This window comes from Vigna umbellata, chromosome 6 (assembly GCF_029865625.1).
Source record: "Vigna umbellata cultivar VRB3 chromosome 6, Vumbellata_1.0, whole genome shotgun sequence".
Lineage (NCBI taxonomy): Eukaryota > Viridiplantae > Streptophyta > Magnoliopsida > Fabales > Fabaceae > Vigna > Vigna umbellata.
Window position 1 is genome coordinate 2,772,788 of NC_142170.1, and position 72,089 is coordinate 2,844,876.

At 34.6% G+C, this 72,089-nt stretch overlaps 4 protein-coding genes and 1 pseudogene across 4 annotated transcripts; 2 read left to right on the forward strand and 3 right to left on the reverse strand.

Moving 5' to 3' along the window:
- Positions 1–5,014: 5,014 nt before the first annotated feature.
- Positions 5,015–9,400, reverse strand: LOC124834283 (uncharacterized). Its single transcript, XM_088092894.1, has 6 exons — positions 8,668–9,400; positions 8,227–8,587; positions 8,045–8,124; positions 7,728–7,939; positions 5,380–6,929; positions 5,015–5,262 (listed from the first exon to the last, which is right to left on the reverse strand). Exons 1-6 carry the CDS (start codon positions 9,391–9,393, stop codon positions 5,015–5,017), a joined length of 3,177 nt encoding a protein of 1,058 aa, XP_087949020.1. The 5' UTR covers positions 9,394–9,400.
- A 1,905-nt stretch (positions 9,401–11,305) lies between these two features.
- Positions 11,306–20,379, forward strand: LOC124846845 (glutamate receptor 2.8-like). Its single transcript, XM_088093174.1, has 5 exons — positions 11,306–11,974; positions 13,784–15,027; positions 18,716–19,025; positions 19,124–19,521; positions 19,790–20,379. The coding sequence occupies exons 1-5, from the start codon at positions 11,722–11,724 to the stop codon at positions 20,177–20,179; spliced, it is 2,595 nt and encodes an 864-aa protein (XP_087949300.1). The 5' UTR covers positions 11,306–11,721; the 3' UTR covers positions 20,180–20,379.
- Positions 20,380–30,126: 9,747 nt separating this feature from the next.
- Positions 30,127–33,082, reverse strand: LOC148196579 (uncharacterized). Its single transcript, XM_088092642.1, has 5 exons — positions 32,963–33,082; positions 32,760–32,785; positions 32,444–32,482; positions 30,422–30,790; positions 30,127–30,192 (listed from the first exon to the last, which is right to left on the reverse strand). The coding sequence occupies exons 1-5, from the start codon at positions 33,015–33,017 to the stop codon at positions 30,127–30,129; spliced, it is 555 nt and encodes a 184-aa protein (XP_087948768.1). The 5' UTR covers positions 33,018–33,082.
- Positions 33,083–40,669: 7,587 nt separating this feature from the next.
- On the reverse strand, positions 40,670–44,069 carry LOC148196580 (uncharacterized; annotated as a pseudogene).
- Positions 44,070–57,233: 13,164 nt separating this feature from the next.
- LOC148196581 (uncharacterized) lies at positions 57,234–59,429 on the forward strand. The gene is made up of 5 exons (XM_088092895.1): positions 57,234–57,643; positions 57,794–57,837; positions 58,112–58,767; positions 58,843–59,034; positions 59,421–59,429. The coding sequence occupies exons 1-5, from the start codon at positions 57,234–57,236 to the stop codon at positions 59,427–59,429; spliced, it is 1,311 nt and encodes a 436-aa protein (XP_087949021.1).
- Positions 59,430–72,089: the final 12,660 nt, after the last annotated feature.

Consider the following 72,089-nt stretch of genomic DNA (forward strand, 5'->3'; position numbering starts at 1 on the left):
ATGAGTTAAACAATGCAAGCATTAAGCAAAGAGGAAAAACCCTAACTAATGATGAAAGAAAGCATAAGTCTTAATTAAAAGATGTAAAAACAGATTCCATATATGAGAGTTTCACAAGACTACATTGATTCCCCAACAAACATACAGAGTTTAGTTCACCATATTCATGGTGAACCTAGATGAATTACAATGAAAGAATGAAAGAATAAACCCTAAAAAGGTGAAGAGGAAGCCTCAGCATCCAAGATCCTCCTTCAAAGGGGTGGAAGAGAAAGTGTTTGCTTCGTTCCAGCCAGAGATACCTAACCCTAGGAAACCCTAAAGCTTATGTATCATTCGTAAATTACAAAAAGTCAAGTCCAAGCCCATTAGAGTGCCACTCAGCGGTAAACTACCGCTCAGCGGTGAGTGCGTGACTTGTTTTCTCCCATCAGCGGCCATTTTGCCCCTCAGCGGTCCTGACGTGACTTCCAGAGTGCCGCTCAGCGGTAAAATACCGCTCAGCGGTGAGTGTGTGACTTGTTTTCTCCCCTCAGCGGCCATTTTGCCCCTCAGCGGACCTCCCGCAAGCTCCTGAGTGCCGCTCAGCGGTAAACTGCCGCTGAGCGATGACTTCGGCTTCTCCTTTTTGCACTTTTTGTTGTCTTTTCTGATTTCATCTCTCTCCTTCTTCACTTCTTTCACCAAATTCACCTTAAACCTGCACAAAAACACTGCAATCAAGCATAAACCTGTCCAGCTCTCTTATTTCCAAAAATATAAAGAAAAACATGATTTCAAGCTAGTTTCTAAGTGTGAAGGTTGCTTTTAGTGTCAATTTTAATCATAAAAGTAACAGTTTTTCAACTGTTATCAGCTTCGCCGTCGCCGTCAAAGGCTCGCCTCATCATTGAAGACTTTTCTATACTCTAGCATAGCCGAACTGTCAAAGGCTCTACCACCATCGTCGAAGGTTCTCCGTAGTCGAAGGCTCGTCACCTCACAAGGTTTTTCCGCTCTCTATCTTTGCCGCCAAACTATTGCAAGCTCTACCATCATTTCACTCTAAGGTACGAATGTTTTTCATTTCTCTTTGAAAAGGGATAAATTAAATTGGAAAGTGATGCACTTTGGTGTTTGTGTTGAGGGTGTATTCTTCTAGTGGTGGTAACACTTGATTTTCTTCTTGATTTTGTGGGAGCTTTAATTGTTTAGAAAAATTTGATTTTATTTGATTTTTTTGGATAAGGGTAGATTCTATGAAATGAAAGGTGTATTTGGTTGAGATGCATGACATACCTTTGTACAGTTAACTAGAGAATATTACTAAAAGATGTAGTTCCTCATATATTTCGCTAATCTGGATTTGTGAATGATGAGTTGGGTTTGAATATGAAAATCCAACTCCTACTGGTAAAGTGAAGCCTGTAGTGTCAAACAGACCATGCTCTCATTCAAACTTATTTCCTTACACCACAATTACCATGCATAGTGGATACATTGAAGCCTGGTTATAAAGATTACCACTTTATAAGGAGGAAATATTCTTTAATGCAAACAGAAGAAATATAAACAATCAATGACAATTTTGTACTTTTGGGTAAAGTTTGACAGATACTGCTAGATATAAACTGAATTTGTGAATTGTGAATAATAAATTCTAAAGCATCCAACGCGACAAGAACTATTAGATATAGAAGATAATGTTTAGATTAAGAAAATAAAATCAATATAACTCTAGCATAATGTTCTTATATTTAGCATTTCTATAGTAGTCTTCTACTCATTAATATTTTTCATTCATGCTTTTGGGTCTAAACAAGAACATTTAAAGTTATCTTTTTTGTTAACTCACAATTTAAATCAAACTTATCCAAAGTGAAATTTATGAACTTTGTTTCATTTATGGATTTAAGTAATGTACCAAACCTTGTTTCACTTTGTCTCACTTTCCAATTAGACTAAGCACTCTTATATAGACTTGTGTCAAACCAATCATGTTTAAGTTGAACATTTAGAGTTTGATTGAATGTCCCTTCAAGGTTTATGAACATAAAGTGTTACTGAAGTTTTAGAAATTGTTTTGCTTGGCTGGACCGTGAACAGTGTAAGCTGCAGAATCCTTCTTAAGTCTCACTGAAAATTTTACATTTTCATTTATGAAGTAATATTTAAAAGTATTATAATTAACTAAAAATAGTAGAAGCACTGAGATTTGAATGTACATTTGGTTTGGGTTTTGTTGAAAGTTGAATTGAATAATGAAGGTAGGAGAGTTTGTTGAGAGTTATCTCATATATAATAGAATGCAGAGCAGATTATAATTAGTGCAGCTCTCTGCAGAATTAAATGAAGTCACAGGGAGTAATTAGTGCAGCTCTAACCTTCTTGGTTTTTCTTATTTTTGATATATCTGTTGTATTTAGTTGCATAATAAATGTATAAGAGTGACTTCCTTCAGGACCAATCCCTTGTAGCTTTTTTAATTAAATTCCTGGGTACTTTTCACTGAGCTAGTTGAGATTTTACATTTATTCTTATTTCTACTGATGAATAATTGGCATAGGTGGTGATGCATTGGAGTCTCTGGTGCTGCATTCCTTTGGTATTGGATGAAGTTGATGAATTCTTGTCTTTCAATTCCCGGGAAGACATGCACCGGATATTGGAGCATGTATGGAGGAGATCAAGTACAGAGCCAAGCTCAAATTCATTATGCGCATTCTTACTTTAGATTTAGCTTTGGCATTGTTTAGAGTGTTTTTGATTGCCAATGATAACTGTTAATTCTGATTGTAGTTAGTAGTGCATGGTTTGTATTGTAGAAGTGTCCAATACTTTAACAGCAGTGCCAAAACATTCTGTTAGTTTGGGTTAAAATAGTTTACTGAACTAAACTATAGTTAACTAAAAAAATACTTACTTCAGTTCAGTTAACTGAACTATCTTTTAGTTCAGTACAGTTTTCATAAACTAATTTATAGTTAACTATAAATTTGTATAGTGCAGTGCACTATAGGGCAATTTGCCTACCCCTACTTGAAATTAAGAAAAGTACTGCATTTAGAAAGTAATAAAATATAACATCACACAAAAAATGAAGGGATTTTGTCGGGTTAGCTTCTAACATGGAGCATAAGAAATTAGAGTAAGGTGAAGGGCCCTACTACAAAGGAAGGCAAACAAAGAGTAGGGTTTGCTCTGTTACACGAAGTGGGAATGATGTCTCTTCGTTTTCTTTTCTCGAATCCCTTTATTCCAATATGTTTTGTAATGTTTTGTTTTATTTAATTTTATTAAAAAAATTAGGATTGTTGGTGAGTCAACCCGACTCAACACGGGTTCACTCCGGATGAGCCAGGATTCAAAATTGACCAATATCAAAATTTTATATTTTTTTTCAATCTAATCCGGCTCAAACCCGTGGTGGGTCTTGGCTCACAGATTTCAACCCATTTTGACAGCTCTAAACCTCACCATAATTTACTAACTAAATCACTTGTGAAAATAACTTATGAATAAATAATATTTTAATTGTTAATTTATATATTATAGAATCGTATAAATTCCCAAGTTACATACTGTATTTGAAATCTTTTTATATTTTTAGATGAGACATTGCCATTAATTAAACAAAGTTTAACTTTATAGTATTAAATCGAATAGCACGAACTTTGCTAATAATAAAAATAGTTTTAGAATTCTTTTTACAAATCATATTTTCACATGGAAAATAAAAACTCGCTTAATTAAATTTTATTTCATTCTTAAATTTAGTTATTTTAAGTGTCTGAAATATGTATATTTTTCAATTAATTCTCTGTATGATATGACCATTTAATTTAAATAAAGCACCACAAATTACAAATTATATTTTGAAATTCTAATTATCTTTATAAAAATTTAATGAAAACATATGCAAGTGTTATTTTTTTTATGATAATAAAAATAATAAAATTATTATTTTATTTTTTATTATTATAATTATAAAATTAAATATAAATATTTATTATTATTATATTATAAATATTTTTTATTTATTTTGTAGGTAGTTTAGAATTATAAAATAATTAAATTTAATAAAGGTCAAATAAAAAATTGATTAAATTTTAAGAAAATTAAATATAAATAATTTGTATAATTTTATTATAATTAATTTTTATTTATATTATAAGTAGTTTTGTAATTAAAAAAAGCGATAAAATATAAAAAAGGTAAAAAAGCGATTAAATTTAAAGAGTATTACATTAAGAGTTAAATTAATAAAATAACTATTTTAATTTAAAAAGTTTTTATTTAAAAGATAAAATTAATAAAAACAAATGGACACCAAATAAAATCCTTTATGCATAAATATAAATAAATTATTTTATTCTATAAATTAGATACTAAAACAAAAATCAAACCAATCACGTGGTATCACAAAACAATGTCATTTTGTAAATATAAAAGTCACGTCATTTTAATTGAAAATAAATTTTAATAAAAAGTAAATTATAAACACTCAAATTTATGAAACATTTATTAATTAATTAAGTCATTTGTTTTATTTTACGAGACTCATAAACCTTAAAAGTCAGTTAGTTGACAAAATAAATTAATAGAAACTCAATTAAGCATATAATTTTGGATAGATTTTTTTTAATAAATACTAAATGATTTAAAGAGAAACAACTTCATTAAAATTAGGTCAATGGTTTTACAAGTTCATTTTGGTTTACAAAAGACTTGTTTTCCAATCCAATTCGATTTAATTTTCTAATTTCAGATTGGTTTGATTTTGTTCTTTGAAGAATTATTTTATTGAGTTTTTTTCATTTCTTTTCAAATTAGGTTCAACCATATAAACATTGTTATGAGAAAAGAAAGGATAGGAATTGTATTTCTTATTCCATAAGAAGAGAGTACAATTTTACATATATATAATTGTTTGAAACAATATATAAACGGAATATAAATATAAAAATAGAATATAAATATATGAAGATAAATGCACAGATATGAACGGAAAATAAATTAAATCCAATATCCCCTCTCAAGCTGCAGCATATATATCCTTAATGCTCAGCTTGAACAACAAAGATTGAAATTGTGCTGGATGCAAAGCTTTAGTATGAATGTCTGCAAGTTGTGCTGAAGTAGGAATGGACAGGAGCTTAATTACACCAGCTTGAACTTTATCTCTTATGAGATGACAATCAATTTCAATATGCTTTGTTCTTTCATGCATGGCTGGATTTTGTGCAATTTGTATAGCAGATTGATTGTCACAAAACAGAGAAACTGGTTGTGGTAGAGGTTGTTTCAAATCATGGAGCAAATACAGAAGCCATTGAATTTCACATGTTGTGGAAGCTAAAGCTCTATATTCTGCTTCGGTTGATGATCTAGATATAGTACCTTGCTTCTTGGATTTCCAGCTAATTAATGATGCACCATAGAACACATTAAAACCAGTCACAGACCTTCTAGTGTCAGGGCAAGCAGCCCAATCAGAATCACTAAAAGCCTTGAGAGCATGTTCTGTGTTGGAGGGAAAGAATAATCCTTGTCCTGGATTGTTCTTGATATATCTCAGGATTCTTATTGCTGCTGCATAGTGATCTTCCAAAGGATTGGAAAGAAATTGACTGAGAGTACTAACAACGAAACATAAATCTGGTCTTGTGTTGGTTAGATATAGTAATGTGCCAAGAAGTCTTCTATAGGCCTGCACATCTGAATAGGGTTTCCCTTCTGTCTTGGAAAATTTTGTGCCTGGCTGTATAGGAGTAGAAACAGGTTGACACCCCAACAATCCTGCATCTTCTAGTAACTCCAGAGCATACTTCCTTTGTGACAAATTAATGCCCTGTTGAGATCTTGCAATTTCTAAGCCCAGAAAATACTTGAGTTGGCCTAAGTCTTTAATCTTGAACTTTGCATTCAATAGAGCCTTCACAGTTTGGATTTCCTGGATGTCATCACCTGTCAAAACTATATCATCTACATAAACAAGTAAGATGGTAATATGAGCAGAATCACTTTTGACAAAAAGTGAATAATCTGATTTTGATTGTGTGTAGCCCAAAGAAAGTAAAGTAGTTGTCAACTTGTAATTCCATTGTCTAGAGGCTTGTTTGAGTCCATATAAAGACTTCAACAACTTGCAAACTTGTCCTGGTTTTTCAGATTTATAACCAAGAGGAAGAGACATGTATACTTCTTCATCTAGATCCCCATGTAAAAAGGCATTAGTTACATCTAGTTGATGTAAATACCAATGTTTGGAAGCTGCTAAAGCTAGAACCAATCTTACTGTTGTGAGTTTGACAACAGGTGAAAAAGTCTCAAAGTAATCTAAACCTTGTTGTTGTGTGTAGCCTTTGGCTACAAGCCTTGCCTTGTATCGTTCAATACTCCCATCAGCATGCCTCTTTATTTTGTATACCCATTTACATCCGATAGGTTGCTTTCCATTAGGTAGATCAGTCAAAACCCAAGTTTTGGTATTTTCTAAAGCTGCAATTTCTTGATCCATGGCATTTCTCCAACAATCATGTTTGATGGCTTGGTTATAGGTTTTAGGTTCACTAACTTGGGAAAGATTAAGGACATATGATTTATGAAGAGATGATAATGCATCATATGATGGATATGAAGAGATAGGATATAAGGTACCTGTGGATGACTGAGTGGCGGAAGAAGTAGATGACATGTTGCAATGATAGTCCTGCAGATAAGATGGTGTATGTTTTGGCCTAATTGATTTCCTTTGTGGAGTAGCAGTGACAGGTTCAACAGAAACAGGCTGATAAGAGAAAATAACAGGGTCGGAAACAATAGAAGGAGGAGATGTAAGTGGTAAAGAGGGTTGATCAGTAACTTCTGAGAAAAGAGGTGATGGAGGTGAAATAATTTTGGTGACAAAATCCAAGGAATTTTGTGTATTAATAGGTGAGTGCTTGTCACTAGTAAGAAAATGAAATATATTTTCATAAAATACTACATTCCTTGATAGAAAAATTTCCCTAGAATTGAAATCTAACAAAAGGTAGCCTTTCACTCCTGTTTTAAAACCCAGTAAAACACATTTTCTTGCACGAGGTTGAAATTTTGTTCTATGAGTTTGAAGAGTTGAAGCATAGCAAAGTGAGCCAAAAACTCGTAAGTAAGTAATGTCAGGTTTAACATTGTGTAACAGCTGAGATGGAGAAAAATATGTCAAAACTTTGGAAGGTAAAATATTAATGAGTTGCACAGCATAACGAACAGCAAAAGACCAGAAAATTATGGGCAAATGGGATTGAAACATTAAAGATCTAGCAACATTGAGAATGTGTTGATGTTTTCTCTCAACGACTCCATTTTGTTGAGGTGTTTCAACACATGATAATTGATGTTGTATCCCTTTTTGTCTATAAAAATATGTCATTGCAAACTCATTACCATTATCTGATCTAACAACTTTTACATCAATGCCAAATTGTGTTTTTATATAAGAAACAAAGCCAATAAGTTATGATCTTGTATCTGATTTACTTGTCATTAATTTAATCCATGTGTATCTAGACATATCATCCACTATAGTTAAGAAATATTTGAAACCATCAACAGAAGAAGTACTATAGGGCCCCCAAATATCAACATGAATTAAATCAAAAGGAGCTTTTGAAACAGTAGTACTTAATTGAAAAGGTAATTTTCTTTGCTCAGAATAATGACAAGCATCACAATGTGTGTATTTTGTATTGGGTAAAGTGGCATACATGTTGCGTAATTTGGTATAACAAGAAAAAGAAGGATGCCCTAGTCTATAGTGCCAAATATCTATAGAGTTATGTCTTATTGTAGAACAAGCAATAGAATTCTCAGAAGTAATAGCAGCTGGTGAACCAAGGGGTGTGGGTGCAGGAACTATCATGACATGCAAGCCATCTCTTTCTTCAGCTTTGTCAATCATCTGCAGGGTTGACTTGTCCTGTATTTCACAGGAAAATTCAGAAATGTTAAGTTTACAAGATAGAGATTTAGTTAACTTTGTGACCGAAATAAGATTGACAGAAAAATTAGGAATAAACAAGACATTATGTAAAGTAAGGTGTGGGCTAAGTGAAACAGTGCCAGAAAAATGAGCAAATGAAGAGTTCTTGTTGGGTAGTGATACTGTAATTGGTGAGATTCTATGATAAGAAATAAAATGAGACAAAGAATTAGATATATGATCAGTAGCACCTGTGTCTAGAATCCATTTGGAATAGATATTACCTTGAGCCTGGGAAGAAGTGGAAGCATTATGAGAGCTCACTAGATTAGTAGAATGTGGGATTGTGGGATTAGATTGAGGAAGAAATAAACCATGAATTTGCTCTTGAGAAAGTCCCAAAATTGCGGAATGTGACTGTGCCGGAGAATTATTATAAGAAGGAACTATTGTAGAAGAATCTGTTGTAACATTGTGGACTCTTTTGGATTTGAGATCAGGTGGTAATCCATGTATTAGAAAGCAAGTATCAATGGTGTGGTTTGTCCTGCCACAGTGAGTGCATTGTCGGGTGCACCAAACCTTCCCCCTGAGGAACGAGCCTGAGAACCTTGATAACGAGCTTGAGAACCTTGATATGAAGATCTTCCCCGGCCATAATCATTGGCAGGAGAGGGTTTACCTCTGCCATTGAAGGTAGAAAAAGAAGGTTTAGATTGAGAAACTTGTGACGCCATGACTGGAGGTTGAGAAAGAATTCCTGATTGTAATTGTCGCTCATGTTGAATTATCATCGAAAAAATTTTGGGTAAAGAAGGCAAGGGATCCATGAGAAGGATCTGAGAGCGAACAACAGAGTAATTATCATTCAAGCCTCTAAGAAAACAAAGAACACAATCATTTTCACGATATTCCTTCATTGTCTTAGAAACAACACAACAAGAAGCAGAAGATTGGCATTCAGGAATAGGGCGAAAATTGCAAAGTTCATCCCAGAGAATCTTCATTTTAGTGTAATATGCAGTAACACTTAGATCAGACTGATGCATTAAATAAAGATCTTGATGCAATTGTGAAATTCGAACAGAATCACCTTGGGAGAAACGATCTTTGAGATCCTTCCATGCCGTAGCAGTAGAGTCAATCCAAATAATACTTGTAGCAATCTCATGAGAAACAGAATGATTGATCCAAGATAAAACTAGATTATTGCAACGCTTCCATGCTTGAACCATTGGATCAGTACCAGCTGGACAAGGAATGGAACCATCAACAAAGCCAAATTTATTCTTCATTTGTAGTGCCATAGACATCGAGCGAGCCCATCCATGATAATTGTGACCTTCAAGAATCGGGGAAACAAGCACCAATGAAGGATTCTCATTAGGATGAATGTAATAGTCATGTGTTGTATCTTGCAACGATGCGAGAGTAACAGAGGGAGTAGCCATAAAAGGAGAAGAAAAAGGCAGAAAAGCCAAGAACGAAAGGTAGAAAATGAAGATCTGGACAGGAAAAGAGTTGGTGGCGGAAGAACGTGATAAAAAATTAATTTTCTTCTGATACCATGTTATGAGAAAAGAAAGGATAGGAATTGTATTTCTTATTCCATAAGAAGAGAGTACAATTTTACATATATATAATTGTTTGAAACAATATATAAACGGAATATAAATATAAAAATAGAATATAAATATATGAAGATAAATGCACAGATATGAACGGAAAATAAATTAAATCCAATAAACATATTAATTTAAGATGAAGCCTTAACGAATGTTTATGAAAAATAAATACATAAAAAAAAAACAAATTCAATAGTTATAAAATAGTTTTAATTTATATTTTAAAATACAATACATTGAATCAAAGCAAAAAATTGGTTTGATTCATATAAACACTGTTTTCCATTTAATTCAATTAGAGAAAAAAAAATCTACTTTAAAGTAGTATTAGATGTTTCTGACTTGAACCCATTCATAATTAATTAAACAAACTTATTCTATGACATCTAACTACTTTGTGAAGTCATAACTTCTTAACTATTAAACTTCAATCAACACTTTTAAATCATTTATGATTCAAAAGGAGAAGAAACTATGGAAAAGGTGAAGAAAAGTTGCATTTTAAGAACAATGATCATCTTAAGAATCACACTAATATTTTTTTATTAGTTAATAATTGAAATTCGTATCCTAATATATATATATATATATATATATATATATATATATATATATATATAATTCTAAACTGGTATAGATTAACAGAAAAATATTCAAATTTGTTTCATTCATACAATTTTTACTGTAACAACTTATATACGAAGAAGTCAATGATAATTACTCGAGTCAAAATTAAATTATTTATAAAATTTGAATGAAGATTCTACAGTCATTTTTTTAATATATATGAATACATATATTGTAAAAGAATAAAAAAATTTACGAAAATAAAACATATATGTATTTATATATTTGTTTTAATGGTACTAATTTATTTGCAGTGGGTCATTGACACGGAAGTTGACTTCCCGTGTTTTATTTGAAGTGGTCATATAGGCCTCGAGGAGATGTATACCAATTCAAATTTCTTGGCAATAGTGATATGTTTGAAGGGACCTAAAATAAATAATAAATATACTTATATAATGAAAAGTCGGCATGTGGAAGTTCCAAAACGAAAGGAGGAATCTTGAAATTTCTATGACAACACATAAAATAAAAATTAATCTTTCTCATCATATTTTTTTCTATTCTTCAAATAATCTTTCGTCTAGGAACCGTTTTAAGCTAGTTTAGAGATGTTTTAAATTTGGACACCAAGATCAGAAAGATTAAAAATTAACTTTGCAATTTAAAAAAAAAATTACTTTTGTTATGCTAAATTAAAATTTGCATATCCAGAAGGTCCTTATTTATTATTTTAATTCTTCATAGAAAAAATGTTAGCATGATCTTCATAATGTTTAATCTTAACACTTTTATGAAAAGTTTTTCATATTGATTAAAAACGATTTTCTATACTAAAACTAGTATATACAGTCAATAATATAGAAAATTTTCATTTTCTTATATGGTTTAGAATTGACATAACATAATCTAACTTGTATAGAAGGGTGGAAAATAATTGTAAGAAATTTCAAATTATTTTCTTAAATATAAAGAATAAAAAATATATTCAAATACAAACAACATGTATTTATTGACAATCTAATTCCAAAAAAAGAGAATAATAAAAGGAAAAGTCTCAACAAGTATTAGACACTTCTGTCGTTGGCACCTCTTTTTCCACGAAACTGGTTGCTGGCCAGAAGGCTTACTAGCGGCAGAATTGCAGAAAACCCTCAATCGTTGTCTTGTTCTCTTCTACTTACGATAGTCATATAATGTGCACTAGTTCTCTTTTGTCGTTGTCGTCCCATGCTCAACACATAAACCAACTTAAACGAATATCATCAAGGATTAATCCTTGTTTGATGATTAAAGAAAAACAGAAATATAAAGCTCGTAAAAAAATTAATTTGAATAATCACTAACATCATGAGGTCAATTTTTTTTAATGATCCCTTAATTTTTTTAAAAAGCTTTGAGTGACTCCATTGAACTCGACAACTATTATATAATTAGACCAGTCTATCTTAAAGACGAAGGCAAGTTGTCATTCTTCTTTTCAATCTAGAAGAATGGAATTTGACTCAATGAATTGACTTGACAAGTTTTTTGTGGCTACATATAAAGGAATGTATGGATGAAGATGCATAGTTATTGTTTGGTATTATGGGTAGCCTGGATGTGCTTGTTCCTCTTCTTTGTTTGATGAGCACTGCATTAGGAAAAACAACAGATGATGGAATGCATGTGAAGATAAAGGGTACCATAGGAGTTATTACAGACAACAACTCTCGTAACGGTAAAGAGGAGATAGTTGCTGTTAAGATGGCAATGGAAGATTTCTATCATTACAGCAATCAAAGTTTTGATTTACAGATAAGGGACTCACATGGCGATCCTCTTCAGGCTGCCCTAGCAGGTCTTTCTTCTTTCCCACTACTCTTTCATTCTTTCATATTCTATTCAACTTGGATAAGACTATTATAAACCCTTCTGTCATAATAAACTATTAGCTTTAATTCTACATTATGATTCATTGAACTGAAATGAAAAAAATGTTATTAATAAATCAAAATCACAGACAATTATAATTTGAACACCATTACATGAATAGGTTTTAGGCTAAATTCTGTTTAAAGAACGAACAAATAAAAAAATTGTATAAATTTTATTTGTACAAGAATAACTTAAGTTTTTGGTACTTTAAATTGATAGATAAAAGTTTAAATGTAAATTAAAAGAATCATCTTATTAAGCCGTCAAAGAAGAATGGAATAAATAAGAAATGTGCAAAATTAAATTAAGAAAACAAATTTTTTTAAAGTAAGTTACAAATATGTATAAATCAATAGTTCACTTTTTATGATGCAATAAAATTCAAAAATTTATATATTTAGATAAAATCTACCCTCCTAAATGAAATCTTCACTTTAAAATTAAAAGGTTCAATATTCTTTATCAAAAATCAATAATTATATTTTGTATGTACAGTTAATTAAGACTTGTTGTCGTTATATATATATATATATATATATATATATATACATATATATATATATATATATATATATATATATATATATATATTTTGTTAGAGGGCCTGCCGGCCAGGTTATTTAATGGCTGACAAAATTTCCAAACCACTCTTTACATCAGTCCTAGGGGGCATTTAGTTGTATGTTATCATCATTATGAGCAATGATAGCATGACACTGCAAAACTATAAATTAAGTTCATTAATACAGTCAAATAATAAATTATAATTATATTATTTTTAATTTAAAATCATAATATATATTATTATATTATCAAAGTATTGTGAAATGAATGTTTTTTTAAAATTAGTATCAAACTAGCTTTTTTTTCTTTAAATATTGATAAAAGAAAAATAAGAGTTTAAGTTTCATATTTTACAGCAATTTCTGTTACATCTTTTCATGTGTAAGCAGAGGCTTTAATTTTCATCAGAACTGATATGAAATCTTTTCACTTCTTTTCTCCCTCTCTTCTTCTCCGATTAAGTCATCTTGATTTATCCAAGCTTTCTTTTCCATGAATCACTGATGCTTTGGCTTAAAATAGAAGATTGGTTGCAGAAATGAGATTGCAGTGGAGATTTTCTAGTATTGGGTCACCTGGATGAATTTTTTTTATAAATATTTATTGAAAATTAACAGATGGAATTTATTGGAGAAATTGTTTTCATGTGCCTTCTCGAAAAGTTAATTTAATCCAATTAGCATTTCTTAAAAAAAATTAATTTCTTTAAAAATTATTTTTAATTTGTTTCATTTTATATTTTCATTTTTTTATTAAATATATTTTTAGTCATTAAATTTTAACCATTGGGTTTGTTCGAATATTTAAATTTTAAAAATAAATAAATATAGTTTTTCAACCCAATTATACTAAATATTTTCAAAACGGTTAATCTATTTCATTTGAGTTTATTAATTGAGTTTATATTGTTTAATATATTTTGATTTTAATATCAATTGAAAAACATGTTTAACAAGTCAAAACAATTTAATTATATTTATATATTTTTTCTAAATTTAGAAATCAAAATGTATAAAAAATTTAACTATATATTAATTTTAATTTCGTTTAAAAAGTTAAGAATTAAAATTATATTTAATCTTTTTTCTTTGTAAGTGTTTACCAGAGTTTATTGAAACAATTATCAAGTTCTAAACTATGTATAACAATGCCCACTCTTCTTCTGCAGTTAGAGATCTTATTGATACACAGAAAGTGGAAGCAATTATAGGACCTGAAACATGGAAAGAGACAATTTTAGTGGCTGATATTTGTAGCCAAAATATGACCCCAGTTTTATCTCTAGCTGATGCAACTCCAAACTGGTCAACTTTGAAGTGGCCCTACCTTGTGCAAATCTCACCTAATCAGTTTAAGCAGATGAAAGTAGTAGCAGCTATTGTACATTCCTTTGAATGGTACAACGTTAACATAATATACGATGATACTGATTCTTCTTCCACGAGAATGTTCTCTCATCTCTATAGGGATCTCAGTGTATTAGGTGTTTATATAAGCAATGTTTTGGCCATCCCTCCGGTAAGCTCCTCTTCACTGCCTCAAGAACTAGAGAAGCTTAGGAATGGCTATTGCAGAGTTTTTGTTGTTAATTTGTCAGTTCCTTTGGCCATAAACCTGTTTCAAACTGCAAAGGAATTGAAAATGATGGAGAAAGGTTATGTGTGGATCGTTACTGATCCTCTTACAAGTCTTGTCCATTCATTGAACTCTTCTACTATATCATCAATGCAAGGGATAGTTGGAGTAAAGAGCTACTTCCCAGAAATAGGGCTTAAATACGAGGACTTTCACCATAAATTTAAAAAAAAGTTTAGCTCAGAAAACCCTCATGAGCTTAACAATGAGCCTGGGATATTTGCAGCACGTGCTTATGATGCAGTGTGGACTCTTTCTCTATCCATGATCCAAATAAAAAACAAAAAGGATCAAATGTTACTGGATAAGATTCTTCTTAATAATTTTACTGGCTTAAGTGGAAAAATTCATTTCACTGACCAAAGGTTAGATCCTTCAGATACTTTTCAGATCATCAATGTGATGGGGAAAGATTATAAGGAAATTGGGTTCTGGACAAATGGACTAGGTTTCTCAAATACTATAGGCCAAAATGCTTCTTTCAATTCTTCAATGAAGGAACTTGGACAAGTTTTATGGCCAGGAAGACCTTGGGGAACTCCAAGAGGATGGATTCTAGCATTGGGTAAACCACTAAGAATTGGGGTCCCCGTTATGGACTCATTGAAACAATCCGTAACTGTAATTCAGGACCAAACAGAAAATACCACCACTTTCCAAGGATTTACCATTGATATTTTCAGAGCAACTATGGAGTTGCTTCCCTATCACTTGCCCTACAAATTCTATCCTTTCAATGGCACATTTGATAATTTGGTGAAGCAAGTTTATTTGAAGGTAAGAGTTGTTAACTATAGTATTATTTGTACCAAGTCTTTCAATCTATCCTTTCTCATTATTTGTACCGTGTCCTATATATTTTCTATTTAGTTGTGTGTTTGTATCGTGTCTGTTAATATTTTGAAGTTACGAAAGGAATAGTTGATGGAATAAAAAATATAGAAATAGTAGAATGTGAAAGTAATAGTTGAAAAAAGTTATTTTATAGTTGTCTTAGTTGTAGTAGATATTGTCTTATATTAAATGGTAGAGTACATGAATATTTATATCCATATAGATTATTGTAGAACATGTTAGCTACAACTTATGTGGAATGTCCTAAACTTTTATCTTTGTAGGATTTTCTTGATTTTTTCTTCCTGTCTTAGGCTTTTCTACAATATTCTAGAACTTTTATTACATTTTAATACTTCTATTTTAAGATTTTCTATATTTTTCTAGAATTTGAATTACACTTTAATACTCCAAAAATTGCGCATAATAGTTCAAATCTTGGTCTTAGTAATGCCTTCATAAAAATATATGCAATTTAGTCTTTTGTAAGGCAGTACTCGAGTCAAATTTGTTTAATTGTCTCTACATCTCGAATGACGTGATATTTAATGGCTATGTGTTTTGTTCTTTGATGATGGACTAGATTTTTTACTATTGCTATTGTTGATTTGTTGTCACAATAAATAATAGTCGATTCATTTTGTGGTTCACCCATTTCTTCAAGTATTATTCATAGCCATATTACTTGACTCGTAGTTTCAACAACTGCTACATATTATGCTTTAGTTGTTGATTGTTCCATGGTTTCTTCTTTGATACCTAAGATAAAATACCTGACCCTAGTGAGAAAGCGTATCCTGACGTACTCTTCATGTCGTCAATTGATCCTGCCTAATCACTATCTCTATAGCTAATCATCTTTGAGTTAGTCATGGTCTTGTACCATATACCAAACTCCTTTGTGATTTGTAGATTTCTTAAAATTCTTTTTCCTACTCCCTAATGAATCTGACTTGGCTTTTGCATGAATCTTGATAGAAGACTTGTAGCATACATAATGTCTGATAGTGTGACTATGAGATACAAGAGACTTTCAATCAAACTCCTGCAGCGTGATGATTCTATGCTCGATAATCTTTTTGTAGCTTCTCGTTTACGACCAACGGAATAGTGACATGTTTACAATCATTCTCATCTTGAACTTCTTTAGTACAACTTCAATATATTTCTTTTGAGAGATGAATATACCTTCTTTTTGTTGTTTTACCGAGGAAATAGTTCATCAAGCCAAGGTTGACCATCTTAAATGTCTTCGTCATGTCTTCTTTAAATTCTTTCATCATTTCATATTGTTTCATGTATAGATAAGATCATCGACATATAAGGAGACAATGAGATGATAATGACCTTGTCTCTTAATATGTAGTGTTGGCTCACTCTTGCTCTTCATGAATCCTTAATCGATGAAATATTGATCAATCTTTTTATACCATGCTAGAGGAACTTGCTTTAGGCCATATAATGCTTTTTTAAGTCTTAGTACTTTGCCTTCATTGCCTTTTTTTGATGAAGCCTTGTGGTTGTTCCACATAAATCTCTTCTTCGAGCATTCCATTTAGAAAGGCTGATTTGACATCCAATTCATAAATGTTTCATCCTTTCAATGTTGTAAGAACTATTAAAACTCTAATTGTATCTAAGCGAGCAATTGGAGCAAATGTCTCATTGTAGTCGATTCCTAGTTATTATGAGTAGCCTTTAGCGACCAATCTTGCCTTGTGCTTTTGTATAGTTCCATCACGATTGAGCTTTTGTTTTATATACAAATTTCCACTAGTAAAAAAGAAGCTTTTTAACGCGTGGTATATGCCTCGGTTTTACTGAAACCGAAGCGTATAAAAGCGCGGTGGCATTTTCGTAGTTTTAGACAACTTATATGCCTCGGGTATCAGTAGAACCGAAGCCAAAAAGATTTTCAACATCTGTTACGCGCCAACCGAGGCATATAACCCGTATATGTTTTTAAATTTTAATTATTTTTCAAAACTTTAGGCACCGGTTATCTTAAAACCGAGTCAGTATCCCTCTCTTACCTCAGGTAAATATTAACCGAGGCATATACTCATACATATTACAACTCTTCCTCTTCTGCTCTCTCACTTACGCTCAGACTCTTCCTCTTCTCTCACGCTTAGACTCTTCCTCTTCTCTCACGCGATCTCCTTCACTCTTCCTCTTCTTCTCTCTCGCTCACACGATCTCCTTCACTCTTCCTCTCCTTCACTCTTCCTCTTCTTCTCTCTCGCTCACGCGATCTCCTTCACTCCGCCGCTCCGCCGCTCAGATCTCCTTTCAAGGTACCCTTCTCACTTTTCCTCTTCTTCTTTCTCGCTCAAATCTCCTTCTCACAGTTCCTCTTCTTCTTCTCTCTGTTGCTTTGCCATGGCTGCATCCCACCCCGCAACCCCAACCCGTCACGCCTCCCACCCCGCAACCCCAACCCCACCACCAACCGGACACGACCTCACTCCACCAGCGGACGCGATCTCAGATCTAGTGTTGTTCGTGGACTGCCTGGTACGGCCCGTGCCAGTGGTGGAGCCGCTAGCCTAGCACCCGGTCCAACCCCCTTCCGAGCCCTCAACCACCGTGGATGAAGCTGTTGTGGGACCGTCCAGCTCCGCTTCGAAGGCCGAGGATGGCAGGGTCAATGAGGATGAAGGCTGGGTTCTACCCGATTGAAAAGGAGAGTTCTTTGTACTGGGAAATGGGGGAGAAGGAAGGATGCTGGGAAATGGGGGCCGAGGATGGCAGCGATTTTCTTTCATTTTTTTCCATTTGTTATGCTGGATTTATCTGTTCATTGATGTATCCTACTCTGATTTGTGGTTTTATCTGCTCTGTGATGTATCTTATTCTGATTTTTGGAGTTGGTTTGTGTTTTGGAATTATAACTGAAAATGCTTGAGTTCGAATTCTTCATTGAGACATGCTCCTGTGTTAAAGGATTGAGGAAAAGACCCAGAAAATGGTTCTGCAGTTTTCTGAAATTTTTTTTTATTAAATTTTTTAAGATACTAACTCGGTTCAAAAGATAACCGAGGCAAAAATAGATCCTTTTTTGACCCGGTTTAGAACCGAGGCATTAAACGTATTCTTTTTACCTCGCCTCTATATGCACCGGTTGTAAAACCGGTGCGTATAAACGAAACTAACCGATGCCATTTCTGTGTATTGCACTAGTGTTCATTCCTATGATATATTTTCCATGAGGGCAGTTTACGAGAGATTTTAGACTGTGAAAAACTATGAAAATAATAGTTGAAAGAAGTGTATTTTGTAGTTGTCTTAATTATGGTAGATATTGTCTTACATCAAATGGTAGAGTACACGAATATTTATAGACCCATAGATTATTCTAAAATATACTAGCCATAATTTATATTGAATGTCCTAGTTTTTTACCTATAGAATGTTCTTGATTTTTTCTTTCTATATTAGATTTTTCTACAATATTTTAGAACATTGATTACAATTTAGTACTTCTATCTTAGGATTTTCTATATTTTTCTTGAATTTTTTCATTATATTTTAACAGTGTCTATTTCCTTATTCGTATATTTATCCATATATGGACTTCATAGCTACTTACACTTGTTCCCACATCTTCATTTGTGTATGCATGAAACAGAATTTCGATGCAGTAATTGATGTAAGCATAATTTCATATCGATATCAGTACGCAGATTTCACTCAGCCATACACTGATCCAGGAGTGGTGATGGTAGTTCCCCTTAAATCAAAAGTGGATCATAGAGCTTGGTTATTTATGAAACCTTTTACGAAGACTATGTGGGTTCTAATACTGGCCATGGTTATCTACAATGGCTTCATTCTTTGGATGTTGGAAAGACGCCACAGTCCTGAAATTACAGGTTCCATGCTGAATCAAACTGGGACCATGGCTTGGTTGGGATTAACCCCTCTAATGAAGTTAGATGGTAATTTTAATTTAAGATTCTATGTTCTTGTATGCCATCATTTATCTCATTGTTGAATACTTAGTTAATTCTAATTCGGCTCATTTGACTGAACATAGGAGACAAGCTACATAGCAATTTATCAAAGATAGTTATGGTGGTTTGGTTGTTTGTGGCACTTATCATAACACAGACTTACACAGCTAACCTTGCCAGCATGCTAACTGCTGAACGGCTTGAACCAACTGTAGATAATATTGATCGGCTACGGAATAGCTACATCAGGGTTGGATACAGTTCAGGATCCTTTGTGAGACATTATGTGGAGACAGTGTTGAAGTTCCACCCTGAAAACATGAGGAACTACGGAGAACTTGAAGAGTTTGCTGAAGCTTTCAGAAGAAAAGAAATAGGAGTTGCCTTTCTGGAAGCTCCTGCAGCCAAATTTTTCGTAGCAAAGTACTGTAAAGAGTTTATTCAAGCCGGGCCTTTGTACAAAGTTGGAGGAGTTGGATTTGTATGTGATGCAACATATTCTCACAACTTTTATTTATGCACCTTCTAAGGATATACTTTCTAATAGATTCTTTTAAAATATATTATTTATTGGCGAAACACTTTTCATTGACAAGTTTCAGTCATGATTTTATAGTTCCTGATGATAAAGTTTAACCAAGTGTTTTACTAGTCTCTTTCTTTGGTTAAGGAAGCTTGTTTAACTCTTTCTGTGACTCTTTCTTTGGTTATGGAAGCTTGTTTAACTATTTGTGTGTTGCGTGTGTTAGGCATTTCCAAGGGGGTCTCCATTGATTCCTCACGTAAACAAAGCACTTCTAGATTTAGTAGAAACCGGCAAGGTAAGTGAATTAGAGAACAAAATGCTTGGATCAGAGGAATGTGAAGACACAAAAGTAAATGGAGAAACTGCAAGTCTTAGCCCAAATAGCTTCTGGGTCCTCTTCATATTGACAGGAGGCACATCAACATTTTCTCTCTTGGTTTATGTTTTCTGTATGAATTATGCAAACAGTGAAGAGAAAACAATCTGGGGATTAACCACAATGATCATTCAACAATGTAACCATGCAAAGAGAAGAATGTCAGGAAAAGTAAGTGATGTTGCAGAAAGCCCTACGACCTCTTCAACCACACATGTTACACCAACTCAAGTTTAAACATGTCAAAGGTTGTACTTGCTTGAGGAGTGGAAAGTGTTGTTATAGAACTGCCAGTTACATAAAATTACTAAGTATAAGTTATAACGTACTGCTAATAATGTAACTGATGCAAAGCAAAAATGTTGTTGTAAATATCACTGTACAGTTCTTGTATTAATAAACAAAATTTAAGTTAATAAAACTGAATTTGTTTATTATGTTTCGCCCTTAATTAGCAGCACTCCTTCATAACTTTGACTGATTTGTTTGGAAATTTCGTTCAGTCCAAGAATATATATTTTGCGGCAATGCACAACAAGCTCTTGAAATTTTCTGAAATTGTGTAATTAGATTAAGCCACAATGAATTTTCAGCTTTATTTCAAGTACCTGCATATCTTTCTGTAGTGAGTGATTATTGTTGGATGCATTAGTTCACACTATTATAACTCTATCTTATGAAAAATTAGTATAAATATGAAACTCTCGTATCTCATCAGTACAAGTGGGAATGATCCAAGTTCAAAAGGGTCACACTCCCCAATGACCAATGAGATAGCATCATAATTCAATAATAATATCTATGGTGGTCAAAGCTAGAAGGAGACTGTATTTGACCAGAAAAGTTAACTACCTATTTACTTTACTTTTATATATAAGTAGTTTTAGATATGAAGAAGAAGAATTACTGGTGAGTTATCAGAAAGAGGATTTTAGAAATAGTTAATCCTACAAATTTATCCTAATTTCATAATAGAAAATAAGTTTAGATTTAGATAGGATGCATTTTGAAGAAAGTTTTAAAAATTTAAAATAATTATTAAGTTTGATATCCTTATTTAAAATACACATATAAAAATAAATATATATCTAAAACCGCAAGTATTTTTTTTTATTAATTTTAAATTTTCCGGCGATTAATAACAAAAACCATCCCTAAAATATATTTTTTACTTTTAAAATACTTACCCAGTCCATACTTCCTCCTCACATCTTCATCTATCTAATCTAATTCTCTAAAAATATCTAAACTTTAATCTCCCTCCCCGCCTTCATCAAATTTGTCTAAACAATCGGTACCGTTATAGAGTCGCGCAACGAAATAAAATATTTGGAAAGCGTGTTACGGTCACAAATCAAGTTTTGATGGTCCGTTTTATAAAAACAATTTTCTTAGAGAAAATTTATCAAACAGTTGATGTGCATAAAACAGAAAAGAGTATAGGAAGTAAAAAAATTGACACACTGGATTTTTATCCTGGTTCGATTCAAAAGAATCTACGTTCAGTTGTTAATCACTATAAAAAGTGATTAACGATTTCACTAAAATCAGTTTCAACAAATTACAATAAAAGTGAATAAAAACAGAAAGATAAAATCTTCCTTCGACTAACAAACTAGAAGCAAGCAATCTACACTTTCCTTCGACTGACGAACCGGAACAGTGCAGAACACACTAGTACAAGCAGGCGAAAAGACAGCGGTTGTTTTTCATTATAGGCACCGGTTCTCGAACAGAGGCATATGCAGGCGAGGCAAAAAGTGTACTACTTTTGACCTCGGTTTGAACCGAAGCATAAAGGGAGGCGATTTGACATCGGTTCATCTACAACCGAGGCCGTATGTTCCACCCTACTGCCTCGTTGTAGTCTCAACCGAGGCAGTAGAGGTTTTTTTTTACGCCGTACTTTCGGCCTCTGTTGTATTATTCCACCCTACTGCCTCGGTTCAGACTACAACCGAGGCAGTAGAGGTCTTTTTTTTTTACGCAGTTCTTTCGGCCTCGATTGCGGCCATAACCGAGATCATTCCACCCTACTGCCTTGGTTGTAGTCTGAACCGAGGCAGTAGAGGTCTTTTTTTTTTACGCAGTACTTTCGGCCTCTGTTGTGGTTATAACCGAGATCATAAGTTGCTTTTCTACCTCGGTTTGGACACTAACCGAGGCATATAGTGCTGTTTTTTTTTTAAAGTGAGGTCTGTTTCTGCGACATTCCCAATAACAGAAACAGACCTGCATATATATTTACAGCCAGAACAGTCGAGAATAATCCAGAAACATATATTTTGAATGAAAATTATAATAAAACATAAATACATTCAATTGAATCATAAATCAACTTCTTATAAGCATAAATCAATCAAATTATAATCATAAATCAAGTTTGAAGCATAAATAAAACTGAATGTACAATGTTAAACTAATAATAATATAGAAAAACATCAAACAACTTAGAAACATAAACTTAGAACTTAGTATATCTTAATATCTAGTATATACTATTATATAAATGAATAACATATTTAGCCAGTGCTTTCCTCACAAGTTGAAGTGACTTCTCCGGAATTGGAGCAGTCCTATTGAATCTCTGCATAAAATACAATGATTTAACTTAGTGTATTTGAAATCTAAACTATAGGGAAAATAAAATTGAAACCTAAATAATACCGTTTCCCATCCACTAGTGTAATGTGCACGAATAATGGTCATCATCCAAAACATGACGTAGTAACCACATTCATATGACCCCGTTTGTATATTACACTACAATATATCATCATAATTATAAAATGTTAAGTAACATCAATTGAATGGAACCAAATGTAAATGAGTATGGACTAAAATACCAAACCTTAAGGGCAACCCATGCAAGCTTTTTAGCTGTAGCAGTAGATCTCCCAGATAACATCATATGTGTTGCAAGGGAACTATTAAAAGCAATTCCTTTAGCATACATTTATATATAAAAAAAGTAGAAACATTGAGATTCTTACCAATCTACTACATGTCTAAGAGGGCTGGGAGGAGACTTCTGCAATGAACAAAACCAGACAGTAGTGTTCTCCGGTATGGAGATCACAAGTAGCTGCCAATGACACCTGAAATTGGTAATAACTTATGAATCATATACCAAAATTAATAAATGAATGTGTTGAAGTTAACAAACTTCACTTACCCATGTATATAAGGGAGAAAATCCTTCCCCATTCCAAAACAGGTGCTGATGTATGTTTGGATATCATCAAATTTATTTCTTTCATGAGTCATAGAGGGGTCAATGAACCCATATACATCGTTGAACCCCTTCTTGTTACTAACATCAGACATATACGTAAAATGAAGAAATAATATGATATAAGTAAGTTGATAAAATAGAATTGTATAAAAAAGTTTTCATAAACTTACATCATCCATAACTGAATGAGTGTAATATTAATTTCTTCTCTACCCGACGCAAGCTCCCTAACATCTTGATGATGCAAGTACAATGGGATATGAGTTTCTCTTCCAAATGTAGTAGAATCCCAGTGTACATTCATTGGCACATCTGAAATGATTTTAGCAAGCTCGTCTAACGCACCAAGAGGGTCATCCTCAGATAAATGAGTCTTCTTCGGTGGAGGACTTCCCTCTTTACCTATCTGCTGTTAAATGCAAAAATGGTTATGTTATAACGTCAATTAGAAGTAAATATTAAAATTGAGAAGTATATAGTACAAGTGTTTACCGGGGGATTAGATACATCACCAACCAAATGTCTAGGCCAGGCGACAAAGGACTTAAATGCTTCTTCCACAGTGAAGAACTCATCTGTAGGCATAGGAAGAATGGCATCCGCTATGACAACTTCATCCACCGTGACCTTGACCTCATCTTCTAAAAGTTGTACACCATGCACTACAATGGCTGTCTCATAAACTGTACCACGAGCCACTAGCACGGTCCCAGTATCAGAAAGAATATATAACTGACATGGACGAGTTTCATCCATGTCGTCCCCTGGGGCACCGGAAGCTGAACAACTTCCTTTACCGCTTCTACCTGTCAAATTAAATGTTAGGTTATGCAAAAAGTAAATTAGTTACCAAAAATAAATAAGTTTACCTGTAGGGGGCACAACATGTTCCGCTACAGGAGATGGCGGAGGACGATTGCCATAATCCTCATAATGCTGCTGGAACTGGCGCGCAACCATTTCAGCAACTTCATCATACAACTCTGCTCGAACCTTCTTTGTGATCTCCTGCGTCATCTCTTTTCTTATTTCCTCCTTCATCTTTTCGTATGAATATGGACGCGAGGAAGACCCAAAAAACTGTCGTATGCCTATGCCAGTCCCAGCACCACGCACCCGTCCTGGGTGCTCAGGTCGTCCAATAGCTGTGGCAAGAATATCTTGACGACCTTCTTGTGTGAATTGACCTTGGGAGCTCTGCTCAACCAAGGAGTCCTGTCACATAACAAAAGTTCAAAATCATTAGAAAAATCTATGTAATATATATAACAAAATTAATGTAAAAATATAAGGAATGACATCTTACAATTGTTTTAGATATTTCTCTGGCAGACTCGGAAGTGTAGGAGCCCGATGGTCTTATACGGGCTAACTTCCACTTCTCGTGCCGAGATGGTGGTGAAGGAGGAGGAGGAGGGTCACAACCCTCAGAAAGTGGAAGTCTACTATCTGACTTCTGCTTCATTATTTTTTCTTCAAGCTTCCTATATCCACCACGAGACAGTAGGTGTGGATTTTTATTCTGAGCACTTATTCCCTGTGCTTTTGACCTTTTTTCCTGTGACAATATGAAACAATTGTCATAATATAGAATTATGAATGATGAATTGAATGATTTTACTGTACTTACCTGCCACGCCTAGATTAATGAACCTAGCTCTACAAACTGACGCCATGTTGCTTCGTCAATTGCTGAATATTTGGAACATGGATTTTCATTACTTTTTGGTCCAAATATATATCTAGACGTCAATTTTGTCTTAAACCCTCGAAATCTTTCTGCAATTGCAGATAAACACTTATTCCTTAAGCTCTCGACGTTTGGCATATCAAATGTTATCTGCAACAAAGAAAGTAATAACCTTATATCAATACAGATTTATCAATATAATGAATATAGAAGATGGAGCAATATTGCTTAACTTACCAATAGATCTTGCCATATGAGATTCCGATCAGCCTCAGAAACATGGTCAAAGGATGGAGTAAGTATAGAGATACGATCACGTGCCAATACTCCAAGGTAAGACCTAAATACATCTGCATTTGGGCCAGATGCAACTCCAGTGACCACGTCAATAATGACAGGTGTCCTCTCACCTGCATTTCTTCTAAGTATAAGCTGTCGTAACCTCGTTGCTCCTCTCGTCCGTCTAGAAGTGGTGGGGACTTCATCGCCTGACGAATGAGGTGACTCAGCCATAGATCTGTCACAATAAATAAGATGATATATAAATAAAGCACTTATAAAATAACATATATTATTTAACAATTGCCATAAATATTTACACAAACATGAAATTCATACATAATCATATGGATTGGTCATATATATATTCCCTCATTGTGATCTTCTCGTATTGCTTGTATGTCATCAATTAGAGGGTCGTCATCCAAATTTATTGTCGTTTTAAATGGATGGCTGTCAACGATATGAAGATTACTTATATTCTCTTCTTTATCTTCAATTTGCCTTTTTCCTTGGAGAGCAACATACCAATGGTCAGACGCAGGATCTTTGACATAAAAAACCTGACTTGCTTGATATGCCATGATGAACGGTTCGTCTCTATAACCAACCTTTCGAAAATCAACAAGTGTCATACCAGATTCATCTATTTTGACACCACTCTTATTGTCTACCCACTTACATTTGAAGAGTGCAACGAAAAACTTAGTGTAATCAACTTCAAATATCTCTTCAATTCTACCATAGTATCTCATGGATCCAACTATAGGATTTTGATCTTTGGATGTTGAAAACTGTAGCGACTCAGCTTCTAGACTGACGCCACTATTTTGTACTGTGCTTTTATCATCCAAAGTCTTTGTATAGAATGTGCAATTATTAATTTCGTAGCCTGTACAACATACAACATCAAACTTCAAGCCATTTGCTAACCACAAGAAAGTCTCAGAGGACCGTGATTCTTTCGAAACTTCAGATTTGAACCAGGACAAGAATGTTCTGTTATGCTCCATCAACTGCCATTTCTCTGATTGTCGTGGATAGTTGTCCCTTACAACGGCTTTGTGTGCTTCCAAAAATGGGATCACTTCATCTGTGTTGTTTAATATGTACAAATGTGCTTGCATCAATTCTTCACGACTTTTCGTCACCACATTCACACCCCGGATGCTTTTACTTGTAGAATATCTACTCAACCATGATGTCCGAGGGACTCCTATCGGATTTGCTTTAGTCATATACTCAGAGCAAAACTCAATACTTTCTTCAGCAATATATCTTTCAATCATCGAACCTTCTGGACGATATTGATTTTTGACGTACCCTTTCAAAATCTTCATATAACGCTCAATAGGATACATCCATCTTAAGTATACTGGTCCACACAACTTTATTTCTCTGACCAAATGAACAAGTAAATGCACCATGATGTCAAAAAAGGATGGAGGGAAAAACACTTCTAGTTGACACAAGATGATGATAATTTCGCTTTGAAGTTCATCTAACTTTGTAGGATCGATGACTTTACTACAAATTGACGAGAAAAATGAGCACAATCGAGTTATGGTCAGCCTAACGTTTTTGGGCAAAATTCCACGAATTGCCACTCGTAACAACTGTTGCATTAAGACGTGGCAATCGTGAGACTTCAGTCCAACAAGCTTTAAGTCCTGCATTGACACTAAGCTCTTGAAATTTGAAGAGTATCCTTGTGGTACCTTGATACTCTTTAAACAAAGACAAAAACTTATCTTCTCTTGTTTGGACATTGTGTAACATGCAGGAGGCAAATAAGTACGTTTACCAATCTCTCTTGGTGCCAACTCTTCTCGGATCTTCATGTCAACCAAATCCAAACGCGCATTCACTCCATCTTTTGTTTTTCCCTGGATGTTTAGTAGTGTACCAATCAAGCTATCACAGACATTTTTCTCAACATGCATGACATCTATGCAATGTCTAACATCTAACTTTGACCAATATGGAAGATCAAAGAATATTGATTTCTTCTTCCAAGGGGTCGTTACAGAAGACTTCTTCGACGTTTTCCCAAATATATGATGTACTTTATTAACTTTCTCAGCAACTTCAAGTCCAGTAAGTGGAATGGGTGCATTGTCTTTCTCTTGTTCTCCATTGAATGCTTTCTTTAACCTTCGATATGGATGATTAGATTGTAAAAATCGCCGATGACGCATATACACTGTCTTCCTTCCGTGTTTTAATTGTTGAGCTGCAGTGTTTTCTTCACATATAGGACATGCTTTATGACCCTTCACACTGTACCCCGACAAATTACCATAAGCTGGGAAGTCATTAATGGTGCAAAATAACATGTCATGCATCATGAAAGTTTCTGAAGCAAAGGCATCAAATATTTCAACCCCATCAACCCACAACAACTTCAAGTCTTCAACTAGTGGCCTTATATAAACATCGATGTCATTTCCAGGCTGCTTTGGACCAGATATCAACATTGACAACATCATGTACTTTCTTTTCATGCACAATCCAGGAGATAAGTTGTAAATTATCAGTATAACAGGCCAACAACTGTGATTGGTACTTAAATTACCAAATGGATTCATTCCATCAGTAGCTAAGCCAAACCTAAGATTTCTACATTCTTCACCAAATTGGGGGAATTCTTGATCAATAATTTTCCATTGCTTTGAATCAGCTGGATGACGAAGCAGCCCATCAGTTGCTCTCTCATCTGCATGCCATCTTAGGTTTTTAGCGTCTTTGGGATTCGTGAACAAACGCTTAAGTCTGGCAACTAGTGGAAGGTACCAAACTACTTTCAAAGCAGAACCATTCTTTTCTGTGTGACCACCATCTTCACCGTTGTTTTTTGACTTGTATCGTGATAACCCACACTTTGGACACTTTATCAAAACTTCATTCTCATTCCTATATAATATGCAATCATTCGGACATGCATGTATCCGTTTATATTCCATACCCATCGGACAAAGAATTTTTTTTGCATCATAATTACGATTGGGTAACGTATTTCCATCTGGCAGCATTTCATTCAACAACGACAACAATTCTGTAAAACTCTTATCACTCCATCCATTGCTCGCCTTTAAATTCATGAGCCTTAACACCGCTGACAACCGTGTGAACTTAGTTGAACCCGCATACAAAGGAGTCTCCGCATCAGTGGACATCGTTTCATACACATGTGCTTGGGCAAAAGCTTCTGCACCAACATCGCGGATCATGTCCTCTAAGTTGTCTTCTTCTGCTTGATCTTCCATATCCATTGTGGAATCATAAACATTTTCAGTTTGAGAGACAGTTGGAAAGTCTGTTAATTCGCCATGCCATATCCATGTTGTATAACTTCGTATGAAACCATCACAGATAAGATGTTCCCTAATATCACTTGCGTTCAACTTCCTCCCATTCAAACAGTTCACACATGGACATCTGAACTTCACTTCATTATCACCACTTGTACTCGCATTACGTTGCGCAAACTCTATAAATTCTTCTACCCCTCTCTCGTACTCAGTGCTGATGCGTGGTAAATTAATCCACCCTCTATCCGTACGCATCTTTACTGAAATTGTTTACACAATTTCAATCATCTTGAATGATCACTTTGATCGTGCTTGTATTCAAGGTGTGACCCTATCCCATTCAAGAAGATTCACTTTTTTTAGTTTATTAAACATATCAATTTTAAACAACATATCTCATATTTCACGAAATTTTGCCAGCATTTCGCATTGGTCTTCAGGTTACACGAAATGAAAGTGATTATAAATCACAATCAAATATGCACCCGAAGATCAATACAAAACACACCGACAAATTTTCGTGAAATTTAAGAAATGTATATTAAAATTGATATGTTATAATAAACTATGAAAAAGTTATTACTCTTCTTAAACTGTCCAACCGGACAATTCAAGATTCAATACTGTAAATTATTATTACCATCTCCTCTATTTTCATTTGTAAAAAGTATGTTTGTTCAAAAAATCTGGAGATAGTAAATAATTTTTGTATTGAATCTCAAACGGGAAACTAAGGCTAATTCACAACAGCAATATATATTCAAGCAAACAAATAATTACATACGCAACATGTAATATATTCAACCAAACAATATATTCAACCAAGAGTAAATAATGTCATTTCAATTAACTTTAGGGTTTAGATACTTGAGTTTATTTCACTTGTTTACAACATGTTTCTCAAACCTTATTTGAATCACTAGTGGAAAAATGACTTTTTATAACGTACAAAAATGATATTTTATATCGTAGTTACTGGGGATATAGTTCTGGGCGATATAGTAAGTCTGCGCATTTTATAACGTAGCAAAAATTTACGTTATAATATGTTCAACATATTATAACGTAGTTTCTGAAGTACGTTATAATATGCGCAGTTTATTATAACAAATTCTTCATTTGTCCGTTATAATAGGTGGAAGATATTATAACGTAGAAAATTTTGTATGTTATAATATGTTATATACTATTACGTATATATTATTGTACGTTATAATATGTGATCAACGTACCATATCATACATTGCTTAGTACGTTATAATAAATGTTTTTAAAAAAAAATTGATTATTAAATTTGACATCCATTGAAATTATAATAATATTCCTGTATTATCATCTCATCCAATCCATTTATAATAAATATAGCTTTAAATAAACAAATTTATTGAAACTAACAAAATAAAATTCATATCAAATATTAAATAGTCTAATATTTAATACATCATTTATATATGAAACTATATATTAAATCCAAATATTACATTAATGTACATACACTATTTAAGTGTAGCCAAGTTTCTACTTAACACTTAAAATAAAAGAAACAACAGGTGTTGTTTTCTTCACAAATTCACAAGCCAAACTTTCAGTGTTAAATATCGAATCAGTAGGATGTTGGCTGCCTTTAAATCACGATATATAACATTTCTATCCAGGGTATGTAAAAATGTTAATCCTCTTGCAACAACAACTGCAATGTTGATCCGGATAGTCCAGGGAATAGGTTGAACACCTTCTGCAGAAATATAAATGAAATGCAAGTTACTTCGAGTAGATTTTGAGTTCTCTTTTGTCTTACTTCGAGACTTTGAGAGTCCTGAGAGTAAATGAAATGCAAGTTACAATCAGCCACTACAATAACTTCTCTATTTCTGTACAGAAGATTGTACTATTATGCGTAAAGTTAAGCTACCAAATAGGGAAAAGGCCTGCATCAGAACAAAATACAAAGTAACAACACTTACAATTTGCAATCCTTTCAGAGACTTTGAATACAAGTAGCAATCCAGAAGTGTTAGTGCACCCTCACGCGTTGTGGTCAAACCACAACAAGGATGGACACTTGGATCTTGGATTTCATCCTGGACCACATTACAGATGGATGATCCACCGTTATTTTGATTTTTCAAACCTCCAGCTCTGGTACAAGGAAAATGAACGACTGCTCCCTCTTGTTGCAAAGATTTCCCATATGTAACAATCTGCAGAAATCCTTCAAGAAGTAACCCATTGCACCTGGAGCAGTACATGTTTTTTCGTGCATGCTCAAAAAGGGTTTGTTTGTCTATCCTCAAGAGCTCCAACCGAGCTTGTGGTGACAACTCACACCAAAACTACATCACAAGAAAGCAAAAACACATCCAGATCATTACAAATTGCAATTTAATCCAAAAATAAATTAAAGAAAACAAAACTGATGACATGCACAAAACATCCTCGTATCAAATTCTCTCTTTAATTAAGGTCGTATTTGAATAAATTTCTCCATGAGAATTTCTGTTAGGAAAAAAACAATCATCCTTGGATTTCAACGTCTCTGTTGAAGTTGAGTCAATAGTACTTCTGATGTGGATATTGAAAGAATATTAAAAAGAACATACATTTAAAAGAAAGTATGCTAATTTTCAAATTTTTACCTTTTAAACGATGTCTGAAATGCTGTAATTTAAGTAATCAAATTATTCTCAAAAATTCTAAAATTTATTTTCTTAAAATTATATATCCAAACAACATATTCTATTATGAAATTTTTAAAATTTATAGAAATGCAAAATATTTCATCCAAAGACGAGGCTACTGTAACTTCAATGAATTTACCTACCTTCTTTTCAAGGAATTAAAACATGGTAATAACATGGAAAATATTCTTCACCTATGGATTAGTTTTGCTTGGAAGTAAAGCTTCAAATGTGGAAAAAAATACACTATGGATTAAGATACATTATATGCTCTACAAATGTGGAAAAATACATTATCTTCTCAATCACAGAAATGTTAAACATACTTCAAACATATACGCTCTCTAAATTAAGATATTACTGTTACAGCTTTGTCACAGGTCAATGCAATAATAAGGCCATAAACAACATAATTATTATGGATTCAATGAACAAGACACAAATTGAGTCGCGTTTAGAAAAAAAAAACAGTAATACCTTAAAAGTTGCAACAGTTAAAAATATCATGATAATAATTCTGAGTTCCCTTCATAGAGTTTTTATTAGTTATACTAACTACACAAATTCTATGATATCATAATGTTTAATTAGAGACCAAAACTAGTTATTCTCTTTTCAGCTTCCTCTGATATTTTCATGATCCCACTTACTTTTACAGGGATAAAAATCATACAATCTACTCTTCTCAAAAAATACTTTTAGCAGCTTTCTTTGCATATATCTAAACTACTTTTACTTATTTTCTAATCTTTGTTAACATCATCTCAACATCAATATCTCATTGAATACAAATTATGTTGTATCGTATAATTTCTTGTATCATCACACATTCATCTTAGCATGTGCATTTTATTTTTCCAGTTTCAACTTTTTCTCTTTTCCGTTAAAAGTCCAACATTCATTACTTCAAAAAAGAATACAATAAAACTTCTCTTTGAACATGGTAGATGCTTCACAAATTACACATAACTCTCGATTGTTTTATATCCTGTGTCCATTTTCATTAACTTCATCTCATTTAAATGTAATCATAGCAAATCCCAAACCTCAAACAAAGAAATCAATTGTGTTAAGCTCTGTACGGACAAGATAAAACTAGTCCATATGCCTAACATGAATCTTTCTAACCACCTCAAACAAAGAAATCCATTCACATCACCATTAACAACACCACAGTCACAACTTACAACCAATACCAAAACAGTGATCCAGCACCAATTAACAAAACAAACAAAAGCCTCGGAAGCAATTAAAACGAACATTAACATCAAAACAAAATAAAAATGAAACAAAAATTGGATCCAGTACCTTGAGGAGTTGATTGTAGCCAACATCGTCTCGATTCTTCTAAGAAGAAATAAAAGGCGAAAATCATTCAACATTATTTAGAACCTGAATCAAAGCGAAGAAACTCACAATTTCCATCATTTTCATACCAATACCCACACAATCTGGAGGCTTACATTTAAGTTAACAAAAAGACAAAAAAATCCATCCAGTTCTACGAAACCAAGGCCTTGAGAACACTAAAAAACAAGAAAACAGAACAAGAAGGTTCATAGAAAAATAGCTAGTCCAGTAATCTTCCAGGTTACAGCCTGTGAACTATTGTTTTAACTCTTACCCTTTGGAAACCATCGCCTTCTTCTTCTTCTCTCCGTGTAAACCAAAGACACAAAAATGGAACCATCCACCATGACAAACAAATATCAAAATTCAAAGCATCAAAGCAGAAGAAAAACAAATCAAGGCTTATTTATATTTTGCACTAAAGAAAAATGAGGGCAAACACACACACACGATTAAAACAACCAAATTAAAACTGACCAAAGAAACTTGTGGAAGACACATGAGCCACTGGTTTTCTGCAGCTGTTTCCCATGATCAAAGTTTTAATCTTTTGTATCAGAGGAGAGAACAACAACACCAATGGCGAACAGGGTGCGAATGAAAAGATCTCTACCAAACGAAACACAATCCCCACCAATCTAAGAAATTAGTGAAATTAATAGAAGAAAAACATAACAAATTAGGGAAAAACATAAAACCTACTTGGTTAGACTTCAGAGATTTCGAGGAAGAGGCAGCGGAGCCACTGCGTGAGAGGAAAGAGGCAGCGGAGCGTGAGAGGAAAGAGGCAGCGGAGCCACTGCGTGAGAGGAATGAGAGTGAGAGGGAACGTGAAGAGAGGAATGAGACGAAGAGCCACTGCGTGAGAGGAATGAGAGTGAGAACGTGAAGAGAGCAATGAGACGAAGAGGAAGAGAGGAATGAGAGTGAGAGAGAACGTGAAGAGGGGAACGAGAGTAAGAGGGATACTGAGATATTATAACTGATTTCTAAAAATACGTTATAATACATCAATAATAGGTTTTCAATTTATTTACAAGTTTGCCACCGCTTTTTATATTATAACTAATTTTCAAAACTACGTTATAATATATCTTAAACTTATTTACAAGTTTGCCACCGCGTCTCATATTATAACTGATTTTGAAAACTACGTTATAATATCTCCCTATTATGATGGATAATTTTTATACGTTATAATAGGTTTGTTATAAAATGTCATTTTTCTACTAGTGAATATCGTTTAAATTAACGTATCTCCCTTCCTTCCATCTAAAACCCAACAAGTCTTTTTTTTTAAATTTCTTTCTTGTTATTTATTCTAAACTAAACTTACCATAATATATATATTAAATTGAAAAAAAAATTATCCTTAAATAAATTAAACTACCAATCCTTAAAAAACAGTATAAAATAAACATTTGATTTTATAAAAATTATGTCCAATTTATATGTTAGTATAAACATATGCATATGAACTTAATGAAAAATTAATTAGAATGTACCGTGACTATAAAGTTTTCGATGCTATCTGCCATTTAATTTTATATATAATTAAAAATATTGAATTTTTACAAACTTTTTTAAGAAATATATTTCTAAATTGATTTAGTATGGAGTATTCAAATTATTTCTTTCGACCCCTGATCCATTCTTTCAGACAAATTCTTACCGCAATTTCATATATTTCCTGTATCTCCAACAATATTAAAATTCCAGTTTTGTCTTTTTCAGAACAATTTCAAAGTTAATGTTAACTTTTTAAATTGTGTAATTTGAAAATAAAAAATAACTTTCAAATTATATAATTTGAATAATTGCTTTAGAAAACTTGTTTAAAAGTTTTATTAGACGTAGTATTTTCAGTGGATAAGATAGTTTGAACTTAATATGTATGGTAACATGGGAGAATATAATAGTTAATTACGCCTAAGCCATTTTTCTGCTGTAAAACTTCATCAGTTTTTTTATGTGTTTATGTGCACTTTGATTTAGAATTGTGGTTGATTGTGTCTCATCCTTACAGGCATTTTCCCATCCTTTAATCCAATAATTGTCCCTAAACAGAGGAATGTTTCTGATGGTCCTTGCAACAAGCTTGCTATAAAAAGTGTTAGTCAACAACATGCCCAACTTTCAACTGGTTGCCATACGGAGGCTTCTGGACATGTAGTTAGTCCCAGCAAATCACCAGATGGTGAAAGAAAGTCAAAGGCATCAAGGCATAGAGAAGTGATCTTGTTCACACAGCAACAACTTCTTGCTGATCTAGAAACCTTGGCTCCTCATTAGCATGAGTCCATGAAAGAGGCAGCAGAAACCACTTTTGCAATATTAGATGTTTTACAGGTTGACTACAAAAAGTTTTCTGATCATGTCTTGGACTATATCAATTTTGCATCATCAATTGCAAAAATAGATAGATCCATGGAAAATTTCCTTACTATGGAAGATCTCAACAAATTCTTTGAGGAGGAGAAAATGAGATTAGCTCAACTCCAAGATGATCATGTCAAGACCACCTTTTGTAGCTTAGGAAGTTCTGCAGAAGGCAAAACTTGAATTGGAAAATTGGTAACTCAGAATTGAAGTGTATATATAGCACACCTTTTGTGAATAGTGCATATATTTAAGCTCACTGTTCTTCTTCCTGAGCTGTGTAGGATTGTATCAGGTGTTATAATTGCAGGCTTTTTGTTTCTAACACTGACAGTGTAATAATTCATCCTAACACCTTTTATGTTTACATATGCTTACTTTAAGGTATCTATTTGTTTAGGCGAGTTCATACTCTACTCTTGCTTTTTGGCATATTATTTCCTTTGGGTTTTCCTGATGTCATTACTATAGAAGATGACAATGCCATTGCAACAAATTAATAAGATTATAGCAGATAAATTGTCGTTAGTTTGTGAAAGCTTTGCCGATTATCTATCAAGATGAACATGATTTTAAGTTCTTCATTGCCATATATCATCTCCCCATCATCATCTTGATTCTAGTGGTTGGTGTTAGACTTTACTAAAACTTTTAAATTAAAAGCGATAACATTTTTTCTTAACCACTATTTTGTTTGTTCTTCCCATTAATTTTTCTGGTTGCCATTATTTCACAATTTAGTATCTAAAAATGGGCCAAAATCCTCTGATTTCGAACAGTTTGGTTGCAGTGTTTTTATGTTATTTTAAGAACGTAACTTATAAAACAGAAGTGAAACCTTATTTTATGATATTTTATGATTTTTTAATAACTTGAATAATCCTTATAACTTTAATATATTTATATTTTAATAATCATTATATTAGAATTTTTACAACAAAATTATTCTTTAAATATAACAGATAACATTTATAACTGGCAGTGGCAATGGTGGTACTTATTCACGGTGAAGTGAAGTGTTTCCAGGAAGCTAGTCAATCTTATTAGTGATGCCTCTGCTAGTTCTTAATCTGGTGCCATCAATTATGACAAATGTGATGTTAATTAAGGACAATATATGCTTGATCCAACAAAATTAAAAAAATCAACTCAACCAATACATACAATTTGATTCTCTTCCAGAAACAACAATTATTATCAGCAAAAATACAATCAACTAACCTCAATGTAGACAGGAAGAATGAAATAGCGTTGGAGGCAGTACCGGCGGAGGCAGCAGTGGCGGAGGAAGCACCGGCAGGCGAGAGCACTGGCAGCAGCAGTGGCGGAGACCGGCGACGTTCCAATGGCAGCAGCAGTGGCGGAGGAAACACCGGCAGGCCAACGGTGACGCGTAGGTGAAGGGCGGAGGCGCGGCCAACAACGAGGCCTGAATGCGCGAGCACTGGCAGCAATAGTGGCGGAGGTACACCGGCGAGGCACCAAGGCGAAGGGAGGCGAGTCAAGGGGAGCAATGGAGGTTCTGCGGCGAGGAGGAAAGTGAAGAAAAAACAGGTACGAGGAAGAAGAAGAAGCTGTCGCGATTCGAAAATTTGAAATTGAGATACTACCTCGGTTACTGATACAACCAAAGTCATATCACCATATTGCCTCGGTTAAAAGCATCAACGGTGTAGAACATGTGAAGAATCGACCTCGGTTCCGTGATTAACCGAGGCCCTACGAGTTTCAGCAGTTGAACAGGCGCGTAGCAGCAGTTGTGGCAGGTGGTTTTGGCCTTGGTTTGTAAGCCAACCGAAGCAATAAGCTACGCTTTAGGCACCGGGTGTAGTTCAACCGAAGCAATAGGCTGAAGAATCGACCTCGGTTCATTTCTTAACCGAGGCCCTAGAGGTACTGGCGCGTAGCAGCAGTTGGATAGGTTGTTGCAGGTGGTTTAGGCACCGGTTTCTAGCTGACCGAAGCAATAGGGTGGCGTTTAGGCATCGGGTTCCGGGAGAACCGAGGCAGTATGCCTTTTAGGCTTCGGTTCTGAGCGAACCGAGGCAGTAGCTCGTGGTCAGACTTTTTTGCAGTCTTATCAGACTGAGCATCATCAGGTCTATAGGCCTCGGTTGGGTACTGAACCGAGGCAGTAGCATGTTGTCTGACACACCAGTCCTTTTCAGCTGTACAGCAGGGTTGTATAGGCCACGGTTGTGTCGGAACCGAGGCAGTAGCTTTGTTCCAAAACGGGTTGATTAAGTACCGATGTATATAACGTTGTACGCTTCGGTTTTCGTATAACCGAGGCGTATAATGGGCGTCAAAATCCAAATTTTTTACTAGTGACAGTTCTTCCTTCGACCAACGAATTGGAAGAACAGTAGCGTTGCCAACTCGAAGAGAATCGCTCTGACCTTTGACCCACAAAGCGCGAGCTTCTCCTTTTCACGAGACTAGGCAGTGCAATGAACTAGCTTATGGAACTTCCTCAGATCACACTATATTCTCAAAAGCTCAGAGTTCTGTTCTAAGAGTTTTGGAACTAACCTATATAGCCAACTGGTCTAAGTTCACAGAGATGAATTATAACTGCCACATATAATCGATTATTGTTAGTGATAATCAATTATTCGAGTCCGTTAAGGGTTTTTCAAAAAGTGATAATCGATTATCCTGAGGCATAATCGATTATTCCAGAGACTTTGATAGTTCTCATCAGAACTAGTGATAATCGATTATTTGGAGTAATAATCGATTATTCCAGAGCAACGAGGTTTTTCAGAAGGGTTCAGGATAATCGATTATAGCTTATAATAATCGATTAAATGCGTAGCAGTTCTAGAAATACGAAATTTTCTAAGTATGACATGTTTAAGGCTTTTCCTAATACATTTATAATCTACAAAGTGCTTTTAAAAGAACTATAACAATCTATCATCTTTTAGCATCATCAAAATCATTTATCTTCAATTTTACCAATGCTCCTCATTGGTAACAAAATTTTCCTCCAAATCCTTTCCCGCACCACAATCTTCTCCTACTTGGCTTCGTCTTTATCTTCTCCTGCTTGGCTTCATGTTTGTCTTCTCCTACTTGGTGGAGCGTCAAGATGGAGGCGTTGAGGCGTCGAGGCATTTGTGGGTTGCGTGAGGTCGAGGTGCTCTAGCGCGCTGCCGCTAACCGATCTTAGGTCGAGGTCGAGGTAAGACTGTGTTCGATCTTGGCTCTCTGATTTTGGCTCTCTCGTTCTTTGTTCGATCTACTGATGTTCGATCTTTGTGTTATAACTTAAAAACATTTCGTCTCTGGTTTTGACTTTCTAGTTTTGGTACTTACGTAAAAGTTAATGAAACTTGTTGAAGGTACCAAGAATCTGTTGGGACGATTTCTATCACTTCAGTGCAAAACAATCTGTCTCGAACCCCTCAAACTCAAATCCTTCCTGGTATGTTCATCTTATCTCTTCCATCTTCATGGTTTAATAGTGGTTAACGAAGATATTATTCAGCAGAAGAATTATTATGAAACACATTATGGGTATGTTAGATACAATATGGTTCAAAGGTTTGATGCCTATATTCATGCATAATCCAGTCCGTTTTCCTTCCATTAGGGGCACGTCCCTTATAGAAGACCAAGGTCTTCCTCATCCCTATGATTTTATTTTTGGTCATAATAGCCTTGTCCCTTCCAGTTGCTTTCCAGAATCCAGCAGCAGTCGCCCTGTTAGTTCTTATTCCTGCAGGATACTTCTTATCTTTATGGCTGAAAAGGTACCACTCATTTTGTTGTCATATCCTAGCTTGCACATATCTACATAATTTCAAACAAGCACATCAACAACTTTGTAACTATATAATGTCATAACTCGCTCCATATACAACGTTATGACATATAGTTAACAGATGAAGTTGATTAAATTTTCTGAACTTGAATTATAATTTCTTAAAGATTATTCATGTCCCTTTAATTTAAGAAAGCATTTCTGGGTAATTAATATACCTTGTCTGTCCTAGGGTTCCATTTTGTAGAGATCAATCTCAACAATAACATCTAGATCGATTTTTAGGGAGTTTATCTTCCTCTTAGATAGTACCCCATAAGCTCCTCTTCTGTTGGATGAAATCTGAATCCTAGAGGCACACATGATTCCATATCAACTGACACTATGACAAAAAAAAAGTTTTTTATACATGTTAAAAAATGGAATTTTATACTTGTTTTCGAGCATGTATAGAAGCATGAGGTATAAAAAGTTTTCGATTTTTTATACATACTCTAGAACTAGTGTAGAAAGTTTTACTTTTTATACTTGTGTTGTTTATAATAGGTATAAAAGTCTCATATTTACACCTAGTACTATGGGATAAGGTATAAAAAGTCCCCTTCGTTGTTAGAGAAAAAAACTCTCTTTTTATACCTGCTGGTGCTATAATAGGTATAATAAAGTCTCACTTTTATACTTGGTGGTATTATAACAGTTGTGAAAAACATGACTTTTATAACTGATGTGGCTTTAACCGATATAAAAAAAGACTTTTTTTTTTAAATATTTGATTTGTATGTGCTACTATCCATATCCAGACATGCATAAAATTCAATCTCAGAATACAGTTTAAATAATCAATATTGTTTCTATTAACACACCAAAATGTAATATTTACCTAAAAAAGTTCCTAAATATATTTACCTAACATAGTTACTTCTAACATAGTTACTTCTAACAACAAATGTATATTGAAATGAGTCCTAAGGAACTTAGTAAAATCAGTTATGTGTACACAACAAATAAATTATTAAAAAACTTACAATATTAGTGTACTTTTAATTGCCAAAGTGTGAGATTTTTTGTGCAATGAACATAAGAGAACTACAAGAAACTGTTGAGGAAGAATTAATAACAATTGCAAGTGACCCCTGCAGATTCAAACAATAATAGTGTTAAATAACATTTACATAAATAGAATTTTATTAATAAAAATTATATACTTAGTGTTGCAAATAAGGTGCTAAGTACACTTGCTTTTTTTCGTTTACTAAAGCCTCTAAGAGGTACTTTTGGACCTCTTCACCTTTATTCCATACTCCTTGAATGGCAATAGGGTCAATAAAACCATAAATTATCATTCTTCTTTTCAATGCTCAACCGATGTAAATACCTTAAACATTGAAAATGAATAATGTTAAAATAAAATATTGAATATTTTTAAACTTAAAAAATGTAGAAATTTACTTACAACAACCAAAGTTGTAGTACTGATATACATAACATATCAGTGCCAGAGTGAATTTCAAAAATATACCTCTGACATATGAAGAAAGAGAGCAAATATTTCTTGTTTGTGCCTTCAGGAGGCATTTGTAACTCTATAGAAGAAAGGGAGATCTTCACTTCCAACACACCAAGTTGTTCTAGAATTATTTGTTGTGGCGGTTGCGACGGTTGTTGTAGTGATTCATTCATATCTTCCTGCCCTTGTGCTTCAACCTGGTATACATATTTAAAAACTTGCAAAATACTAATATTACCAATAAAATCAACAAAGTGCCTAATTAAAACAATTACCTCCTTCACAATTGTTCTTGATAATCTAAGGGGCCAAAGGATAAAATTTCCACGGGCCTGTCCCATTGTCTGAACATCCTAAGAGGGCACAGGGACTCGAGCTGTAGCATCTCATACGTCTATAACCACCACTCTCATCATATCAGCTATAATGGTTTCATGGTGTATGGTTGACCCAATGTATACATTTTACCTAATTTATCCAAATAATATTTGTAATATATCAAAGAATATAATTCAACAAACAAGTACATCTAGACAATATAATAAGATAAATTACCTAAGGCCACCAATAACTGTAGGGCATTATCATTAAACAACTCGTCGCCTGCATCAATAGTAGGAGAAGCGTTTTGAGGAGAAACATCACAACTCTCCTTTGTGCTTATACAAAGATGAGAAAGTTGAGGGGGATTCCTAGGCTGGCTTGAGGAGGAGGCTAATTCTGCATGCACATCTGCTAACAATTGTGCCCACATATTAGAGTACTCCTTCTTCAATTGTGCTCGCATATCACCGTACTCTTTCTTCATCTCGCTGATCTCCTTCCTCCTTTCCTCCCTCACCTCCTGTCTAATTTCTTCTCTTATACCCATGAGGACCTCCTCACTGACATGAGCTTTACTATGATGACTTGTTGGAAAATCCAAGAATTGACGAATCCCAATAAATTTACCAACACCTCGAACACGTCCAGAATGCTCTGGATGACCAATGGCAATTGCCAATATGTCCTTACGGCCCCCAGGAGTGAATGTACCCTATGTGCTCTGCTCTACCAACTCATCCTACAACCAAATATTTAATGTTAAGTTAATCACATATGGGAGATCATATGTTGTTAATATATGGACTTATAATGCACCTCACTATGCTCGCTGTTTCCTTAGATGTGTACTCCCACACGGTCTTTGGCGAGCTCTCTTCCATGTAACATGGCGTGGAGGACGAGTTTTGGCGAGCTCTCTTTCATCATCTTCTGCTCCAATTTCTCATAACCCACACGAGACAATATGTGGGGGTGGACATTTTTCTTTGCAATCTCTTGTGTAGCTCTCCTCTTAGCCTATGACATCAGTGTATAGATAATTAATTATGTTAGAAATATGTTAACATAAATAGTTAAACTATGATATAAAATGAATTTACCTGAAAGGCAGGATCTAATTACTTCAACTTAAAGGCTTGTCATGTTTCCTCATCAAGAAATTGATACTTTTCACAAGGACTTTTATCAGTTTTGGAACCATAAATATAATGACTTGTAAGCATAATCTTGAATTTCTTCCATCTTTCCCCGACATATGAAATCCATTTCGTCCTCAATAGATTAGTGTTTAGGACGTCATATGTGACTTGTGCAATAAGAATGAATGAGATATTTTTAAAAAACTCAATGTACTTGAAAGTAATATAGGGATGTATCTACTATATTTTATTTTTTTTATTGCAGTTTATAAATGTAAGATTTTTTTTTTCTAGTATAGAATAAGTTGAGGACTGAAATGTATTCGCCATTAAATTTGTTTCTCATGATGAGTCAGTTTTGACTTTTGTTTAAAACTGATAGATGAAGGATACTGATAAAATGAAGCAACTCTATTCTTTATAGAGTTTCTATCTTTTCTAATTACCTTTATGCTTCTTTTCTAGATGAATATGCTCGTATTTGAGCTATTAGATGCGTAACTTTAGGGAAGGTAGGTTTGTTGATTGATGAGTTGGAGGGGAACGGGACAAGTGGGGTTGGGATACGTAATTTTATTAGATACATAATTTATAGTAGGAAATGAACACATGGATGTAGAACATTGTTAACCTAATCACTCTTCCTATTAAACAATTTATAAGGATTCTAGCACCTTATCGGAAATAAATAGTGGGAAATAAACTATGGAGAGGTTGTTTTCTATTCACTAGAAGCATAATTTAATTCTTTATGTTCAATATGATATTTATTACCCAATCTACTCATGTAGGCATGTGATAGTGATGATTTGGTTGTCGCCTTCCTTCTATGCCATAACATTTCTCATGGGATTAATCTACATAAAACTCCAGTTTTGGATTAAAATTACTTATATATGTTAATGACACATTATATAAAAGTTAAGATTTCATACCAGGATGCTCTACCATATTTGGTTCTTCACGTTCTCTAGAACATGATCCCAATCATTACAAAGAATGGATGCCTTGCTTCTACCGAGCAAGGCTACATAACTGATGAATTTCGTGCTAGGTGTATGAATGTCGTGCACACCTTGTGAAGGTGGGAGGTCACCAGATGGTACGTCACCAGGCATTTCCCTACATAAATCATTAAGTGTTAATAATAATTAATAGATAAAATAACAAAGAAAAATATATAATACATCTAAAATTTCAAATTTTGCATTGTCAAGTTGCAATGTTCTCCCACAACCCTTCGTGGTGATCATCACGTATGACATGGGCGTCGTCTACTTCATTATTGACATTCAAGGTTGGCATATTTGATGAGAAAGATGGAGTTTCACTAATATCAAGAACGACTTCATCATTGTCATTAGTATAATGCATTGTTCTAACTTGGGACCAGTGACATAAAACACTTGTTTTGCCTGAGACGCCACGATAAATGGCTCTTCAATGTAACCTTCCTTTTCTAGGTCAACCAATATAAAACCTAGATCATTGGTCCTCATGCCAGTATTACCATTAACCCACTTACATTTAAAAATAGGTACTTTGAAACTTGTGTAATCTATCACCCAAATATCTTTTATTACACAAAAGTAGCACATGGATGCCATCACAGGATTTTTGTCCTTTGAACTCGAGAAATGCATTAACTCGGCCACAACCATTACTCCACTATTTTGAGTGGTGCTTTTTTCATCTTCTTTTTGTGTATGAAATGTGTAGTTATTGATATCGTACCCACACCAACATATGACATCAAAGTTTGGCTCACTTGATAGCCAATTTAATGTATAAGAAGTTGTACGGTCAGCTTGAACTTGTTGTTTAAACCACTTTAAAAAGGTTTTGTTGTGCTCATTAATGACCTACTTTTGAGGCATTCGTGGATTTCTTTCTCTTAACTATATCTTAATGAGCACTTAAGTAGGGGATGACTTCTTTAGTGTTATTCAATATATACATATGTCCTCGTAGAATTTCAACTCTCTTCAGGGTGACAACTTTGGCACTTCTAGTACCGTTACCGACACCTCTTCCATGATAACAAGACCTAGGTACCCCTATAGCTTTAACATCTAATAAATAGTTTGTACAAAACTCGATAGCTTCCTCAACAATATATATTTCAACGATTGATGCTTTAGGACGATATTGGTTCTTTACATAGCCTTTTAATATCTTCATGTATCACTCAATAGGGTGCATCCATCGTAAGAATATTAGACCACAAATTCTAACTTCTCTAACTAGATGAATAATCAAGTGCACCGTAATATCAAAGAATGATGGAGGAAAATACATCTCCAACTGACACAATATGACCACAACCTCATTTTCTAATTGATCCAACTTCTCAATTTCAATAACTTTACTACATATTGCATTGAAAAGAAAGCACAATCTTGTTAATGTGTGTCTAAGATTCCTAGGAAATATGCCCCGAATAACCACTAGTAGAAGTTGTTGCATCAATACATGATAATCATGAGATTTTAACCAGTAATTTATGATCTTTCGTGTATATAACTCGTTTAAACTAGTGAGAATTAGTTTCAAAACTCAGTCTTCACAATTCACAGTCAAGAGGTGAAGGTGTTATAGGCCTTTGAATTAGAAAGTAATTCACATTTATGGATTCGAGAATCATGGCTATGATCTAAAGTATTTAAAATTAAGATTTGGAAAGCATATCCTAAGGTAAATAAAGGGATGCACTGTGACTTTGTTTCAAAAGAAATGTTCAAGCCTGATAATATCTTAGGAATCAATTTGAACCGGAAGCATGGGCTAAGGATATCCTCAAGGCTGTTTCGTATATTAAAAAGGGCTCATTTCAAAAACCATAAAAATTACATATGTCATGAGACTCTGGACTATTCCAAAATAAGCCAATACAAACACATAACTAGCAGATCAGATGAAAACTTTGAATACAATGTGAAAACACATAACACAACAATAGTTGCTATGCATGCAGATTATCTCAAAACTGAAGGTTGTTGACGAGATCCCAAAAGCAATGCCACATCCAAAGCTACAAATTCTCCTTGCTTTCTATTTATAAATGACCAAACTAAGTACCGGGTAATTAAAAAAAAACAACGGTTTCTGCAATCCTTAATTCCTTCCCAAATCCCAAACTTTTAACGCCCCAAAATCAGAATTACCTCAAATTGCAGAAATAAAAATCATAATTCAACCTCAACTTTGCAATTTGTTTCCGTAAAAGGTTCATTTTGAGAAGTAAATTTTAAATGATTTTACAATTGTTATGTTAATTTGGAAGACACATTTAAACAATTAGAGTGACGTGTGGAAGCGTGGTGAGTTCATAACCTATAGGCCCTGGTTCGAAACTAGATTGCGATAAAAGCATAGAAGCTTCCACTAATTAATTTTTCAACTTTCTTCCAATTATTTGTGCAATAAAATGAAGGTTTCACTAAATCTACTGGTTTACATCTCAATAAGAATTCAGATTGAACTTCAACTGTACTCAATCAGTAAAGATATTTCCTATTGCATATTATACAAACACACAACATTATGGTAAAAATGAGGAAGGTTTTCTTATCTGTTAATTATTACCTGTGGTGTGCTCTGATCATCAGTTCCTTCATATTTGCTTAGACACTTGTAAATGAAAAATCTGCAACACATAATGTTGATGAACTAATTAAATGAAATCATTAGGTTGAATGTCTACACTGAAAGTATCATTTAGAGCTTATATAACCAAATAGTAAATGAATGCTTCAATTCTTTATATACCTCCTCGCTCATAAATGCATTTAGAAATACTATTTTACTGAACAATTTATTTATTATTTTCACTCTTGGGTTTGAAAATCAAACATATATATTATGCAACGAAGTAAATCATAAAAGAAACTAAAATACAAAATGTTTGCCTCAAACCTTCAAGAGAACTTGATGGTTTAATCGATGCATAACCCTGAAGGAACCAAGGAACCCTAGAATGGACCGATTAATCAGTGGAAAAGGGGTTTTAAATGATGGAAAGGGATTATAATCAGAAGAATGTGATTATAATCGGTGAAAGATGTAGATTAAAGGTGAAATGATATTTAAATAAAATTTCAATCGGTCAAAGATGAGGAAATGAGGAAATGCTAGAGAAACCCTAACCTGAAAGTGAGGAAGATGCTCTATGATGGTGAAGGATGAGCTCTCGAGCCACTGAAATCTCGGGGAAGATGACACATACAATGAGAAATGCTCTTTGATGTGCGAGAGAGAAAAAGATGTTGCTTCATTCGTGAGTGAGTGAATGTCAGATAGAAGGTGTGAGGAACAACTTCAAACGCCGAACAAGAGCGTCACCCAACCACCTCACACGACCGAACGGAGAACAATGGTAATCAGAATTAATTTTTGCACAGAAGAGAAAGTATTGTGGGGAAAACAAATTGAATATAAAAAATAATTCATACCTGTTATAATATTTAACTGTTATAGATCAATAATCTATACCTACTCTGGTCTTAACAGGTATAAAAAAAAGAATTTTCTATTGTATTTTATTACAATATTGCCATCGTACCACTTTTCATACATGTTTTTATTGCAATCGGTGTAAAAAAGTTCCTCATATTTACAAAACTGCCACCACGCCACTTTCTATACCTGCTGAATTTTAATAGGTATAAAAAATCGCTATTAAAAGTATATTTTCCACTACTGTGATGATCTCTCCTGAAACAAGCAAAGGAAAAGGAATAAATTCATATCTAGTTTAGTATCAGGGAGCCCCATTAGCTGTGTTACAAGATTTGGAGACTATTTTGCTAAAAAATTCTCAAGTGGTAAGACAAAACATGCCGACTTTGCCCTCAGTTTTGAAATTTTATTTGTGTATATATATACATGTCATTAACTTGTATTCTGGAAATATGTTTGATGCTCTTGTATTCTCCCTGGAAATGGAGGCCTTAGTTATTGGCTATATTATTGATTTAGCTATCACATTATCTAATGTTACAATCCCAGAAGATTAATGTGTGAAGGAAGTTAGTTCACAGATGCTGGAGCTTGCTTCATTAGATACCAAACTGAGTAATTATGGACTGTTATGCTTTATACAAAATATTGTCATTAGCCTAAAAGCAATTGCTTCATTCAAAGGATGTTCTATTACTTTAAACAGTATGATATTAAGTTATAATAATGAATGTTCTATCATGATTTTAATTTTTTTTAACTAACTTTTTTCTATCAGTTTATACAACATCATTTTATAAAGAATACAAGAACACATAAATATTCAATGAAGTTCTAAAATCTTGTTATAACCACTAAACTTGAAAAAAAAAAGCCAACTCATGCATATTACAAGTACACAAGAAGTATATGAGTGAAATGAGAGTTGGAACGAATATGAAGTAGGTCTTAGTGCCCATCACAAACCACTAAGTTGTGCCACTATCCTAGTCAAATTACTAGTTAATGTCGTGCAGCCTGCAATGTTCAAAGCTATGCTAAAACTAAATTTGATAGTTTTATCAAATCCGGAAGAATTATGCATCTTCCATATTATCCAAAATATGTTAACAAGTGGTGCAAATCTAATGTCTTTCAAGTGAGAGTTTCACCTGTAAAAAAGAAAATTTGTAAGATCTATAAAAGAAGTTGTACGACATATTATGGTCTTTATTTTAATTGCTAGTTGGGCGACATTCTTTTCATCTTTTTTTGTGAAAGCATTTTATTTTAGTTCATGGCAATGTTGAGATAATGATATATGTAGATGTGTAGGATAATAGTGTTGTTGTGGTGTGTAGGGTTTATTGCACTTGAGAATTAAACTGTAAAATAACTCTTGAGGGCTTGACTTATCCCTCTCAATCTTCTATTTATAAAAATAAATTGATACAAGTGTTAACACTCCGACAAGTGTACCGAATCATATCAAGTAATAATAAGTGGTAAAACCAAGTATCATTTCCCAAAAGACTCACGGCCTAAACAATTATGTGATTTCTGGATTAAATAAGACTTGTAAACAAAATCATTGTGTTTATATTGCGAAACATAAAAATGAATGCAAGTGTTGATCAATTGGATTGAAAGATGCAAAAGTGATTGATATAAACTATGGAATGATTATGTTGTTGGGGTTTCCGACTTATCCTATCCACTCTCATGTATTTATGAATTCATCTCCTTCATTAATATTAATGCCACTTTCTAATTTACCTTAAACCCTATGTCTCGGTGAAGAAAGCCTAATCCTAATTACTAGTTCACAATGTCTTGTCTCCCTAGCAATTAATCATGCATTACATTCGCACAGAAGCTTAAAGACAACAAACCCTCCTATCCCTATGTCTAGGTAATATTGCTTTTGGGAGAATTTCCCCGTATGTGTCCATATCGACAAAATCAATTATCATGCTATGAATGAGTTAAACAAAGCAAGCATAGAGTATAGAGGAAAAACCCTAACAATTAATGAAGTAAAGCATATATAATCAAGAATCAATTCAATACATGAGAGTTTCAAAGGATTACATCGTTTCCCCAACAACAATGGTGTTTTAGTTCACCATAGACATGGTGAAACTAGATGAAAATAATGAAAAGAATAAAAGATAGAACCCTAAAAGTTGAAGATCAGAGCTTACGCATCCAAAATCTGCCTCCAAGGTGTGAAAGGAGTGTATTTTCGCCTCTTTCTGTCCAAAGATATGAACCCTAGGTCGACTAAACCCTTATATAGTTTATAAAAATAACAGAAAACTGGCCCAGGCCCAAGTCGCTAGCGCTCAGCGCTTTAAAATTGTTCTCAGTGGTAGGTGCGACACTCATAATGACGCTCAGCGATGGTGCCCAGGCACGAAACAGTGAACTCAACAGCAGACTCTAGCGCTCAGCGGTAGAAATGCCACTCAACGGTGACTGCGATACTTGGATTAGCCCTCAGCGATGACGCTTAGGCGTCAGACACAGAACTCAACAGCAAGCTTGGCGCTCAACGGTGAAAATGGCGCTCAACGGTGGCTGCGATTCTTCTTTTGTGCAATTTTCCTTCCTTTCCTGAGTCCAACTCCTTGCTACTTCAACTTCTTCATCCAATTCATCTTAATTCCTGTCAAAACAAGGAAAAACAAGCATAAAACCCATCCAACTCTTTTATTTCCACAACTTACGCAAAAACATGGTTTCAATCTAGTTTATATGTCATAAAGGGTGTTTTTAACGTCAAAATTCAGTATAAAAATTCCTTTCCTGAGTCCAACCCCTTGCTACTTCAACTTCTTCATCCAATTCATCTTAATTCTTGTCAAAACAAGGAAGAAAAAGCATAAAACCCATCCTAATCTTTTATTTCCACAACTTAAGCAAAAGCATGATTTCAATCTAGTTTCTAAGTCATAAAGGGTGTTTTTAATGTCAAAATTCAGTATAAAAATAATGGTTTTTCAACCGTTATCAATAAGAGTACATGATAATTAGGGTAACCTTAGACACAATATAATCATGATAATTAGGGTAACCTTAGACACAATATAATCATGATAAATAGGGTAACTCTAGACACAATATAATTATGATAAATAGGATAACCCTTGACACAATATAATGATGATAAATAGGGTAAATATCCTAACACTCCTCCTTAAGCTGAAGCATACAAATTGTATGTACCAAGCTTGGAATAGATAAACTCAATTTGAGATCTCTTTAGAAACATGGAAACTTAAGCTTAGAACAATATGCACGAATGCTTCAGAATATTGAGAGAGAATGTCTCTAAACTAAATTGAACATAGCCAAAGAGACTCCTCAGAAGCTTATGGAGAATAATATTGGACAACCACGAAACTTCAACCAACACCATGAACTTTCAACTAGAATGAATTCAAGAAAAGAGATTTCTATCAGGAGTGAATGACAACCAATAATGGTGCACAGAGACAAAGTACAGAGACTAGATTGCCATCAAGTAAGGATGGGGCTTGCAGTGGCTAAAAGCGACAAACTACAGGGATTAAATTGCCATCATGAAAGTGACCAAACTACTAGGACTAAACTGCCATCAAGTAAGCATGGAGCCTGAAGTTGCTAAAGGAGACAAACTACATGGATTGCCATCATTGACTGATGAGTTATGCAGTGGTTGAAAACATAGTGCAGTGGTTGGAAACATACTCCCACTCACGGCGAACAGTGAAAATGACGACGCACCGATGAAAAATCATGAAGGTTGACGATCATAATGGTCTCCTTTATTCATCAAAGCATCCAAAAATAGATCTGACAAAGGGCTGCTAAAATTATGACTAAGATTTTGAATCTCGCCAAAAATAGACCAATCTAATGCCATGAGCAACCTTCAACGCATGACTTCAAAATTAGGAACCACTAGTAAATATGAACTCAGCATGATTTGGTGAATCACACAATGATGAAACAAAGGAGATTTGAAGGACTTAGGGTTAAAAAACGATCCAAGGAGAAAAGCCTAGGTCTGAGTTACACCCAGCGAACCAAAAAACAAGGTAAAAACGAACTCTAGAGGCTCTAACAAGACGACCGACAGTGGCGCGGTGTCACTCTAACACCAGAAAGGTGACGCGTGACAAACACACGCTAGAAGGTGATCAGAGAGAAGTCGTGGGTGACGGTGCGTGTGGAGGAGAATGAGGCAGCGACCACCAGGAATGGGTCGCCATAGAAAAGGAAATGGTAGTGGCAACGAAGGTCAGAAGGATGTTTCGCGCGTGGCGGCGCTTGGATGAGAACTAGCCCTCGAAATAGGCTAGGTTGACCGTCGCTCAAGGAGGCAATCTAGATCCATTGGTTGTCAGACTAAACTGTGGCAATGACCGACGATGGACAGTGGCGGATGACGTTAGAATGGTAGGGAATAGAGGTTGATGGTGACAAACTTATGTGGATAACTCCTCACAGTGGGAAAATAATGGTAAGTGGACAGCGGCAAACAACCCCATACAACAACAAACGGCGTCAGAAAATGACAAACGACACCGAAAAGTGACAAACGGTGACAAACAATGGTAAACGGTGTCAGATAGTTGTAGACAATAAGTATGATTTGGAGACTAGACAGAAACCAGAACAGGATGACTCATTGTGGTATTTCAGAAAAGATGAAATTTTTTAGGCCGTCGGTGGCGGTTGACATTGGCCACCAGCAGCAGCAAAGACAAAGTAGGAAGAGACTTAGACAACCTGCTCTGATTCCAACTTGATAATTAAACTGTAAAATAATTTTTGAGGGCTTGATTTATCCCTCTCATAATCTTCTATTTATAAAAATAAATTGATACAAGAGTACATGATAATTAGGATAACCCTAGACACAATATAATCATGATAATTAGGATAACCCTAAACACAATAAAATCATGATTAGGGTAACCTTAGACACAATATAATCATGATAAATAGGGTAACCCTAGACACAATATAATCATGATAAATAAGGTAATCCTTGACACAATATAATGATGATAAATAGGGTAAATATCCTAACAATTGCGAGCTATGTGAGGCTATATCTCATCTGGTCTGGGGACGATCTGTACAAATTGGTGGTGAAAATTTTCAACAGAGTTGCCGCATCTTTACAAGGTTTTCCTCCTCTTTTCTCACTTGTCACTTGAATTCTAGAATATTAAAAGAATGCAAAACATTGCACAAATATACAACATTAAATTAGGTTTTTCATTTCAGGCCTTTTGACATTATAAACTAAATTAAACGTTGAGCAACATACTGTTTTTTGGCAACATAAATCTTGAAAATCAATGAGTAGTTAATATTGCAAATCAATGATTTTATGTTAACTAAACAGGATCTCAATTCTTAAATATTATTTTATTCTCTATTCCCTTTTTCCATAAATATTTAGCTACAGTAATCATTATGTCGTAAACACTTTGAGGAAGAATTCATTCTATAGTTAGCTTTTTATAGATAAATTAAGGATTAATAGCTTATTTGGTCCTTATGTTAAGTGATTTTTTTCAGTTTAGTACCTAGTTTTAAAGGTGTATACATTAGGTCTTAAAGTTGTCAAAATTGTATGAATCAAGTTACATCCGTTAAATTTCCAGAAACGGAGTTAACTCCCAACTAATGTGGTGAAGGAATCTGCACTTTTTCTTCTTTCTCCACTGCTTTTCCTGCAATACTGCTTTTTCTCTGTTTTCTATATCTTTATGAAATACTCTTTTTTCTCTCTCTTCTTCTTTTTCACCACACCCATCCTCCACTTCCTCAAACTCTCTTATTTCCTTTCGAGTCCACTGTCAATCTCGTGAGTTTCCATGAGTTTGTCCCAATTCTGTTTTAAATTTTCAATTAAAATACGTTTTGCAGATTTTCTTTTATCATTGCGATTAATAAGTTGTAGAAGATTTCTAGTTTTGAAGGTTGGGAAATAAGACCCGAGTTTTGTTTTTGCCTTATTTCGTTCCTTTATTCTTTCCCTTGATGTTTGTGCTAAGTTATTCCTGATTTTTTTTTGCCTCGCAGATACATTTTTCGCGAGAAAAAAGGGGTTTTGAAGCTTTGAACTTTCTGCTTGTCCTGTAATTACAAAGACGATCGTTGCTTGCTTAGGTGTAAAGACTAAGTTTATATCCATCGTCGCTGATAAAAGCATTCAAATGTCATTATTACTTGAATTTTCAACATAGATTTACATTTTCCATAGCTTCAGAACTGAAATCCCATCACTTTTCCTAAAACGATAAATGAAGTTCTGGATGGACCTAATTTAGGTGAGAGAAACTAATGTACTTAATCAAAATTAGAACTGAATAAATTGGTTCTGATCGCAACCTTGTAGTCTTGGTCGCAACAGTTAATTCAGTTTTGATGTTCATATGTTCTTGCTATTGTTCTCTAATTTCTCTCTTCTTCATAATTTCCTGCAGAAAAACGAAAAATCCCCTTGGTTTTAGAAGGAATTGATTCATTTTCTGGATTTCTTTGGACTAAATCGTGTTTTTGGTCCTCTTCGTAATCTCAACCGCTCATAGTAAAATCTGAGTGTGGCTTTTAAAGATATGAGGCATTGAGCAGAACCGCCCAAGAACAGTTGAATTGAATCGATTGATGTCTCGTTTTCACATTATCCTAGCTGTCTTGTAGAAATACTGAATTTCAACCTTTGTTTTCCATGTGCACCAAACATTTCCACTGTCTTCGATTGCTCTCCCTCTTGTTATTGTCATCGTCCATTTTTGTCTTGACCTAAATATAGAAGATGCTCAAACTGTATTTTTTTTTTGTTCAGAATCCATGGACCATTCGATGCACAAATCCTATTAAACAATGTAGTAACCTCAGTTAATTGGGATGTGGACGAGAGAGTGATTGGGCTGTCTTGATGTGCAAATAAATGCAGTATAGTGCTAGGAAGTGACTCCTAGGTAGTCTCTCAAGGACCAAATGTTGTTCGAGGCTTAGGTCAAACATGTAGTGGAGGGTTTTGAAAGTGTTTTTGTTATTCGAAATGAACTAAATTAAAACTAGAAATTAAGTACAACCAAACATAATTGAAAACATTGAAATAAATGGACAAAGCATGAAAGACCGAACGGTCCTACAGATGACTAAACGGTTCTACATTGAGACCTAACGGTCTCTAAAGCAAGTGAGGAAATTAGAAATGCAGGAAGATAAAGAAGCCGAACAAAATATACAACATGGTGAACGAAAATAATAAACTGAACAGATAGGAAACGAAGACAAGTCGAACGACACAATCAGAGATCGAACGGTCTAAACGCACCAAAACCAGAAAATGCAGAATTCATCAGGATTTGAAAACAAAACGTTGAAACAGTAAATGCACAGAAAATGTAACAACAACTTAATTGAATGTACAAAATGAACTTAAACATTAAACGCAATAATAGAAGCATCAGTAAAAGCAAACCGAGATTGAAACAGCATTTGAAAACAAGATGAACAATAAAACGCAATGACAGAACGCAGCAGTAAAGAAGATGATAAATAGTAAAATGCAACAGAAAATGAAGAAACGCTTCTAATGCTATTCAAATGCATCGTTAAGCTAAAATAGGAAATACACAATATAGCTTGAAAACACCATGCGGCTGGAATATAACTTCAAAGTAAAAGTGTGTGAAACAATTGAATGCATATTGAGCAAATTCACAAGCCAGGAATAATAAAATGCATCCTAGACCTAATAAATGAAGTGCTAAAGTCTTATAGCAAGACACCTCCATCACGAAAAAGCACAAAGTAAAGACGCGTGAACAATAAAGAAACCAAAATTTCTTTTGGGTTATTCTCTGGTGGACGTGGCAATTATGCCAATTCCAATCGAATGAAACTTCAGTCCATGTGCTTCCCAATGCTGGACGTGAACATGCTGGATGTAACAGATACTCTCCCCAAAATTAATCACCGTGCATCTTCAATTTAAAATCACCGCTTTTGCTTCCAAAGTAAATTCCAGTGCACACCTCTTTTGCTTGTGCGTACTGCTGCACCGTCTCCAACCAAGCTAGATTCTACTTCTCCCAATTAACCACCTTCCTATTCTCGTGTTTTCCTTGCTTGACGTTGCAGCGTGGAGGCTTTCTTCCAGGCCGTGCACACCGCTTGGAGAAGTGAAAACCGAGAGCTGCTAACGTGTTGTTGTCCTCTTCTCCCGTGACAGCCCTCTCCTTTCCCAATGAATCAGCATGCACTACTTCTACTCAATCACCATGCTTCCCTAAAGAAAGAAAAACTACATCCTTCTGCTGCTGGAATAAAATCAACACTTTATTTTTTTCCATCTTCCCATGAAAACGTTCCCAGCCAAAAAGAAAACTCAACAAGTATGGCGGCTGGCTCTCGGCCGTGTGTCTCCTCCCTCCTAGCCGTGGCACCCCTTTCTACAAGAAGAAAATTAAATCTACTGGACATCACCGTCCATCCATGCACCGTTTGTTTCCAAAGAAAGAAAAAAAATGTGCTTCCCTGTCCGTGTGTTTTTCTTCCCTTTTCCTAGGTGGCGGCTGCCTTCCTCATATTCAATTCCCCTTGGGTGTTGCTCCCTCCACCACCACACCTTTCTGCCTCCACCTCCCCTTTACTATTTTTCACCTCAGTAAAATTTTATTTTTAGGGTTATTATTTTTAATTTTACTCATTCACAGCCTATTTCACTAATAACCTATCTAGTCCCTTGCATGAGTAAAATACTTTTCTTTCATTTTAACATTATACTTATTCCTCTCTCGTGTGAGATACTACAAGTTGCAAAGGTTGGTGGTGGTAGAAAGAATTATCAAGCAATCTTTGATGGACGAACGGCCGAGGAGAGATCAATTGAAGATGCGCGAACACGAACCGGACCTCCTCGAAACTCTCTCCGACGAGTGAAGACGCAGCGGAATGGAAAATGAAGCTCTAGATCGAGAGCTGACTCGAAGGAAAACTGCTAAACTATGAACAGACTCAAGAAAACCCTAGAAAAGAGGGAAAACTCAAAAATGAACCGATTAATCGGTTCAAAATCAAGATTGAACGGTGGAAAAGGTTTGGAACGGATCAAGAGTGATTTTAATCGGCTAAAATCAGAGAAAATGATGAAAGAAAAAAGGAAAACCTAGGGGAGGCCATAGAACGAAGCACTGTTCCGTGAAGATGATATACGGTGAACGAAAATGGATGAAACGAGAAGAAGTGGTAGGAGAAAATATAGATCTGTGAAGAAGAAAACCTGATTTGGAGTGGGAGACGCGAGAAACTGAAATGGATAGAAACGAAGATCTGTTTCGTGGTAGAAGAAGACGCGAGAATGAAATGTGGCGATGGTGTGTGCAAAAGAAAGGTTGACGCGTGGCTGTAGAGCGCGGAAGCCACTAGCATGAAACGGATTGGAACAATGGTAACGTGAGAGAGAAGCACCGTGAAAGTTGGGAAATGAAAGGGAGAGAGAGTGTGCTTGGAAGGTGGCTAGAGGTAGTCTTAGGACTCTCTAGCCTGACTTTCAAGAGAGAATAATTTCTATTTCAGAAATCCTAATTCTCATTAATCTCAAAAGTACCAATACAAGAGAGGAGTTGGGTATTTATAGTAACCCATACTCCTTAAGAGCTAAGCTAGGAAAAGTAAAAATACAAAAGGAAGACTAAGCCAAGTAGGATTCCATCAATCTTCCTCTTGTTGCTCTCGTAGTACAGTGCGTGAAGTGGTGCAATACGTGAAGTGGTGGAGTGCATTTGTGGTGCTTCCTCCAGGTGCGTAGTAGAATAAACCCTTCGCATAAAACCCTAAACTAAAAACGAAACCTTTAACGGAAGACATCCTTCACCGGATGTCAACATCCGTTAAAGGTAAAACGGATGTCGACATCCGTTTTCCCTTAAACGGATGTTGACATCCGTTGAAGGAGGTCTTCTGTTAAAGGTTTCTTTTTTATTTTGGGTTTGTTTTATTATTTTATTAGATATTTTAATAATTTAATATAAATATTTTTATTTATTATTTTTAAATATATTTTTAATATATTTTAATAACGTAAATTTAAATATTAGTTTATATTTAAATTTTTAATTTTGGATGTTATATATAATTAGTTTTTAAATGTAATAATTTTGTAAAATATATATTTTTTATATATTATTTTTGTATCTTTAATTATTTAACAATTTTATAATTATATAAAAAATTACTTATTATTTTATTTATATCAAATATATAATTTAATTATATTAATATTTTTATATTTGTTTGATTAATTATTAATTATGTTAATAAGGCTCATTATAATTTTGTAGATGATTATTATTTAAAATGGATGAATATCTTCATATGGATTCTGAAATTGGTTGTAGTTTGAAATCTGATTTGTCTTCATCAATTAGCAAAGTTGTAGAGAGGGATTTAACAAATAAATTTACAACAAATGAAATATTTTGTTCACGGGAGCACTTAATTCAATGGGTAAGAGGGATAGCTTATGATTTAGGATTTGTTGTGGTAATAGTAAGATCTAACATAGCTACTGGTGTACGGGGAAGAAAAACGTTTGTCATACTTGGATGTGAAAGAGGGGGAAAATATAGGAAATACAAAGTTGATGCAGTGGCTAGTGTATACGGCACTCGTAAATGTGAATTTCCGTTTAGATTAAAGGATAAACCATGTTCAGATGGGGCCGGATAGGTGTTGAAGGTGATGTGTGGACATCACAACCATGAGTTGGCTGAAACTTTAGTTGGTCACCCTTATGCTGGCTGGTTAAATACGAGTGAGAAGTCATTACTGGTTGATATGACAAATAGTAAAGTTACACCTGCAAATATTTTATTAACACTCAAACAAAATAATGATCGAAATGTTACAACGATTAAACAAATCTACAACTCAAGGCATGTGTATAAACGATCATTAAGAGGGTCCAGAACTGAACTACAACAACTTATGATGTTGTAGGATCGGGATAAGTAAATTCACTGGAGTAGGTGTGCTGATGATTCAGAGGTTGTTACTGACTTGTTTTGGACACATCCTGATGCGGTCAAATTGTTAAACTCATTTAATATTGTATTTTTGATGGATTCTACATATAAAACAAATAGATATAGACTTCTGTTGCTTGAAATTGTGGGCATGACGTCTATAGGGTTAACCTTCTCAGCAGCATTTGCTTTCTTGTCTACTGAAAGACAGAGTAATTTCACATGGGCTTTGGAAAAGCTAAAAGGTTTATTTTTAACATCTGAGGGTGGTCCTAAAGTCATAGTCACTGACCGAGACTTGGCTTTGATGAATGCCATTGCAACTGTATTCCCTGAGTCATATCAGATGTTATGTCGGTTCCACATCCATAAAAATGTTAAAGCTAAATGCAAAATGTTAGTTCATTCTACTGAGGTTTGGGAAGTGTTGATGGATGCATGGGAAAATGGGATGGATTGTGCTGATGAAAGCTTGTTTGTTGAGTATGTGAATGGTTTTCAATACGCAAGCAGTTCATGGCCTTTGTTCTTTGAATATGTCAATCAGACTTGGATTATTCCGTACAGCACATAATTTGTAAAGTTCTGGACTAACAAAGTAATGCATTTAGGGAACACAATCACAAATAGGTATGTTGTAATGTTATTTTATTTATTTGTTTTGTAGATAAATATTTATTTGCACTTGTTGAAGGTTTTTTTTTGTTTCAGGGCTGAATCTGCTCATTGGAGCCTGAAGAAAGTTCTGGGCAAGAGTATGGGTGATTTGTGTTCTTGTTCGGATAATATTCAAAAACGTCATTATCCTAAAACACAACAAGATTAAGGCGTCATTTGAAAGTAGTTTGTTGCTCACGAGTGACCATTTTAAAGGCTACATATATAGAGAACTTATTGGACGTGTGTCTCGATATGCATTGGATCTCATTGCTAAGGAATTGAAAATAGTGTAGCAGATAGGATTGAACTCCTCAAAGTGTGGATGCGTATTGAGACGTACATTTGGTGTCCCATGTGCATGTGAATTAGCACGATATGATCCTAGGATGATCCCTATAGGTGAATGTCATATCACGTGGCGAAGATTGCATTTCTCAAATGTTGAATTAAATGAAACTGAGCCTCAGTTATCCATTAAAGATGAGTTGAAACAAGTAGAAGAACGATTCAATGAGGTTGACGTTGGCGGTAAAGTCACCATCAAGCAGAAGTTACTTGAGATTGTTTGTCCTACATTGACATCAATGGTCCCTCCATTACATAAAGTCAAGACAAAGGGTGCACAAAAAAGTAAAGTTAAACGAAATGAAAGGTCTACTACGCGGGATCCATCATATTTTGAGTATGTGGACGCCTTTCATTCAACCATAGAATCTTCATCTATGAGAAGTAAATTACAATCAAAGCCCAAAGCAATGAAGAAAAGGAGAGTTCCAATGATAGACCAGTTTCATTCTACTACTCACCCCTTCATTGTGGACGTTGTTGATGTTGTGGCTGATGGTCATTGTGGGTATAGATGCATTGCTGCGTTGTTGGGACTCGGAGAAGATTCATGGCCCGTTATCAGGAATGAGTTGTACAAAGAACTCAGTGCATGGTGTGATGAATATGCAAGCCTAGTAGGAGGCTATGATAGACTAGAAGAACTAAGGAACTCTTTGATGGTGCAATCACTATCGGCGGTAAGTGTTTCCCGTTTTATGTAGTTTATTTATTACATTTGTTTTTTTTCTAACAACTTCTTTTATTCATAACAGGCTAACATGAACAAGTGGATGACACTACCAGACATTGGTTACGCAATTGCTAACCGATATAACGTTATCTTAGTGTGTTTGTCATACTCTCAAAATTATACTATCTTCCCACTACGTTCCACACCACCTTCTGATATAACTCAACATCGCTTAATTTGTATAGGACATGTTCTTGGATGTCATGTTGTGCAGGTAAGTGCATTTTTTTATGATTTCATTTTAAAATTACTTATCACTCAATTAATTATTGTAATTTGTATAATGGAGGTTAAGCTACAAGAAGGTTGTCCGTTGCCCATGGTGAATATCATGTCCTCAACCCACTGTTATTCTGAGGCACGAGCGTGGTCATCTATTTATACTAGTAGGATGCACGCATTTGAATAGTTGATGGATATAACATCTTATGTTGACTTAGGTGATTCGTAATATTTATATTATGTATGAAGATATGTAAAAATACACTATTATATTTTGTTATTTAAGTACTTATTGCCAGTATTCGTGGTATTTATATTATTATTATTCATGATATTTATGTAGTATTTATTTATGTATGAACATATTTATATTATCAGTATTCGTGATATTTATATTAGTTGTTGTTAATTAATATCTTATTTTTTTCCACTTAAACATATAAATATTTGATCATCTATATAACCAATATAAAAGAACATGTAACTCAAAATGAAAACATTGAAATTATAAGAAATTATAAATGTCTATTACAAATACAAAGAAAATATGATGTCAAATAATACATAATGAGAAAAAGGAAATATAAAGTCCTGTAATACATAATGAAAAAATGAAATACAAAGTCGTATCAATTAGACGTCGACCGTCTACCACGCACATGCCTCTGCCCTCGCCTAGTCGGGGAATATTCGTCGATGCCCTCATTAGCAATCTGAAGCAGGTCCACTAACACCTGATGTGCAACAGTACCCTCGGTCACATGATGACACGATATCAAGGACTCTAACATTCTCGCCATTCGCCTAAATCTAGCCTACATTATAATTATATCAAACAATTAAATAAACAAGGTGATCAAAATTTAATAATATAAGCAATGAAAAATAACATACCAGGGCGTCAGATGGTGAAGGTGGAGACGATCTACGATGGGGTCATGCCTCCTGTGGAACATCGGGGCGCTGTCTAGGCGCAAGAGCTGGTCGCACGTCATCTACAACAACAATAATATAAGGATGTGAAACCCTCCTGAACCACTGAATGTACCCATCGACACAGTCAGAAGGGGATTCTACATGTCTGACATTACTCACAATGTGAGCTCTGAAGTGCAACCAAACATGATCAATGGCCACTACATCTGCATCTGGAACCGTAGTCGGTGATCGTGGAATGTCTTGCTGAAACCCAAATTGCCTCAACACACGCTCAGGCAAATGACAACAAAGGGTGCCACCAATCCGAATCCATCCAGAATACGTACAGATGCCGAAGAACGACCGAATGCCCCGATGCCCCTCATACGGATGCCATACAACTCCACTATATGTCAGCGCATCCAACTGTGACCGAATCTCTACGAGAGTGGAACTCTGCCTAAGGCTCTGCCACCTCATGGCACGTGGTGTGGTATCATCGTAAGAAGTCACCAACCGCCTCCTCCCCATGCCATGGAAATGTTCGTATATCCAACTCTAAAAAAATAATTATTCAATTAAATTACATCCATGTTCGAACATGGAAATAAATACATGAAATAAATGTCAAAGTTATAACTATACCTGAAACAAAGTCAAATATCCAGCCATCTGCTTCGTGGAGGCGAGACTCGCATCCCCGAGCTACTCGTACAAATAGGCGAGTGCAGCAACACCCCAAACATATCTGCCACACGCATGCACGTCTCTAAATAACAATAAGTAAGACACGAGTATAGAACTGGCACTCTTATTTGCAAAAATCGTGCATCTTACTAGATGCAACAAATATGCTCTAGCAGCATAGTCCCAATGCTGCGACTCACACCTCTGAACATATATCTCTCTAAGCCAGCTGAGTCTAACTTTCGGACCACGTGCGTCCTTCATCTCAGAACCTGTTGTGCCACCATCAATGTCGAGCAGTTGCACAAGGGCTGTACGAGCCTCCTCAAACTCCAACTCCTCTAAATCACACATTTGTCCCATCATGGGCAGGTGAAGTAATGTCGAGAAGTCATCAAGAGTAATCGACACTCCCCTATAGGGAGATGGAAACTACTGGTCTCAAAATGCCACCTCTCTATGAATCCGAGGAGTAACCCATTATCAACGTAATCATAACAAATCCCTATAAGAGGCATCAAACTGAAATTCAACATAATGTCTTGAATTCCCTCGTGGCATGGTCCTAACTTATTTACTTTTTTTCCGTGGGAGATCAACTTCAGTGTGTCCCCTCGATCCTACACATCAATATTTAATAAAATTTCTATTAAAAAATAATAAAATAAATTTTATTTTTGCACTCACCCGGCCTTTGGAAATAGCATAAGCTACATGCTGAACATAGTGCGTCAACAATGAATGATCGTGTGGACCTCCAAGAAATCTACCGACGTCCTCTTGTATGTCATGAACATCTGCATGCTCCTCCTCATCGTCATCGTCGTTAGGGGCCTCAAATGCATTCTCCTCACCATGAGTCTCATACGCCTCATATGTTTGTTCCTCAACGCCTCGCTCCTCAACTATGGGGTCATCCTGGATAGGTCTTCTCTGACCTTCGCCCTGCGACGAACTCTCTCCTCGAGAACTCTCACCTCGAGAATTAAAAAATGCATCACGTGTTCTTGCCATTTTTAACAATAATTTGTTTATTTAATTTCAAAAACTAAGAAAATTATTGTTTTAAATATCATTAATAAACTATAAAAAATGCAATTCAAAATAAATTAAACTAATAATAATTAATTTATTAACTACAACAAAATTAAATAAAAGAAACAATTAGCTAATTAATTAAAAAAAATTCAATACATTTCCATTTAATTATTATTAAATTAATTATTATTACAAATACAAATTTACTATAAACAAATTAAATACAAATACAATTTTACTAATATTAAATACAATTAAATTAATAATATTTATTTCAAGAAATAAAAATAATTTAAATATATAAAAATTTTCGTATCTAATTCTTAGTCAATTCATTTAGAAACTACAAATAAAAAATTTTATAAAATATTCAAATAATAATCTAAGTCAAAGAAAATCTAAAAAAAATTAACAAAAAATATATCAAATATATAAATATATATTTCAGTTATAATAATTCTAAAAACAATTAAAATATTAAAATATTAAAGAAAAAAAAATACACCATCCGTGAGCCAAAACGGATGTGGGATATCTGATTGGCCTTCAACGGATATCCCACATCCGTCGATGGAAATCGGACATCCTTCGAAGGCAAACAGATGTCCCACATCCGTTTTGGCCTTTCGTGGATACTGTTCAAATGCAATAACCAGTCAAGCAGAGAAACAGAAAGCACTGGTGAACGGAGAACCAACCTGGACGCCGCAGATCCACGCTCATCCACGCCAGATGAACGGCTTCCTCCGCACCAACTGCTGCTCCACACCAAACGGTCGTCTAGGAAAATGAAAAAGAAAGAAATGGAGGAAGAGAATTGAAAAGGAGAGGTTGCAGACGGAAGAGAGAGAGGTTGCAGACGAAAAAGAGATTGTTAAACGGAAATGGAATATGGAATGATAGGTGCAGGGAGTAAATAGGAAAACTAGATTTAAATAAATTAAAATATTAAAATAGTAAAAAGTAAAAAATTTTAAATTGAGGATATAATTGGAATTAAAGAAAATTGGGTAGGTGTAGGGACAAAGTTGTGGTGGTGGAGGGAGCAACACCCATTCCCCTTTGCTTGATGCTCCAAGTATAAGTTGCATGTTGGCCTCGCTGGATAGCGCACACACAATTGAATTCAGCTAATTGCTTTTTGAAGCTCCTCTCACGTAGACGTGGCTTCCTTTTAAAATCTAAAGACCCATGTGCACCTCTCCAACGTTGAAAATGAACGTGTGTAGGTCGTGGCAGTTGTGTGCTTCCAATGATGAAGCACCCTTTATTCTACAAGCTAGGCCGTCACCTTTGCTGGACGTCAATCCCCTTTTCAATTGAAGCACCTCTTTCTCAAAAGCCCAAAAAAATAAAATCACCATAGTGTCCTCCTTCTTGTGGACACTTCTTTTGTGGAGAGTCTTGAATTATGTGGCAGCCCCTTTAATGTCTAATAATATTATCCAACAATTTTCCTGTAATTAATAATGCAAATAATTAGCCTAAAATAATTCAAATTAACTAAAATAAGAATTTCTGATCAAATTAAGCACAATTAGCAAAAATGGGAAAATACTAGAACTTCAAGCACAATTTTCAAATTAAATATAGCACAATAAGCTAAGTGAAATCAAGAAAATATTGACTCATCAAAGAGACATTGTCTTTGTTTTTGAAGGAACACAAATCCAATTTCAATTTCAATTTAAAAATGTAGCAATTTGAAGGACTAAATCTTAATTTTAATTACTTTTATGGTAGCTAGTAGTTAAATTAACCTAGTATGGTGATGATGACAATGATGATGGCAGGGAAAGGTTGAAGAAATGGAGAAATATTCAAGTATTCGAAGAAGTAACACTATGTCTGGTTGTAGAGATAAGCCGAGGGGATGGGTCGTTGATGTTTACGGTGAGTTCCGATGGCGCTACATAGGGAATGACATCGGATTTGTTCGTTGTTATTAAGTGGAGGATGGGACATTGCAGGAAAAGCAAAGAAAAAAGGAGAGAAAAAAATATTTCATAAAAATATAGAAAAGAGAGAAAAAGTTGGGACATTGCAAGAAAAGCAGAGGAGAAGAAAAAGTGCAGATTCCTTCACCACGTCAACTGGGAGTTAACTCCGTTTCTGCCAATCTAACAGAAGAGACTTGATTCATACAATTTTGACAACTTTGGGATCCAATGTATGCACTTTTAAAATCGGGTACTAAACTAAAAAAAATCACTTAACATAAGTAAGCTATTAAGCCTAAAATTAACATTAGCTCCCTAGGAGAAAATTGTTTATTCTGTAATTTGTGATCTAACTTGAGTTCTTTCTATAATCATTATTCATGCTTTATATTTAGATCACTTTTAATTTATTTTCTTCCTCCTATTATGCTTTATATTTAGATCAATTTTAATTTATTTTCAGGTTTCATGCTAAATATCATCTTTAAAAACTTTGGATATTTTTGTTAATGTCGTTTTCACCGTCCAAAATAGGATACTTAAAATAGGTTAATGAATACTTGAAATAAGTTGATACTTGATAGTCTACATGATTTAACTTCTAAACCTTAAAAAAGTATTGTAATGTACCTATATAAATAGTAAAGGGATATTAAGTTTTATATATTTTGAAATGGTGTAGGTGACCGTGAATGGGACTCTTTATATCACCAGAGTTGTTTCAAATGCACTAATGAAGAGTGTGTTATTAGTCCCTCTAATTATGTTGCATATGATGGGAAACTTTACTGCAAGCACCACCACATGCAACTAATCAAGGAAAAGGGAAATTTAAGCAAGCTTGAAGGTGACCACGAGAAGAGTGCAATTCAAGAGAAAACCAACTGTGAAATAGTTGCAGTTGAGACATGAAATGAAATGCTGAAATGATATGAAATTATAGAAATAACATGTTTTAATAGCTCATTATTAAGAACCATGAAGAATTATTAAGTTGACAAACTATTTGTATTTTTAATGTTCATAGTTATTTTATATAGGTTTAATGTTTCGGCAGGTCCCAATTTTGGGTGAGAATCTCAAATTCGTCCTCTTCTTTTTCGGCGTCTCAATTAGGTCCTTATTTTGTGAAAATTGCATCAATTAGACCTTTGCCGTTAAATTGGACTTAATGGTGTTAATGTACACTTGATGTGGCACGATGGACTATATTTTTAATTGACGTATCTTGAATCTTGACCATGTCCTATAGAGGCATACCCAAAGTCAAGCACTTTGTTCTTCTATATCCCTATTCTGCGGTTTCTCTACAAGGCGTGTGCAAAATTCAATATCAAATTTCTCCAATAAGAAAACTAACACCGCTACTTTTCTCTTTGATTTTTCCAACCTGAAATATAGTCCATAAATACTACACTAAACTAAGCAGCTTGAATAATCTTAGACAAAACAAAACAAAAAAATTGTTATAGTTCCGACACAGGGAAGAATTGGCTAAGATACTTTCAATATGAAGAAAAAGAGACAGAACAACCGACACAAGAAACATTCTTCTAATCATGTTTACTTTCGTTGCCGCAGTGACATTTCAGGCTATAGTGAATCCTCCCGGTGGAGTTTGGTAACAAACTGAGGATGATAAAAAGGTAGGAGAGGCAATATATGCTTTCGATAAAAAGAGACCTACCGAAATATTAAACCTTTTATATAATATTAATTATTTTTGGTTTCAAATTATTATATGATTTATTAATGATCATATTTGTTATCAATCAATTAAGCAAATCATTTGAATTATTAAAAAAATTAAATTAATTGCATTACAAGTGATTTTTGAAACCTCAAGTAAGCAAACTTAGAAATTTTTGGCGGTTTTGGACAACCTACACAAGTCCCGACGATTTTAAACAATTCACATAAGTCCCAGCGATTTTTAGTAGCCGTAGTAACTACTGGCGGTTTCTATAAAAAGCCCCACAATTAGCAACGATTTTGAACCAAAACCGTTGGAAATTGTTTGTAACGGTGATTTTCTCAGTGATTTTGCCAATCGTAGGAAATGACATTTACCAGAGGTTAAAATCACCGATAATGCAAAAATAAACCCCTGGAAAAATCATAGACTTTTGTAGTGAAAATTTTCAGCAAATAATATTTTTCCAAGAAAGTTTGCAAAAAGTTATTGTGATATTTCAATCCTAATTCTAATATAACTATATATCTATTAACAAATTATCTATCAATCAACATTCATAAAATAAATCATAAAACTTCTTTTCTTGTAGGTTTTTATTAGAAAATATGTAAGAAAAATCCTTATGATGACCAAATTCTAGCAATAATAGGTACTTTTTAACACAATATATAAATATACTTTAAAGTAAGTACGGATAGAAAATATAAATTGTAAAACCATTTCTTAATAATTTAAATTATATTACTTTAGCTTTAAGTATGTTTAAATTCATTTATCTCAAATTTAAATTTATTTATTTTTATTTCAAGTGAAATCCACTTAATTAGGTTTTGATCATATTTATATTAATCATATTTTAGATTTTGAAAATTTAAAAATCACAGTGTATCTAGGTCGAGCCAAGGCGACTAAGGATGATACCAAATCAAATCGGTTCGAGTCCAAAGTTGTGTTAAGTAAACCCTAGATGAAGGTTAAGTTAAATAGTCCTAGGTAGGGTCGAGTCTACTAGGCCAAATGATTTATCAGGTCAACTCATGCTGAAGGATAGAATCATGTCAACAATAAAAAAAATCAAGCCAAGTTGACCCGATGTAAAGGTCAAAACAAGGATAAAGAATTGAGACAGGTCCTATTGATCCAAAGGTTGACTCAAGTAATCTCGAATTAGAGGTTAAGTTGAAGGTTGAGCTGAGTTGGCTCCAACTGTAGGTTAAGACAAGTCATCACAACCTGAAGGTCAAGATGAGTCGATCTTAGTCAGAACTCAAGGCGAGCCGACTCATGCCAAAGTTCAAGATGATTCAGTTTAAACTGAAGGTCAAAACAAATCGATTTAGATAGAAAGTCAAGACAAGTCAGTTTAGGTCTAAGATCAAGTTGAGTCAGCAAGAGCCCAAGTTAAATCAAGTCCGTGTGGGCTCAAGTTGAGTGAATTAGATTTAGGTTGACACGGATTGACATAGGTTTAAGTCGAGCTGAGTGAACCAGATTCATGTTGACACGGGTTGACATAGGTGTAGTAAAATATAATAAATCAAGCTCACTTGGATTTACTCTAAACGATAAGGGAGATTTAATATATGTTTAATCTAGATTAATTTGGATTGGAAAAGTTCTAAATCTAGTTGATATAGTCAAAATAGATTTGAATTAAAGATCCAATCTATTTTATTGGATCTAGATTGAATTTAAATTGGATTTTGAAAAATCCAATCCATGACCACCCTTTGAAGAAAATACAATTCTTCCAAACTATAAGATATTAAATGTAAGATAGTTTATCTCTCAGAAAATAAAATAAGAAATACGAAAAACCTTAAAATACATTAGTTAAATTCATGTAAATATTCTACAAATTATATTAAGTAAATCATTTTTGTTTTATATTATACAACATGGTCATTTTTTACGTGTAAGACCTTATTGTTTGGATTATGCTTCAGTGGAAAAAGCGCAATCAATGACAAATTATTATGATAGTGGTAGTCCACTTGTCATAATAAGTTGATCGGTGACCTTTTCATAATAAAAGTGAAATTTATTATGACTCGTAAAAAGGGACCTACCATAACAATTGTAGTGGGCCTGTCATAATAAGTGGGGCGCGGTGGTAAAAATAGAATTATGTAGAAAATGTATTATTCAGTAAAAGGAGATATGTCAATAAGTGAAAATGGAAAACCTTTTATGACAGGTGTAAGGGACCTATCATAGTAAGTAGGTGCGATGACAAATATGAAATTATGTTAAAAACGTATTATGAAAGATTTAGGAAGACCTATCATAATATGTCTTTATTAGTTCAACACTTCTCACAGTGTCGAAATCCCTAATTTTACCATTGTCCCTTAGAAACAAACCTTAATTCCTCCTTCTTCCACTAGTGCAGTCAAGGGAAACGACAACGGTTATTTCCGTCCATAGGCAGCGGTTCCTAAAGCGAGGCATATACAAGCGAGGTAAAAAGGGGTAAGCTTTTTGCCTCGGTTCAGAACCGAGGCAAAAAGGGGTAGGATTTTGCCTCAGTTCACAAGTAATTGAAGAAGTAGGGTTTTTTCTTTTTTGTGTTTTTGAAGGACTTTTCGCGTCGGTTCCTTCTTAACCGAGGCAGTAGACCATTTTTTTTTTTACTTTTTCGCTTTCTATATCTTAGCTCCAAACGATGATCAAGCCTTTTTTAGTTTTTTTATACTTTTTTTACTTTTCTTTAAATATTTGAGATGAAGCCTTTGTCCATCATCTCAAATGATGTATTGGGTCTTGAGCCTGCTACATATTGATTTGATTTGATAGGTCTTCCAGATCTTTGAGTAGCCTACAAAAATAAATAGAAACTAATCAATACTTCATCAAAAATTAAAAAGTTGATGAAGATTACAAGAAGTATATATCCATAGTAAAAAGTGAAAAGATCATGATTCTTACCACTCCTGTTCATGCACATTCCTCTTAGATTTCAATAACCTATTATTAATTCAATAAAGTAAACAAAATGAATATTTCCATTGACGAGACTATTTCCATTGCGAGCATATTTCCATTTGGCCGTGAGACACGATGACCAAGTTCATCTTTGTTTTCCTCTCCTCAGGTGGCTGATACCTTCCAATATTAATATTTGTTCTCAACCATAACTATAAAACTCAGCATCAATACATAACTTCATAATTTTGATTCCCGAACAACATAAACGTATTAATATTACCAGTGATTCTATCATACACATCAGCCACAGATTCTCCATCTGAAAATCGGTCGAAGAAATGACCATAAAGCTGCCAAAGTGCCTTTTCCACTCGCATCTTTTCTCTATTTGTAAAATCCCCTTTTGAATCACCAAAAGTATATATTCGTTCCTCTCGTGTCTCTTAAGATTCTCATTGTGCCCGATGATCATAGTTAGCTGGTAGCCTTCAACAATGAACCTACCATGTGCCGCCGACAGCCATCACCCCAACCTAGCACCACCGCTAATCATCTTCACTGCCAATGTCGCCGATCAAACACTAATTCGCACCACAATCATCAACACAAACCTGCAATCAGAACAACCCCAATCAAAAGTCGCCGCACTCATCTTCTTCACCAGAAACCTCCATTGACGCACCATCACAAAGCTCTGTTCATCACCACCTAGCGCCGCCGCCAACCCCATGTTCGTCTCCATGGCGCAACCCTGTTCAACCTCTATTCATCATCATCAGGCAACGCCAACCTGCAAAAATCAAACCAAACCTAGAAATAGATAAATCCTAAATCCCAAGTCGCGCCTCCATGACCGAAACCACAAAGCTTCAACCTTCAACAAGAAAAGCATCAGACAGAAATTGAAACCTGCAAGGGATGGTCTGAACCCTACAATCGCAGTGACGAGGGGGAACCTTGAACTTTTTGGTGTCGACGCCGAGGACGGAGCCTCCGCCGTGGAAGGATCCCAAGCTCTGACAAGCCACCTAGAGCCACCCTTCGGAATCGCAACCGAGGTCGAGAACGGTGGCGCCACGGTTGATTATGGTTTATTGCTTCTGAATCTGAAGCAGTTTGAAGGCAGAATATCAAGATTCAAAAAGCAATTTTACAAGTGTTAAGGCATTGGTTTGAATTTTAACCGAGGTCATACAGTGTATATGTCTTAGGTCCCCAATGAATCCAGGTAGTAAATCATGGTTCAAAAAAGTTGTCAGGCCAAAAGTCAAATCTGCAAGAATTTTTTCATGGTGTTAGGCATCGATTAAAATTTTAACCGAGGTCATATGGTGTATATGCCTCAGTTCCTCTTGAACCGAGGTAAAAAACTTCAACTAAACTACAAAAATTCCATCGTGTTCTGATAGGCTTCGATTAAATCCTCTTTTTTTACTAGTGTACAAAGAAGAAAAACCTTAAACTCTCGAGTCATCATCTTCCTTGCAAGAGACATAAAGGAAAACTCTTCAATCCTCTTCTTCCTTGCGAGAGACACAAAGTGATGGAAGCTCCTTCAACAATGTTGATGAAGACTAATTGATGAAGACTCAATAATGAAGACGTTAATGGTTGATAACGGTTGAAAAACCATTATTTTTATACTTAATTTTGACATTAAAAAAAGCCCTTTATGATTTAGAAACTATATTGAAATCATGTTTTTGCTTAAGTTGTGGAAATAAGAGAGTTGAATGGGTTTCATGCTTGTTTTTCCTTGTTTTGACAGGAATTAAGATGAATTGGATGAAGAAGTTGAAGTAGCAAGGAGTTGGACTCAGGAAAGGAAGGAAAATTGCACAAAAGAAGAATCGCAGCCACTACTCAGCGCCATCTTCACCGCTGAGCGCCAAGCTTGCTATTGAGTTCTCTGTCTGATGCCTAAGCGTCATCGCTGAAGGCTAATCCAAGTATCGCACTCACCACTGAGCGTCAGAGTTTGCTATTGAGTTCACTGTTTCGCGCCTGTGCGCCATCACTAAGCGTCATTCTGAGTGTCGCACCTACCGCTAAGCGCAATTTCCAGCGCTGAGCGCAATTTCCAACGCTGAGCGCTGTCGACTTGGGCCTAGGCCAGTTTTCTGTTATTTTTATAAACTATATAAGGGTTTAGTCGACCCAGGGTTCAGATCTTTGGACAGAAAGAGGCGAAAATACATTCCTTTAACCCCTTGGAGGCAAATTTTGGATGCGGAAGCTCCGATCTTCAACTTTTAGGGTTCTATCTTTCCTTCTTTCAATTATTTTCATCTAGTTTCACCATGTCTATGGTGAATTAAAACTCCGTTGTTGTTGGGGAAACGATGTAATCATTTGAAACTCTCATGTATTGAATTGATTCTTGATTATATATGCTTTACTTCATTAATTGTTAGGGTTTTTCCTCTATACTCTATGCTTGCTTTGTTTAACTCATTCATAGCATGATAATTGATTTTGTCGATATGGACACATACGGGGAAATCTAGAACTGAGGAAATTCTCCCAAAAGCAATATTACCTAAACATAGGGATAGGAGGGTTGGTTGTCTTTAAGCTTCTATGCGAATGTAATGCATGATTAATTTCTAGGGAGACAAGACATTATGAACTAGTAATTAGGATTAGACTTTCTTCACCGAGACATCGGGTTTAAGGTAAATTAGAAAGTGGCATTAACATTAATGAAGGAGATGAATTCATAAATACATGAGAGTGGATAGGATAAGTCGGAAACCCTAACAACATAATCATTCCATATCTTATATCAATCACTTTTGCATCATTCAATCCAATTGATCAACACTTGCAATCATGTTTATTTTCCGCAATATAAACACAATGATTTTGTTTACAGGTCTTATTTAATCAAGAAATCACATAATTGTTTAGGCCGTGAGTCTCTTGGGAAACGATACTTGGTCTTACCACTTATTATTACTTGATACGATTCAGAACACTTGCCGGAGTGTTAACAAGTTTTTGGCGCCGTTGCCGGGGACTCGTGGTTTAACTATTCTATTTGGGTGATTATTGATTAGCTTTGACTTGATTTTTATCTCTTGATCTTTTTATCTTTTTGTGCTAACAATTGTTTCTGGGGTTTTTTTCTTATGTATTCAGGATACAATTCGTACTAGGAGCAAGAAAATTTCAGAACCTCTTCTTGAAGGATTGAGCGAGAGTAGAAGGAGGAGGAGAATTCGAACATATAGAGAATTATTCCCTCCTTCGGAGATACTTTTGCAACCCTCACCACAAAGGTCTGAACAGAGCATGGAAGAGATGGCCGGAGAGAACAATGGTAGACGTACTCTGGCGGATTACACCATAGTTGTTGGCCCTCATCACTTTAACAACATTGCTAGGCCAAGGGTCAATGCTGCAAATATGGAGGTGAAACCGACATTGATACAATTTGTGAAGAGCAACCAATTTAATGAACTGTCTCATCAAAGTCGATATGAGCATCTAACTACATTCAACGAGATTTGCAACACTGAAAAGATCAATGGTGTACCGGATGAAGCTATAAAGCAAAGTTTGTTTCCTTTCTCATTGGGAGGCAATGCTAAGCTATGGTTGAATTCTTTCCCGGAGGATAGCTTTACTGAATGGGAAGTTGTGGTTTCAAAGTTTTTGAACAAGTACTTCCCACAGTCCAAGATCAACAAAGGGAAGATAGAAAGTTCCTCTTTCAGCCAAGGTATGGAGGAAATGCTAGGTCAAGCATGGCATAGATACAAGAGCTTTTGAGAAAGACACTCACTCATGGCTTTGATGAAGCAATAATAATCATTATTTTCCTTGGAGGTCTTGGTT

Coding starts and splice junctions, on each gene's coding strand:
- LOC124834283 (XM_088092894.1), bottom strand. CDS start 9,393: ATGGCTACTCCCTCTGTTACTCTCGCATCGTTGCAAGATACAACACAT. Junction 8,588..8,667: donor CTCCAGTCATGGCGTCACAA/GTTTCTCAATCT, acceptor TGGCCGGGGAAG/ATCTTCATATCAAGGTTCTC. Junction 5,263..5,379: donor CTGGAAATCCAAGAAGCAAG/GTACTATATCTA, acceptor TACCACAACCAG/TTTCTCTGTTTTGTGACAAT.
- LOC124846845 (XM_088093174.1), top strand. CDS start 11,722: ATGGGTAGCCTGGATGTGCTTGTTCCTCTTCTTTGTTTGATGAGCACT. Junction 19,026..19,123: donor CCCTCTAATGAAGTTAGATG/GTAATTTTAATT, acceptor GACTGAACATAG/GAGACAAGCTACATAGCAAT. Junction 19,522..19,789: donor AAGTTGGAGGAGTTGGATTT/GTATGTGATGCA, acceptor TGCGTGTGTTAG/GCATTTCCAAGGGGGTCTCC.
- LOC148196579 (XM_088092642.1), bottom strand. CDS start 33,017: ATGGGAAACAGCTGCAGAAAACCAGTGGCTCATGTGTCTTCCACAAGT. Junction 30,791..32,443: donor GCTACAATCAACTCCTCAAG/GTACTGGATCCA, acceptor CTTGTGATGTAG/TTTTGGTGTGAGTTGTCACC. Junction 30,193..30,421: donor CTCTGAAAGGATTGCAAATT/GTAAGTGTTGTT, acceptor ATATTTCTGCAG/AAGGTGTTCAACCTATTCCC.
- LOC148196581 (XM_088092895.1), top strand. CDS start 57,234: ATGACGTCTATAGGGTTAACCTTCTCAGCAGCATTTGCTTTCTTGTCT. Junction 57,644..57,793: donor AATCAGACTTGGATTATTCC/GTACAGCACATA, acceptor TTTTTGTTTCAG/GGCTGAATCTGCTCATTGGA. Junction 57,838..58,111: donor GAAGAAAGTTCTGGGCAAGA/GTATGGGTGATT, acceptor CATGTGAATTAG/CACGATATGATCCTAGGATG.